Source organism: Equus przewalskii, chromosome 5 (assembly GCF_037783145.1).
Source record: "Equus przewalskii isolate Varuska chromosome 5, EquPr2, whole genome shotgun sequence".
Lineage (NCBI taxonomy): Eukaryota > Metazoa > Chordata > Mammalia > Perissodactyla > Equidae > Equus > Equus przewalskii.
The window spans coordinates 67,098,128-67,159,318 of NC_091835.1; the positions used below are offsets into that span (position 1 = coordinate 67,098,128).

General features: G+C 36.2%; 2 protein-coding genes across 2 annotated transcripts; both read right to left on the minus strand.

Moving 5' to 3' along the window:
• Nucleotides 1-2,132: 2,132 nt before the first annotated feature.
• LOC103546817 (olfactory receptor 8S1-like) lies at nucleotides 2,133-3,068 on the minus strand. Its single transcript, XM_008513652.2, has one exon. It carries the CDS (start codon nucleotides 3,066-3,068, stop codon nucleotides 2,133-2,135), a length of 936 nt encoding a protein of 311 aa, XP_008511874.2.
• Nucleotides 3,069-48,556: 45,488 nt separating this feature from the next.
• Nucleotides 48,557-49,474, minus strand: LOC103546816 (olfactory receptor 8S1-like). The gene has a single exon (XM_008513651.1). It carries the CDS (start codon nucleotides 49,472-49,474, stop codon nucleotides 48,557-48,559), a length of 918 nt encoding a protein of 305 aa, XP_008511873.1.
• Between the last annotated feature and the right edge of the window lie 11,717 nt (nucleotides 49,475-61,191).

The following is a 61,191-nucleotide window of genomic DNA, read 5'->3' on the forward strand; positions in this document are numbered from 1 at the left end:
CTACATACCATGAGCAGTAAAAATGGACAGATGACTCACTTCATTGTGCACATCTTAGCACGATAACTAATTGCACACATTCTCACTTCCCTGAGAGTTGTTGCCTACAAATCAATCTCTAGTTCCAGTTCAAAACTAATTAGCTTTCTTTGAAAGAAGCAGAAACCGACTGTGGATAATCTGATTAAAGGGGGGAAAGGAATTTTTGGGGAAAAAAAGGATATTTCACAAAATCGAAGAGTAATAGTAATAGCATAATAATGACTGTCTTTTCCCAAATCTTAACCAAATATCTAATTCTAAGCACTTTTCATTTCACTGAAATTCTGTTGCTTGAACCTCACCTTTGATATCTGTACCAATTACCATTCTTTGAGTGTAAGCAACTAAATCTGATAGCAAATAATTACGGAAAGGATTTGGGAGCCTCATAGACATAATGGAGGTGACAGTTCAGTGACTGAGAGCATGGACTTGGTTCAGACTGCACGTGTTAAATTCCAGCTCCACTATTCCCTTGCTATGGGTCACTGGACAGGCAAACATCCTGAGTTTCATTTCCTTACCAGTAAAGGAAAACTAACAATAAAATCTATTTCATATATCTGTTGAGATGATTAAGTATGATATTAAAGCTAAAGTACTGTATTAGTTTTCTACTGCTGCCATAACAAATTACCACAAACTTGGTAGCTTAAAATGATACTATCTCACAGTTCTTTAGGTCAGAAATCTGGGTGGAATCAACTGATTTCACTGCTCTGGGTTGCACAAGGCCAAAACCAAGTCAGCAGTCCTTACATGGAGGATCTTGGGTAGACATCATTCAGGTTGCTGGCAGAATTCAATTCCATGAACTGAGATTCCTGTTTCTTTGCTGGCTCTTGGCTAGGAGTTGTTCTCAGCTTGTAGAGGCCACCTACAATCTCTGGCTTGTGGCTCCATCCATGATTAAAACCAGCAACAGTGGGTTGAATCTTTCTCATGCTTATACTATTTCTCAGCTTCCCTTCTGCCTCATCTTTCCTGCCTACAGCTGGAGGAGTTTCCCTTATTTTAAGGATTAGATTAGATGTGATTAGATTAAGCCCACCTGTAGAATCCAGGATTATCTCCCTATTTTAAAGTCTATAACCTTATGTCTGCCTAGCCTCTTGCCACAAAACACAACATATTCACAAGTTCCAGGAATTAGAATGAGGACCTCTTAAATTCTGCCTATCACAGGAATTTAGCACACTTCTTGGCATGAGTTAAGAAATGTAACGTATTAGCTATTATAACAGTCATGCATCACTTAATGATGGAGTACATTCTGAGAAATACGTCGCTAGGCAATTTTGCCATTGTATGAACATCATAGATTGTACTTACACAAACCTAGATGGTATAGCCTACTACACACCTAGGCTATATAGTACTAATCTTATGGGACTACCATCCTCTATGCAGTCTGTTGTTGACTGAAACATTACTATGTGGCACATGACTGTACTATAATTGTTAAAATTATGATCTCAGGAAGGACAGATACCAGGGGAGCAGGGTTTCATAGTCTCTTTAGGCACTACAGTTAGATTGACTGTTTGGAATGTTACCTTTTTGGTTGTTTGTTCCTGCTTAATGTTGAAATTTCCTAGAGAAAGATTCTGAATAACCTCACTTGGGTCTTGGTTTCACTCCTTGCCTCATTTCATTGTTAGAATAAAGGCGTAGAATGGTTAGCCTATCCTGGGCTACCGAATCACTCCACTTGATGGATATAAAAATTTGACGGAATCAGTTTTCCTAAGGATTTTAGGTGCAATTATTTGAAGAAGTGTGAAGGAATAATGAACAACCAATAGCAATAGAAGTCCACATAGATATGAATAATGAATCAACATATTTATAAAATGATCCCCTGAAAAAGAGCATTATCTGATTCTTTTCTCCTTTTTTGAATAAGACTGAGCCTGACTCATCCTCAGACAAGAGTTTTCTGTTCTCTTTACAAGCATTTCCAAGGAAATAAATGCCACTGTTCTCTGTCGCATCTGGCATCATAGATAATCAAGAAAATCTCCTTAAAGTTTGTTATTGGACCATGTAGCATAATGGTTCAGTTTCCCTTTCATCATGATTTTGTGTCACTACATGAAATGATGAAAATATTTTCTGGACATTCTTCCCATAGCTGCCTTCACCTCCTTGTTCTGCAGGCAGTAGATGAGGGGATTCAGCATGGGTGTGATCACACTGTATTGTAAGGAGAAGATCATCTCCAGAGGGGAACCTGAAGTTGGTAAGAGATAGCTGATGAAACCTGAGCCATAAAACAAGATCACAGTAGTGAGGTGAGAAGAGCAAGTGGAAAAGGCCTTACTCCTGCCTGAGGTGGAGCTGATGCTCAGGATGGTGGAGACAATACAGGCATAGGAAGAAACAATCATAACGAAGGTTCCAAAGAAATGCAAGACAGAGGAGCAGAGCAGGAGTGTGAAGTTGGTGGAGGTATCAGAGCATGACAGAGGGAAGAGAGAAGACAGCTCACAGCTGAAGTGGGGAATAGTTTGGTCCTCACAGTAGTCTAAATTGATAGCCAGGAGGATGTTGATGAGAGCATCAGCAAAGGCCAGGCCCCAGGAGCCCCACACCAGCTCAATGCAGAGCTGGTTGCTCATTACCTGGCCATAGAGCAGAGGGGAGCTGATAGCAACATAGCGGTCATAGGCCATCACAGCCAGCAGACATGCCTCGGTGCCCCCAGTGGCAAACACAAAGAAAGCCTGAGCTAGACAGCTCTCTACAAAGGTGGTTTTACTTTCAGAAAGTAGATTCTCCAGCATCTTAGGGACTGTGACAGATGAGTGGCAGAGGTCCAGGAAGGATAACTGTTTCAAAAAGAAGTACATGGGTGTGTGGAGGTGAGAATCAGTTCTAATTACCAGCAGCATCAAGAAATTTCCCATCAAAGTGAGGAGGTAACTCAAAAGGAACAGCACAAAGAGTACAGCCTGAATATGGGGGTCAGTAGATAGTCCAAGGATAATGAACTCAGTGATAGTACTGTAGTTTTTCATTGCCATATAGGGAAGTATTCTCCCTGGAAAACAAAAAGAATATTCACCAAAAGTCCTTGAATATCTCTCAGTTACTCACCATCTACATCTTATTCTGCACAAATGTCTTTTCATTACTGTCCCAAAATCCACTTTCATATTTAAAAGCTAACTTCTTAGTCGTACCATTCCTATCATACCATTGATACATCAAACCATTGATATTTTAAATAAATCATGTTACTATATTTGATTATAATCTTTTTTTTGAGCCAGGGTGTTTTTATGTGGTTTAGAGTGATAGATTTGAAAAGGAAAGATTGCTGATATGAGAGGAGGATGGAGAAGAAAATTTCAGGGGTGAATTACTTGAGAAATGGAGACAGGATTAAATCTAGATTAAAGAGAGTTAGGTAGAAGCGGGGACATTTTGTCTATTCTATGTGTAAAAGTGAAGGTCAAGAATGCAAGAAGTTAAGGGAGTTTCCATTTGATTGCTTCCATTTGTTTTCAGTGAAGTGTAAATGAGATCATTGGTTGTGCATGTGTATGTGTGAGCATGCCCATGCACACACAAGAAAATTATAAAGATACTGATAATGATAAAATTAAGTGTACAATCATTGGAATAAGGGCCAAGATGAAGTGTAAGAAACCATTAAAGGATAGGAGGACAATAAGACATCAAGAAATTTAGAGACTGGATGTGGAATTAGATTGTTTTGGATTTTCTTGTCTTAAATTTCTCTTATTTTATTTAATGGCATTGTATTATCATTTAATTTTAATATACGTTCACAAAATAATAAATTTTAAAAAACTGATAGCCCAGATCATGATGCCCAGTAATATTTTAAGTGAGTGTTTGTGGGCAATGCTATGACTACAATGGGTTACAAGAAGCTGCTCCCAATAATAGGACAATGCTCTGGTTAGACACACCATGCTCACCCTAGAACCCACATATTCAATAATATATGCAGTCACCATACCTGTCTAAATCATTATTTCAGGTTTTAAAGCCTCACATGGTTATCTAAACTCTCTCCTCACACTTTAAAGCTTGTGCATATATCCCCACACTGGCTTGATATTTTAGACTTTACTGAGTCTCAATAAAACTGTTCAATACTCTTGCCTCAATATGGATGCCCATCTTGGCCTTTGCTGTTCTAATTCGGCACTAGTTCATTTAGGTTCATCAGTGAAGTCTGAGGAATCTGTTCTATTGTTCATTCATTGACTGACCAGTTGAGCCTCTTAGCCCATGTGAAGAACAAAATCCAATTACCTGAATTCTCAGTTGGTAGTACACTGGTTTGTGGCAACAATACTTTCAGAGCCAGTAAGTAATAAACCTCTCTCAGCTTGTGATGTCAACATTGAGAATACTGCTTTAGGGCAGAAATAGAAAATCATATTGAAAGTTAACATTTATGATGGATTCAACACTAGCAATGTAAAATGATAAATTGTGGATGATATCTGGATATTTATTTACAGTTATTTTGGGTCAGGATAGAGGAGACAATTTCTTAAATTCTTCCCCTTTCACTCTTTAGATATAGCAAAATTGTGCATGGGGGCTCCCAGTCCTTATCCTGAGATCACCCCATCACCCCTAGAGCAAAGCAACTCAGAAGGGAACCCAAGTAAGGTTTCACAATAGCTGGAACTATGCATGATTTTAGAGACAGCACATACAAAGAAATTCTCTTTCTCTTGGGTACTAATGAATATAGTCTGACTAACTAGATCCAGAGATTCATGAACTGTAAAAAGAATCCCAACCTTGGGTCAAGGGAACATCTTACATAGGAACTGTCATTACAATAAAAGGAAATGCTAGGGGTTTGATTCCACAGTAAGTTTCTTCTTTAAGACAACCTTCTCACAATAATCTTTTAAAAGTAAAATTAAGAAGTGACATCAGCAAGATGGTAGAATAGAAGGTCCCAGCCCTCATACCCCCAAAGAAACACTGATTTAATAGCCATCTATGGATCTAGAATCTAGGTGAGAGATTACAGCACCCTGGTGGAACACAGAAACAAGAAAAGACACATTTGGTAGGGTAAGAAATAAAGTTTTATTTTACCTATGTCACCCCTCTCACAACTCACACAGAGAAGCCCAAAAAAAGATACCCTTAATCTGAAAGTTCTCCTATGGGGGAAAGAGAGAGCAAACATACCCGTGGATGCCAGAACCAGGTTTACCTGCCTACAGATCCCAGCACCAGGCCTGCCCACTGATGTTCCCTGGCACCAGGACCAACCACAATCCCCAGAGCAGACCTACCTATGGACCCTGGCACCAGGCCCACCCACCCACAGACTCCAGCACCAGGCAAGCCCACCTGAAGACCCTGGCATCAGGCCTGCCTGCCTGTGAACCCTAGCACAAGGCTGGCCCACATATCTCACTAGCCAGCCTGCACATGATCCAGCCCACCCAGAATGTCTGGTCAGGCTGACTGCTGAGGGACTTTCCTTACTAAAGCCAGTGTGTAAAGATTCAAAGAGGTGAATCCTTCTTTAAATGCACAGACACTAATGCAAGTCTACAAGGATCAGGAAGAATCAAGGAAACATGACACCAACAAAGGAACAAAATAAAGCTTCAGTAACCAACCCTAAGAAATGGAGATCTACAAACTGATTTACAAAGAATTCAAAATAATTTTCTTAAAGGAGTTTAGTGAGCTACAAGAGAACACAGATAGAACTAAATGAAATCAGGCAAACAATACATGTACAAAATTAGAAGTTCAACAAAGAGACAGAAATCATAAAAAAGAACCAAATAAATATTCTGGAGTGAATGATATAATGACTTAACTGAAAAATTTAATAGAGAAAATCAACAGCAGACTCAATCAAATAGAAGAAAGAATCTGTGAACCCAAAAACATATCAATTAGTTATCCAGTCAGAGGGATAAAAACAAAGAAGAATGAAAAAGAATAAAGAAAGTCTATGGGACATATAAGACTTCATCAAGTGAACCAATATACACATTAAGTGTGTCCCGCAAGGAAAAAAGAAAGAGAAAGAGGCAGAAAGCTTATTTAAATAAATAATGGTAGAAAACACCCAAATCTGGGGAAGGAAATGGCCATCCAGATTCATGATGCACAATGAATTTTAAATAGGTTGGATCCAAAGAGATCTACACTGAGACACATTATAACTAAACATCAAAAGTCAAAACAGAGAGAGAAGTCTGAAAGCAACAAGAGAAAAGCAACTCATCACATAAAAGGGAAGACACATTCCCCCGGCCCCCCAATTAAGACTATCAGTGGATTTCTCAGCAGAAACTTTGAAAGATAGGAAATAGTAGGATGATATTTCAAAGTGCTGAAAGAAAAAACCTGCCAACCAAGAATATTATACTTGGCAAAACTGTTCTTTAAAAGTGAGAAAGAGATAAAAACTTTCCCAAACAAAAATGAGAGAATTTGTCACCACTAGACCTGCCTTACAAGAAGTATTAAAGAGAATTCTTCAGGTTGAAACAGAAGAATGCTAAACAGTAACAGAAAGTATATGCAAGTATATATCTCACTGGTAAGGCAAAAATATAGACAAATACAGAATAAAGGAAAACTGTAATGGTGGTACATAAATCTCTTTTAACTCTAGTATAAAAGTTAAAAGGTAAAAGTATTGGGGCCAGCCCGGTGGTGCAGCAGTTAAGTTCGCACGCTCCGCTTCTTGGCGGCCTGGGATTCACCAGTTTGGATCCCGGGTGTGGATATGGCACTGCTTGGCACACCATGCTGTGGTAGGCGTCCCACATAGGAAGTAGAGGAAGATGGGCATGGATGTTAGCTCACGACCAGGCTTCCTCAGCAAAAAGAGGAGGACAGGCAGTAGTTAGCTCAGGGCTAATCTTCCTCAAAAAAAAAAAAAAAAGGTAAAAGTATTAATAATAATGAATAAGATATTGTATACTTGAAAGTTGCTAAGAATAAATTTTAAGCATTTACACCACACACACACACACACACAGACACACACACACAAAGAGTTAACTATGTGAGGTGATGGATGAGTTAATTATCTTCATCTTGGTAATCATTCTACAATGTATAAGTATACGAAATCATCATATACATATACTTTAAATATATACAATTATCTTTGTCAATTATTCCTTAATAAAGTTAAAAATAGAATAATGATAACCACAAAAAATTTGTTAACGTATACACAATGTAAAAGGAAGTAAATTCTGACACAATAATATAAAGTGTGGAGTGTAAGAAGCAAAAGTGTAGAGTTTTTTGTATGTGATTGAAGTTAAATTGTTTTAAGCTTTAAATAGATTGTTAAAACTAGAAGTTTTATGCAAGCCTCACAGTAACCACAAAGAAAAAACTTAGAGTAGATACAAAAATGATAAAGAGAAAAGAATCAAAGTATTTCACTACAAAAAATATCCATCAAATTACAAAGGAAGATAGCAAGGGAGGAACAAAAGAACTACAAACAGACAGAAAATAATTAACAAAATGGCAATAGTAAGTCCTTACCTATCATAGTTACGTTAAATGTAAATAGGTTACACTCTTCAATCAAAAGACTTAGAGTGGCTGAATGGATTAAAATAACAAGATGCAACTATGTGCTGTATACAAGAAACTCACGTTAGCTTTAAGGGCACACATAGGCTGAAAGTGAAGGGATAGAAAAAGGTATTCCATTCAGATGGTAATCCAAAGAGAGCAGAAGTGGCTATATCAGCCAAAATATGAGACAGAATAGTCTTTAAGTCAAAAACTATCAAAGGAGATAAAGTATGTCATTACATAATGAAAAAAGGGACAATGCACCAGGGAGATATAACAATTATAAATACATATGCACCCAACATCATAGCACCTAAACATATAGAGCAAATATTGACAGATCTGAAGGGAGTAATAGAAATACAATAATAGTAGTAGGCTTCAATGCTCCACTTTCAATAATGGATAGATTATCCAGACATAACATCAATAAAGAAATAGCAGACTTAAACAATGCTATAGCCCAAATGATCCTAACAGACATATAGACATATACAGAACATCCCATGCCAAAGCAGCAGAATACGTATTCTTCTCAAGCACACATAGAACATTATCCAGGATAGATCATATGTTAGGCAACAAAACATGTCTATCAAATTTAAGATGATTGAAATCATATCAAGTATCTTTTCAAACCACAGTGGTATGAAACTAGAAATCAATAACGAAAGCAAAATAGGAAAACTAAAAAAAAAATGGAAGTTAAAAGATCTTGAACAATCAATATGTCAAAGAAGAAACCAAAAGAGAAATGGAAAACATCAATAAAAATGAAAACAGAAACATAACATACCAAAACTTATGGGATACAGCAAAAGCAGTATTCAGAGTGAAGGTTATATTGATAAATGCCTACATTATAAAAAGAAGAGAGATCTCTAATAAACAACCTAATTTTACACTTCAAGGAGTTAAAAAATAAGAACAAACTAAGCCCAAAGTTAGAGGAAGGAAATAATAAAGATTAGAGCAGAAATAAATGAGATAGAGAATAGGAAACAAGGAAAACTTGACAAAACTGAGTTGGTTTCTTGAAAAGATAAACCAAATCAACAGCCCTTAGCTCGACTAACCAAGAAAAAAAAAGTTAAATAAATAAAATCATAAATGAAAGAAGAGACATTACACTGATATCAAAGAAATACAAAGGACCATAAGAAACTACTATCAAGAATTATGTGCCAACAAAGCAAATAACAGAAGAAATGCATAAATTCAAAGAAACATTCAACCTACCAAGACTGAATCAAGAATAAATAGAAACTTTGAATATATCAATAACAAATAAAGAGACTGAATTAGCAATCAAAAACCTCCCAAAAAAGAAAAGTTCAGGACCAGATGGCTTCACTAGTGAATTCTACCAAACATTTAAAGAAGAATTAATACCAATTCTTTGTAAACTCTTCCAAATAATAGAAGATACTTTCAAATTCATCTTATGAGACCAGCATTCCCGATATCAAAGTCAGATAAAGATACCACAAGAAAAGAAAACTATAGGCCAATATCCCTGATGAACATGGATGCAAATATCCTTTAGAAAATATTAGTAAACAAAATACAATAGTACACTAAAAGGATCACACACTATCATCAAGTGGGATTTATCCCTGGGATACATGGATAGATCAACATATACAAATCAATCAATGTGATACACTACATGAACAGAATGAAGAATGAAACCCACATAATAATCTCAATAGATGCATAAAAAACCATTTGACAAAATTCAGCATCCATTTATGACAAAAACTCTCAACAATGTGGGTATAGAGGGAATGTATTTCAACATAGTAAAGGACGTATATGACCAGCCCACAGCTAACATCATACTCACTGGCAAAAACTGAAACTTTTTCATCTAAGATCTGGAACAAGGTAAGAATGCCCACAATCACCACTTCCGTTCAACAGAGTAGTAAAAGTCTTAGCCAGAGAAACTAGGCAAGAAAGAGAAATCAAAGGCATCCAAGTTGGACAGAAAGAAGTTAAATTACCCTTGTTTACAGATAACATAATCTTATATATACAAAACTCTAAATACACTAAAAAACCATTAGAACTAATAATGAATTCAGTAAAGTTGCAGAATAAGAAATCAATATAGAAAAATGGTTTCATTTCTATACACTAATAACATACTACTTGAAAAAGAAATTAAGAAAACAATCCCATTTACAATAGCATCAAAAAGAAAATACTTAGGAATAAATTAAATCAAGCAGATGAAAGATCTGTATGCTGAAAACTATAAGACTTTGATGAAAGAAATTAAAGAAGATAAAAATAAATAGAAAGATATCATGGACCAGAATAATTAATATTGTTAAAATATCCATTCTATCCAAAGTGATCTACAGATTCAATGCAATCCCTTTCAAAATACCAGTGGCATTTTTCACAGAAATAGAACAAACAATCCTAAAATCCATATGGAATCACAAAAGACTCTGAAAAGACAAGGCAATTTTGAGAAGAACAAAGCTGGATACACCATATTTCTTGATTTCAAAATCTATTTCAAAGCTACACTAATTAAAACAGTAAGATACTGGCAGAACAGTAGACATATAGACCAACGACACAGAATAGGGAGCCCCAAAATAAACTCATGCATGCACAGTCAACTGATCTTTGACAGGAGTGCCAAGAATATACAATGCGGAAAGAATAATCTCTTCAATAAATGGTATTGAGAAATCTAGATATCCACATGAAAAACAATAAAATTGGACCCTTATCTTACACCATACACAAAAATTAACTCAAAATAGATTAAATGTAAGACCTGAAACTGTAAAACTACTAGAAGAAAACACTGGGGAAAGCTTCTTGATATTTGTCTTGGCAATGTTTGCTTGAATATGACATCGAAAGCACAAGAAACAATAACAAAAATAGACTAATAAGACTACATCAAACTAAAAAGCTTCTGCACAGCAAAGAAAGTAATCGACAAAATGAAAAAGCAGCCTAAGGTATGGGAGAAAATACTTGCAAACCATAGATCTGTCAAATGGTTAATATCCAACATATACAAGGAACACTTACAATTCAATAGCAAATAATAATAATAGTTTGATTGAAAAATGGGCAAAGGACCTGAATAGACATTTTTCCAAAGAAGATATTCAGATGGCCAACAGGTGCATGAAAAGGTGATCAACATCAATACTCATCAGTGAAATGCAAATCAAAACCACAAACAGATATCATCTCACACCAGTTAGGGTGGCTGTTATAAAAAAAAAGAAAACAATAGATTGTTGGCAAGTATGTGGAGCAAAGGGGGAACCCTTGTATGTTCTTGGTAGGAATATAAATTGCTGCAGTCACTTAGGAAAACACTATGGAAGTTCCTCAAAACATTAAAAATAGAACTACTATATAATCCAGCAATCCAACATCTGAATATATTTCCAAAGGAATGAAGTCAAGATCTTGAAGAGATATCTTCACTTCCATATTCATCGCAACATTACTCACAGTAGCCAAAACATGGAAGCAACCTAAGTGTCCATCAGCAGATTAATGGATACAGCAAATGTCATATATACATATAATAGAATATTATTCAGCCTTAAAAAAAAGGAAATCATGCCATTTGCAAGAACATGGATGAACCTAGAGGACTACATGCTAAGTGAAATAAGCCAGATACAGAAAGGAAAACACTACATGGTACCACTTATATGAGGAATAAAAAATAGTCATACTCTTAGAAACAGAGAGTAGAATAGTGGTTCCCAGGGGCTGGGAGGAGGGGCAGACAGGGAGGTATTAGTCAAAGGGTACAAAATTTCAGTTATACAAGATGAATAATTCCTAGAGATCTACTGTACAGCATAGTAATTATAGTTAGTAATACTGTATTGTATACTTAAAAATTGGCTGAGGGTAGATCTTATCTCAAGAGTTCTTATCACACACAAAAAATCACAATAATAATAAATAAAGAGGTTGAGAGGAAACTTATGGTGGTGATGGATATGTTTATGACATAGGTTGTTATGATAGTTTCACAGATGTATACTTATCTCCAAACTCATCAAGTTGTATACATTTAATATGTACAGCTTTTTCTTTTTCAATGACACCTCAATAAAGTGCTTTAAAAATTTATTGAAACTTTCATTTTTACTGTGGCTGATTCCTGAAATGATACCCTTATTGATTTATTTCTTCAATCTCTCTTTCAGAATTTAAAATAAACAGCTCTGGGAATGCAATAGGTTTGTTTCTAGATATTAACACCATTATCTGGAGGAAATTAGTTGGCTGCTGCCCAAAGGAAAAGTTCCCTGAGAAGCTTTTATTTCAGAATCAGACAAACAAAAGGCAACAGGCATAATAAAGAGCCCATAAGAGTTGCTCAGAATGTGATGGTGAAAAATGTGAATAAACGAGAGACACTGCTTTTGGAAGACAAGTCAGTCTATGTGACCAAGACACAGGATTCTAAATAGTCTGTATTAGCTTGATGTCCCCTACTTTACGAGGGACACTTGGCATTAGGAAGAAAGTATGAAGTGAGAGGTGCCAAAGACAACCATCATTTATTTTCTTTCTTTCTTTTCTTGTTTTTGTGAGGAAGATTGGCCCTGAGCTAACATTTGTTGCCAATCTTCCTGTTTTTGCTTGAGGAAGATTGTCACTGAGCTAACATTTGTGCCAATCTTCACCTATTTTATGTGAGATACCACCACAGCATGGCTTTACCAGTGGTGCTAGGTCAGCACCCCAGATCCAAACCTGTGAACCTGGGCTACCAAAGCGGAGTGCATGAACTTAACCACTACACCACCAGGCTAGCCCCAACCATCACCTATTTTCTAAATGTGTCCTGATTTTGCTTTATGTCCTGCTCCTTGCCCAATCAGATACCTTACACGATCTCTGGTGGGTTAAGGGAGGTATTTGGTTTGGTTTGTTAAGTTTTACCAACCTTACTAAGAAAACCTGAAAATCAATAATATTTCTGCATAAATTAGACTGCAGTAAAATTTCCCTAGGATTTATATACAAATCACAATGATATCCACTGTGCAACCAAGTGACAAGATTTGGAACAGTAATTCGCCACATGAGTGAGGACTAGCTGTACATATCACACAGTAACTGAGATCATCTTATGGAATTTCCAGTTCCAGCTCGCCAGGAAGAGCACCAAATGACAAAGCTTACTATCTCACATCCGTGGTGCCCTATAGCAGTCATATTTGCCTGAGAAGCACGGACAACATGGTGAGACTGCCCCTAGGGCCCCACAAAAGGAATTACACTATAACAGTTCTTTAGAGCTGAAATACTATCTAAAAGGACAGGGAAGCATTACCTATGTTTCAAAAGGCTTCAAATCCCATCCATTAAAACACAAATTCAATGTTAGATATTATTGAATTATTGTTAATCATCTCAGGTGTGTTAGTGGGATTGTGATTATGTAGGAGAACATCTTTATTTGTAGGAGATAAATGAACAGTGAAGTGTTATGGTATCACAACTTACTTTCAAATGATTCAGCAGAACAAATTGGATACACACATACATACATATATACATAGTGATAAAATGATAAAGTCTACGTAATAAAATACTAACAATTCATGGATCTAGGTGAAAGTTATACTATCATATTACTCTTTCAACTTCTCTGTATGCTTAAAATTTTTCAAAATTAAAAATGTTTTTAAAACCCTTGAATAAAAATCCCCCACAAATATAATCACTAAGTTTTACTTAAACAGATTTTTCCACTATGGAAGATCAAATTAAAGCTAAATGATATTTCCTAAAATACAATAATTTATAGAAAACAGTTACAGTATATTTCTCTTCGCTGCAAGGCAATTGTTTGCAATGTAAATCTGACAGTAAAACATTATCCTTGGTTAAAAGACACTCCCTCTATACCCACCAAACACACTCCAAATAAACAAACTGTGTATTCAAATACATAATTAAGACTGTTGTTTATGTGCTTTTCCTTTGTTTTTGTTAAGTGAAAGTTATGAGTTCTCATGTCTCTAAGAAACAAGAATAAACAATATATAGAACTTGCCCAACATGTGTAAAATACATGCTAAGTAAAGTGACAACAGTAGAAAAGCAACTGAAGAATCAGACTTCAATTCCCTACAATTGAAGCAATAGAGATCCAACATTTTGTTAATGTGATGCAAAATCAGCTGGTTGGGGTAGGGGGAATCCAACCAGTTATTTTTCCTGAACTTGTAAACCAAGTAGCTGGACCAGTTACTTGGACGTTCAGGTGTGATGAGCACCCAGCCTGTGATGCTTGCTATGTCAGCCCTCACTGTCAACGTGGTCATGTGTTGGAATCTTTAGTTAGCAGCATTAAAGCCATATTTTCACAGTCAAATTGGTCCAAAAGCAGCAACTAGGGTCAATCACAGAAATGGAAAACACATCTGAATTACTGAACTGTTTAGCGCTCTTGATGATTTTTAAATAACTTAATTTCTAGGTATAGATTTGCAGAACAAAAGAAAATATTGAACTAGAAACTTAATAAATGATTGTGCAGTTGCTCCACAAATATAGATCAGAGTAAGTTTTACAGTGTTAGTATCAAGTATCCTATTGATTGAGTTTCTTTTGTCTATTGTTTTATGTTGACATCAGAAATCCTGAGCACTGCCAGCAATGGATATTTATGCTGATAATAATTCCAGCTTCTGTTGTAAGGGAATTAGGAGTCTGTCGATGCAAATGTATTATGTGCCGTATAGTTAGTTTTGACTTTATTTACTTCTTGGTTTTATAAATGCATATTAAGACAGAGTGGCAAGATTTCCATTTATGAAAACGAGACCACCAAATATACTTCTGATTGCAATGTATGCATTTCTTAAAGATATTATTTTATAGCATTGGTATTTAAGGAAATAGTGACAATTCATAAAATTACATAAAACAAAATAAATCTATAACTTATCTGATACAAACTCTGTGATTTATTTTTTAATTGCCCAAAAATGCAGGGTATACCCTTTGGAGTTCAGGGTACAGAGGAAATGTTAATCTATAAAGATTAGAAATCTGTGCTTGATGTCCTCACCTGCTCAGGTGGTAATCTCAGAGACCTCAACCTCTCCAGACCCTAATAAAATGCAGCTTTAGACCAAAAAGCAAGGACAAGCAGCAGAGGTGTGGCAGACCTCCTTGGAGGCACACATTTGTGGGGGCCCTATCCCAGATCTGCTATTTTCTAGATATGTGAGCTTTGAAAAGATATTTCATCTTTTTAATTTCAAGTTTCCCATCTGCATGTGGAAATAACAATACCCACTTTGCAGTGTTGTGAGAATTTAATTGGATAATTTACATAAAATAAGAGCTTTAACTAACTCATTTTTCAATTTATTTTAAATACTTAGTATTCCAAAGGAAAAGGAAGAGAGGCACATCTGAGAAGTTGACCAGAACATCTGAGGGAACAGATATAAACTTGTCATCCTGGAGGAGGCAGCACTGCAGGAGAACTCTAGGACAGGAAAGAGTTTAGATGAGAGGAATCGGAAATAAAATGTCTTAGAAAGCTATAAAGAGAGGGGAGGAGGAGGGAAAGGGAGAAGAAAGACTTTAAAGGAGCTGGTCAGAAGGAACAAAAATATCATAGAATTTAGGGAGGACATTATTATGGTCTTGGTTTGCATTCGGGAGCTGAGAGTTAATAGCTCAGATGATTCTTATCAAGAAAGGATGTCCCACAACTGCTCAACTCTGTGAATTGGTATGGTTTTCAATCTAGAAAGCTGGATGAGAAAAAAGAAGTATGTTTACCCAAGCTCCAAAAGACTCTGTAGACAAATCTTCAGAACCTTTTCCTAATTTCTGCTTGAGAATCATCTTGAAAGATTCAAAATTTTGAGCAATTTCTTTCATCTTTCTTAATCCTGATCACACAATCATCTGTCCACTTAATTTCCTCTATGACTAATATTTTGCTATTAGCCTTACCCAAATAAAGGATCATTCCAGTGTAACCAATCAGAAGATGGCAGCTGGGTTTAGGCAGCCAATGGGTTGCAGCATTGAATGGAGGGCCTAAGAGGCAGCTGGCTAATGTTAGGCAGTCCCCTGAATCACACAAGAAGTTTGACTTTGGACTCATTAACTAAAAAGAAGAACTTTCTTAAGATCCACGGGGGACTTTATTATGCATTATCTTTGGAAATTCTGGGTTGAAGCAATCACTTTGAACTATTGAATGACAAATCCTGCTATCTGATGAGAGTTCCACAGGAACACAGAGGGAGAAGAAAATTTGGTCCCTGTCTAGGAAGCCAGGATTTTCCCACAGGCCAAATACAAGGTGGATGAATCCTCTGGGATTTGCCATGCAAGCTGAGAAGTGACTGAGTTTACCTCCTGATCATCTTCCCATGTGTATATGAAATAGGTTTGTAAATACAAGTGAGTTGAGTAGCATGATAGACAAGTGAGTAAAAACAAGACAAACTGGCTTTTTGTTAGTATTTCATTATACAAGAAATTATGAAACAATCTCCTGCCATATTATTGGACACTACACATCCTCACTCAGATATAATAATTTAGCAGATATGCTCAGCTGTAGTTTCTATACATATTTGGGATTCATATATGTTCCAGCTTATTGTCATCATTTAACTGTATACTTTGGAGATCTTTTCATGTCTACATGCAATAGTATTCAGCTTATTATTTTTTATGCTTACATGATATTCATAATTCAGATATACCATAATTTATTTAACCATTCTCCTATTGATGATTATTCAAGCTGATTTCAAATCATATCTGTCATAGTTAGTACTCTACTGAGCATTTTTGACCTATTTCTTGAGTATTTTGTGCTAGTTATTTTGTATTCTAGAATACTATATTGCAATTGCTGCAGCAATATAAAAGATATGTGTATTTAAAGTCTGGTTTAATACTTTACATACTCCATCTCTCAGTTATATCAATTTACCAGTTATGTATTTGACTTATCTCAATGTGAGGTATCTATATGGACTCAACAAGACTCCAAATCAATGCTAATTTCATGTTGCATACAATGTAAAGGGGAATGTGAGAACAAACAAGGTCAGAGCCTTATATGTAAGTCATTCAGCCTCTCAAAGGAGACCTTCTCATCTCTGGAGGAGAACGGGAAAGCTGTGTATATCTATAGTTGCAGCACAAAATCATTTAAAGAAGACATATAATGTAAAGCCTGTATATTTAAATGAGCACACTGATGGGAAAAATAAGTCAGAATAATTTTTGTATTCTTGTCATAATAATTAATCTTCACAACTAGTGCTGGCACAGATCAACACCAATTGCAACAGGGGTTTCTAATCAAAACCAAGCGAGCATTTCTCATTTGACACATTTTTCTACTATAAACACATAGCAATGGCAGATAAAGCACAAAAAGAATTTGCCACTTATTTGAAATCTGATCTTTAGGTACTCTATTTTATGAATATTTCACAATTAATTTATCCATCATTCTGTTGATTGGTATTTGAATTGTTTTCAGTTTTTGGCTAGTTGTGGATAAAGCTGCGATGAGCATTCTTATAAAAATCTTTTATGTAGGCATATGTACTCATTTTCCTTGTACATTACTTGGAGTCGAATTACTGGATCATAGCATAACTGTATGTTTAATTTTAGTATGCTTGATGTTATCCCACAAGTCTCCGAAATTCTGTTCATTTCTCTTCATTCTTTTTCTTCATGTTGCTTGAATTGGATAATCTTAAGTGATCTATTTTTAAGTTTTCAGATTCTTTTTTCTGCCTGTTTAAATGTTCTGTTGAGCCCCTCTAATGAATTTTTCATTTGAATTATTGTACTTTTCGACTCTGGAATTTCCATTTATTCCTTTTAAAAAATAATTTCTAGGGGCTGGCCAGTGGTGTAGCAGTTAAGTTCACACACTCCACTTCAGCGGCCTGGGGTTCGCCAGTTCAGATTCCAGGCACAGACATAAGTACTGCTTATTAAGCCATGCTGTGGCAGGCATCCCACATATAAAGTAGAGGAAAATGAGCATGGATGTTAGCTCAGGGCCAATCTTCCCCCCCAAAAAATATATTTCTATTTCTTTATTGATATTCTCTATTCCTCTACTTTTTTTAGTTACAGCTTCATTTAGTTCTTTGAACTTTTTTTAACAGCTGATTTAAAGTTTTTGTCCAATAAGTCTAGTCTACTTCAGGGATAGTTTCTATTGACTGCTTTTTTTTCCCCTTGTATGAACCATACTTTCTTGTTTTTTTTGCAAGTCTTAAAAAGTTTTGTTGAAAATTGGACATTTAAAATAATGTAATGTGGCAACTCTGGAAATAAGACTCTCTCTCTTCTCCAAGATTTGTTGGTGGTGGTAATGTTTGTTTAGACTTTACTGAACTAATTCTTAAAGTCTCTATTCTCTGTTGTTTGTGGCAACTGAAGTCTGTCCTTGGTTATCTTAGTGGCCAGAAAATGGTTGGACAGAGATTTCTTTAGATGCATGGAACCAATAAGTCTCCCAGTCTTTGCTGAGGTGCTGTGTGTGCATGTTGAGGTTTACCTTCAATACTGAGGCAGGCAGTTTACAATTCCAACTTGTATTTCCCCTTCTGCTTGCACAGATCCTCACAATAGGACATACATGAGAGCTTAGGCCCTCTTGGGTTTTTTTCTGAGCATGTATACAGCATTGAGCACACATAAGCCCCATACACTAACATGCCTTTCAGATTCTCAGGAATATGTCAGAACTTTTCAAAACCACCTATAGACGTCTCATTCTCCAGCTTTTCCTTTAAACTTTTTGATTAGCTTATTGTTTGCCCCAAATCAGGCAGCCTTTGGCAGCCATGATGATTAACAATTTAATCTAATTCTTTTTGACAAACATGTTCAGGGAAAAGGCCGTTCACACAGGGCAAGCTCTGTCAGGTCCAGTAAAGATAGTCTTATAAGTAGCAACTTCAAGGAAATCACCAGACAACTCAAGTAATGAAAATTCTCTGGAAATGGGGCTTTGAAGAAGCTCCAATCCCATTCTGCCCTATGCCAAGCTGATAGTTTTACTGTGATTGTGGACTGTTGGTTTTCAAGGCTACTGCAGAGCTGGAGAGGGAGGATGGAAATAGGACAAGTTAAAATGCCAAAGCTTGCTGTTCTAATTGAGACTGACAATTTTTCTGAATAAACGCTCCTTGGATTGCTGCAAGCATTTGGTTAATTTGCAGAGTTCTGAAAAATTGATTCTGACAATTTTTACCAGTGTTTCCATTGCTTATTTGGAGGAGAAAATTTTTGGAGGTTTGTATTCCACCATTTTCTCTTATGTCCTTCCTCAAACACTTTTTTGTGGATTATCTTTGAAATCATTCCCCCTGCTAAATTCACTAGATAGTCTAATAGTTTTAGATTTATTTGGATTTTCTATATACTCAATAATGTCATCTGAAAATAAAGACATTTTTAATTCGTCTTATTGCATTTTTATGTCCTTAATTTTTCTTTCCCTATTGAACTGAATAGGATTTTTAGTACAATGTTAAATGGAAGTGGTGATAGTGATATTCCTAGCCGTGTTCTGACCTTAGGGATAAAGGTTTCAATGTTTCACAATAAAGAATGACAGTAAAGCTGTAGGTGTGTTATAGATACCTTTCATGAGCTAGCTGTACTTTCTACGGTTATTTTGCTGAGAGATTTATCATGATGGGTGTTGAATTTTATCAAGGTTTTTTTCAGGATCTATAAGATGATTTTATTTTTTAGTTTGTTAATATGGTAAATTACACATTCATTTTTAAATGTTTTATTTTGGTATAACTTTAACTTAACAAATAATTTCTAATTGTAGTACAGTTTCTATAGCTCTTCACCCAGCTTTCCCTAACATTAAAATCTTATATAGCCACAATACATTTCTTAAAACTGAGAAATCAATTTTAGAAAAATATTAACTATATTACAGACTTTATTCTGATTTCATCAGTTTTTTCCATAGATGTTCTTTTTCCTGTTCAAGAATCCTATCCTGGATATCACATTGCATTCTTTTTCTCAGTTTAATTATTATTTTTTCCCAGCTTTATTGAGGTATGATTGACAAACAAAAATTATATGTATTTAACCTGTACAATGTGATGTTTTGATATATGCATACATTGAGAAATGATTACCACACTTGAACTAATTAATATATCCATCACTCACATAATTACCATTTTCTCTGTGATGAGAACACAAGATCTACTCTCTTGGCAAATTTCAACTATTCAATTCAGTATTATTAACTATAGTCACCAGGTTGTCCATAAGGTTTTCAGAACTTATTCATCTTATAACTAATAGTTTGTACCCTTTCATGAATGTTTCCCCTTCTCCCTCAACCCCGTTTCTGGTAACCACCATTCTATTCTCTGTTACTGTGAGTGGTGGCCTGACAAAATATATAGGTAGTGTTTCTTTCTCTTCTGTTTTCTGGAAGAAAGTGTTTATAATTGATGGTATTTCTTTCTTAAATATAAACTAATAAAGTCATCTGTACCTTAAATATTTTGAATTTTGGTTTTTTGGGGGAAGGGTTTTTAAGTACAAATTTAATTTGTTTAATGGATATAGGGCTATTTAGGTTTTCTGTTGCTTCAGTGAGTTTTAGTAGTTTGGCTCTTTCAAGGAATAGGTCCATTTTATCCAAGTTATCAAATTTGTGGGCATATAATTTCTTGTAGCATCTCATTTTTATTCTTTTAATGTCTGTGGTGAGTAGTATAATTTTTATTCTTTTACTTCTGTTAAGGTTTATTTTATATCCCAAAGTATAGTCTATATGGTTGAATGTTCTTGGAACACAGAAAAATATGTTTCTTGCTGTTGCTGAGTACAGTATTTTATAAATGTTAATGAGGTTCAAATTGATTAATGGTGTTGTTGATGTCATCTATCTCCCTGATGATTTTCTGTGTAGTCGTTTTATTGATTACTGATAGAGAGTGTTTAAATCTATACCTATAATTGTTATTTTATCTATTTCTCCTCTCATATCAGTTTTTGCCTCATGTATTTTTTAGCTTTATTGAGGAATAATTGACAAATATAATTGTACATATTTAAAGTGTACAAGATGATGACTATATATATATATATATATACACACACATATATATATATATATATATATATAGAGAGAGAGAGAGAGAGAGAGAGAGAGAGAGAGATAATATATACACATTGTGGAATGATTACCAAGATCAGGATAGTTAACACACTCATCACCTTACAGAGTGGACTCTCTCTTTTTGTGTGCGGTGGGAATGCTTAATATTTACCCTTAGCAACTTTCCAGTTTATGTGGCTGTATGATTAACTATAGTCACAATGCTGTACATTAGATCCTCAGAACGTATTCTTCTTATAACTGAAAATTTGTCCCTTTGACCAACATCACCCCGTTTCCCCCTCCTCCCAATCCTTGCAATCACCATTCTGTTCTCTATTTCTATGTAATTGGCTTTTTTCTTCTTTTAGATTCCATATATCAGTGATACCATACAGTACTTATTTTTCTCTTCTGGTTTATTTCACTTATCATAACATCTTCCAGATTTTTCCATGTTGCAAATGGCAGGATTTCCTTCCTTTTTATGGCTGAATAATTCTCCATTGTACATATACACCACATTTTCTTTATCCATTCATCCATCAAAGGACATTTAAGTTGTTTCCATATCTTGGCTATTGTGAATGTTGCTGTAAAGAACATGAATGTGCAGATATCTCTTTGAGATACTGAAATCAATTCTTTCAGATATATGCCAAGGAGTGGGGTTGCTGAATCATATGGTAGCTCAATTTTGAATTTTTTGTGGAAACTTCATACTGTTTTCCATAATGACTGTACCAGTTTGCATTCCCACCAACAGTGTATAAGGGTACCCTTTCCTCCATATTCTTGTCAATCTTCGTTTTATCTTGTCTTTTTGATAATAGCCATTTGGGATCCAAACTGGCGAACTCCAGGCTGCTGAAGTGGAACGTGTGCACTTAACCGCTGCACCATTGGGTCAGCCCCTCTGCCCATGTTTTGATTGGGTTGTTTTGTTGTTGTTGAGTTGTTTGTGTTCTTTATCTATTTTGGAGATTAACTGCTTGTCAGATATATGATTTGGAAATATCTTCTCCCAGTTGGCGGGTTGTCTTTTTGTTTTGCTCATCATTTCCTTTGCCTTGCAGAAGCTTTTTTGTCTAATGTAGTCCCATTTGTTTATTTTTGCTTTTGTTTCCTTGAATAGACATGATATTCAAAAAGATGCTGCTAAGACCGATGTCAGAGTGTTTATATTTTCTTTTAGGATTTTTACGGTTTCAGGTCTTACATTCACGTATTTAATCCAGTTTGAGTTAATTTTTTTGTGTGGTGCAAGATAATGGTGTACGTTCATTGTTTTTCATATAGCTGTCCAGATTTCCCAACACCACTCATTGAAGAGACTTTCCTTTTTCCATTGTATGTTCTTGGCTCCTTTGTTTAAGATTAACTATCCATAGATGTGTAGTTTTATTTCTGGGCTTTCACTTCTGTTCCATTGAGCTGTGAGTCTATTTTTCTGCCAGTACTATGATGTTTGATTACTATAGTTTTGCAGTATATTTTGAATTCAGGGCTTGTGATGCCTCCATCTTTGTTCTTTTTTATCAGGATTGCTTTGGCTATTTGGGGTCTTTCACTGTTCCATATACATTTTAGGATTCTTTGTTCTATTCTCATAATGTCATTGGGCTTCTGATTGGGATTGCATTGTATCTGTAGATTGGTTTAGGTTATATGGACATTTTAACTATGTTTATTCTTCCAATTCATGAGTATGGAATATCTTTCCATTTCTTTCTATCTTCTTCAATTTCTTTCAATAATGTCATAGTTTTCAGCATATAGGTCTTTCACTTCTTTGGTTAAATTTATTCCTAGATATTTTATTATTTTTGTTGCGACTGTAAATGGGATTGTATTCTTGACTTCTCTTTCTGCTAGTTGTTATTAGTGTATAGAAATGCAACTGATTTCTGTAAGTTGATTTTGTACCCTGCAACTTTGCTGTAGTTGTTGATTATTTCTAATAGTTTTCTAATGGACTTTTTAGGGTTTTCTATATATAGAATCATGTCATCTGCAAACAGCAAGAGTTTGATTTCTTCCTTTCCAATTTGGATTCCTTTTATTTCTTTTTCTTGCTTAGTTGCTCTGGCCAAAAATTCCAGTACTATGTTGAAAAGGAGTGACGAGAGTGGGCACCTTATCTTGTCCCAGTTCCCAGAAAATTGGCTTTCAATTTTTCACCATTAATATGATGTTGGCTGTGGGTCTGTCATGTAAGTCCTTTATTACATTGAGGTACTTTCTTTCTATCCCCATTTTATTGAGAGTTTTTTATCGTAAATGGATGTTGCATCTTGTCAAATGCTTTCTCTGCATCTTGAGATGATCATGTGATTTTTATTCCTCATTCTGTTATTGTGTGTGTCACCTTGATTGATTTGCAGATGTTGAACTATCCCTGCATCCCTGGCATAAATCCCATGTGATCAAGGTATATGATCCTTTTAAAGTATTGCTGTATTCGGTTTGCCAACATTCTGTTGAGGATTTTTGTATTTATGTTCATCAGGAATATTGGCCTGTAATTTTCTTGCTTTGTACTGTCCTTGTCTGGTTTTGGTATCAGGGTAATTTTGGCCTCATAGAATGAGTTAGGGAACATTCTGTCTTCAGTTTTTTGGGATAGTTTGAGAAGGATGAGTATTGACACTTCTTTGAGTGTTTGGTACTTTCCAGAGACTCCATCTAGTCCTACAAAAGTCCTGAAGGTTTTTGGGAGGTTTTTGGTTGCTGTTTTTATCTCTTTACTTGTTTTTTGGTCTACTCAGATTCTATATCTTCTTGATTCAGTTTTGGGAGGTTATATGAGTCTAAGAATTTATCCATTTCCTCTAGGTTATCCAACTTGTGGGCATATAGTTTTTCACAATATTCTCTTATAATTCTTTGTATTTCTTCAGTGTCTATTGTAATTTCTCTTCTTTCATTTCTAATTTTATTTATTGGACTCTTCTCTCTTTTTTTCATAGTGAGTCTGGTTAAGAGTTTGTCAATTTTGTTTATCTTCTCAAAGAATCAGCTGTTTGTTTTGTTGATCCTTTCTACTGTTTTTTTAGTCTCTATTTCTTTTAATTCTATGCTAATTTTTATTATTTCCCTCCTTCTTCTCACTTTAGGCTTTGTTCTTCTTTTCCTTCTTCTGTTATGTATAGTTTAAGATTGCTTATTTGAGATTTTTCTTCTTTGTTGAGGTGGGCCTGTATTGCTATGAATTTCCCTCTTATAAGTTCTTTTGTTACATCTCATAATAGTTGGTATGCTATATTTTCATTTTCATTTGTCTCCAGTTACTTTTTAATTTCCTTCATTTCATCATTGATCCAGTGCTTTTTTCATTAGCATCATGTTTAGTCTCCACATACTTGTGACTCTCTCAGCTTTTTTCTTATAGTTGATGTCTAGTTTTATAGCATTGTGGTTGGAAGACATGCTTGATTTGATTTCAATCTTCTTAAATTGATTTAGGCTTGCCTTGTTTCCCATACTATGGTCTATCTTTGAGAATGTTCCATGTGCACTTGAGAAGAATGTGTATTCTGCTGGTTTTGGATGGAATGCTCTCTGTATATCTATTAAGTCATTTTGATCAAAGGTTTCATTTAAATCCACTATTTCCTTGTTGACTTTCTGTCTGGACGATCTATCCATTGGTATAAGTGGTGTGTTGAGGTCCCCTACTATAATAGTGTTGCTGTTGATTTCTCCATTTAAGTCTGTTAATAGTTGCTTTATATATTTTGATACTCCTCTGCTAGGTGCATATATATTGATGTGTTATGTCCTATTGGTGCAAAGTCTCTTTTATCATTATATACTGCCCCTGTTTGTCTCTCATTGTCTTTTTTTATCTTGAAGTCTGCTTTGTCTAAGTATGGCAACACCTGCTTTCGTTTCTTTGCCATTTGGTTGGAGTATCATCTTGCATCCCTTCACTCTGAGCCTATGTTTGCCTTCAGAGCTGAGATGTGTTTCTTGGAGACAGCATATTGTTGCCTCTTGTTTTTTAATCCTTCCAGCTACTCTGTGTCTTTTGATTGGAGAATTCAATCCATTTATATTTAGAGTGATTATTGATATATGAGGTCTTAATACCAACATTTATCCCTTGTTTTCCAGTTGTTCTATATTTCCATTGTTTCTCTTCCTTTGTATTTCCGACTGCCATTTCAGTTCGGTGGTTTTCTCAATTTTATCTTTTGTTTATGAATTGTACCCTTGCTCTGGTTTTTTATTTAGTGCTCACCATGAGGTTTGTATAAAAGATCTTGTAGATGAGATAGTCCATTTTCTGATAGATTCTTATTTCCGTTAGCCTAAGCAGGTTCCATCCATTTCCTCATCCTCTTCTGAGTTATTGTTGTCACAAATTATTTTGTCTTGTGTTGTGAGTTTGTGACTGAGTTGAAGTGTTTATAGTTACTTTAATGCTTTCCTTCCCTTTGTCTTTTAAGTTATAATTAAGTATTCGTTACACTGTTCTGAAAGAGAGCTACAGTTCTCTGATTTTGTCTATTTATCTCCTTGCTCAAAACTTTGTAGACCGTTGCCTTTTTGTTTCAGGTATGAGGGATTCCTTTATCATTTCTTGTAGGGAAGGTCTAGTGGTGATGAACTCCCTCAGCTTTTATTTTTTATTTCTCCATCATATCCAAATGATAGTTTCACTGGATAGAGTATTCTTGGCTGAAAGTTTTTGTATTTTAGTATTTTGAATATATCATTTCATTCTCTCCTAGCCTGTAAGGTTTCTGCTGAGAAATCAGCTGAAAGCCTGATAGGGGTTCCTCTGTAGGTTATATTCTTCCACCTTGCTGCCCTTAAGGCTTTGCTTTGTCACTTACTTTTGCCAGTTTTACTATTATATGCCTTGGAGAAGGTCTTTTCACATTGATGTAATTAGGGGTTCTGTTGGCTTCATATATTTGTAGGTCTGCTTCCTTCCCCAGGTTTTGGAAGTTCTCAGCTATTATTTCTTTGGATAAGCTCTCTGCTTCTTTCTCCCTCTGGAATACCTATAATCTTTATGTTGCTTTCCCTAATTGAGTTGGATATTTCTTGTAGAATTTCCCATTAAAAAGAAATTTGTTCTCCCTCCTCCACTTGAAGCATTTCCATATTCCTATCCTCTAAATCACTAATTCTTTCCACCATAACATCAGATCTATTTTTTAAGGATTCTAGATTACATTTTATCTCATTAATTGTTTTCTTCATATCCAGAATTTGTGCTTGATTTTTTTTATAGTTTCAATCTCTTTGGTGAAGTATTCTTTCTTCTCATTAAGTTTATTCCTGAGCTCACTGAATTGTCTTTCTGAGTTTTCTTGTAACTTGTTGAGTTTCACCATGACAGCTATTTTGAATTTTCTGTCATTTAGGTTTAAGTTTCTGTGACTTCTGGGTTGGTTTCTGGAGACTTGTCATTTTCCTTCTGCTCTGAATTGTTGTTGTAGTTTCTCGTGGGTTTTGATGAACTATTCCTGTGCTGGCACATTTGTGGTATTATCAGGTCGCAGATTCCATTTGCCACCACTGAGGGGAAGCAGGAGCTGTGTTTCTGATCCCATCCTGTGTGCTGGAATTTGTGCAGGTCCAATGGATGCTCCCGCTGGCTGGGAAAGTATTCACACATGGTCTCAGGGCTGTGGCCACCTCTTCTTACAGTCATGTTGAGGTTCATTCCCTATTGTGGGTCCACAGAAGCCCTATGGTTCCTCTTGCTGGAGGGAAATCATTCGCATATGTGCACAGTTCTCCTGCAGCGTCTTCTTACAGTTGTGCCAGCCACTGTCCTTGGTGGGTGGGGCTTCTTCACTGGGTCTGAGCCAGGACCACTCCTTGGGACCTCAGAAGCATGGTGGGCATTCCTGCCAGTCAGGAAAGCATTTGTGAGTGGGCTCAGGGCTGCTGCCACCTCTTCTTACAGTCATGTCAAGGCACCTTCTCACTTGTGTGGCCACTGCAGCCCTATGAGTGCTCCTGCCAGCCAGGAAATCATTTGCATGTGCACGCAGGTCTGTTGCTGCCTCTTCTTATAGTTGTGCCAGCCACTGTGCTTGGTGGGTGGGGTTTCTTCATAGGGTCTGACCCAAGGCCACTTTTTGGGACCACAGAAGTACAGTGGGTGCTCCTGTCAGCTGGGAAAGTGTTTGTGCACAGGTTCAGGGCTGCCGCTGCCTCTTCTTACAGTCATGCCAAGGCACATGCCCTGTTGTGGGGTCACAGCAGCCCTATGGGCACTCCTGCTGGCTAGGAAAGCATTTGCGTGCTCGTACAGAGGTGCTGGGAAAGGGTAGGGGAATATTCACCTATCTCCACTACTTCCCGGGAGCCCAGTCCACCCATTTTCAGATGTATAGCTGCATGGGTCTCTCCGGGTTCCCATTGTGCTGTGTGGGTATCCTCCATTGGCCAATGAATGTCCATTTAGTTGTAGTTCAAAGAGGGAGAGATAAAGGGAACAGCTCACTCTGCCATGTTGCTGACTTCACTCACTCATTGTATTCTTCAGCTTCAGAATTTCTGTTTGGTTCTTTTCTATGATTTCTAGCTCTTTGTTGAAATTATCATTTTTCTCATTCATTGTTTTTTTGAGATCATTGAGTTTTTGATCTGTGTTCTCTTGAATCCTGGTTAATTTCCTTAAAATAATTATTTTGAAGTCTTTTTCAGATAACTCACAGACATCCATTTCTGTGGGGTCAGTTACTGGAAAATTTTTGTGTTCTTTTGGTAATGTTATGTTTCCTTGCTTTTTCATGTTTCTGATGGCTTTGCATTAACGTTTGCATATTTGAAGGAGCAGCCACATCTTCTAGGCTTTTTGGACTGGTTTCTTGGGAATGTCTTTCACCTGAAGTTGGCTGCAATGGCACTGGTTAGGTGGGGTGCAGCATCTTTGGTCCCTGGCAGGACACAGTTCCATAGTGTCTGTGCAACTCTGTTATTCAAAGTCAACATTAGCACACACCGCAGGGGTCTTCTGTGGCCATGACTGTGGAGGTCCTGAAGATGTCAGTGGTGGCTACAGCTATTGGTATTCTCAAAGAGTAAGTCTGCTGGGATCCTCTTGTTGTCCTTTTTCATCTGTGGGAAGAAGTTTTAGCCAAGGGGATCCCTCTTGGCACTCAGACTGATAGTGGAGTCAGGGTCCTGGGATCAGACACATGTGGAACTATCAGAGTGCCTGGGTCCTAGGGCATGGATGCACTTTCTGCAGCAGTGGTATTGGTGTCTAAGGTGTGGGAATGTACAAATCCTCCATGGAACTGGGGTGTGGGTCTCTGGAGCTTATTGCAGTGACTCAGGTGGGAAGAAGGGATGCAGTAGCAGCATGGGCCCTGGGATTACAGGGCCCAGGGGGCAGAGTGTAGTAGCAGCACAGCCTGGGGATGGTGGATCCAAGCCCAAAGTCTGGCCCCAGGGGGTTCAGAACAGCAGAAGCATGTCACCAGTGGTGGTCTATTAAGGCTGACTGTCAGGACCCAGGGGGCAGGTTCAAAAGTGGCAGTATCTACAGTGGCTAGGTCCTAGTAATGGTATGTCAGAGTGATGACTTAGGACCCAGAGGCAGGTCTCAGAACAGTAGCAGCATGGACCCAGTAATGGTGGTTAAAGAGTGACTTGGGACCCAAGGTGGGGTGGGAGGTGTCTTAGAGCAACAGTGGCTCCTCTGATAATGGTGGGACAAAGCTACAACCTGGGACCAAGGGCAGGTTGCAGAGGAGTGGCAGCTCTGGTCCTCAATTATGTCAAGGTGCTGTGGCATCCTGATCCCAGAGAGCAGGGCACAGCAGAGACTGGGGCCCCTGGGGCCAACTCTCACCAAAGCAACAGCTCCAGTCTCTCAGAGAAGATATAGCAGTGGGAACTGGGCAGCTTCATCAGCATTGGTGAAGACTGGGAGTCCTCAGTAACGAAGACTGCAAACCTCCACTGCACAGAGGCTTGTTGGAGTTCTCCTGTTTTCCTTTTCCCCATGGGATGAAATTCCTCTGAGAGTATTCCTCCTGGTGCTGGGCTGCTGTGGACTGGAGGATAGGGTGATGCAGGTAAAATGCTTCTTATGCTTTTCTGTGTGGCTGTTCTTGATTTTTGAGCTCTGCAGAGTTTTTGCTGCTTCTTCTTCATAGTCCAGAGCTTTCCCTGAGCTATTTTGTAGTTGTTTATTTATTGTTTTTGTAGGGAGAGAGTATTAGGACCTCCTAGCCCTCCATCTTGCTGATATCACCTCTCTTGCCTGGTATTTTTGAAGCTCTATTGTTAGGTCTATAAACATTTAGGAAGTTATGCCTTTTTGGAGATTTTACTCTTTTATCACTATGAAATGTCCCTATTTGTCCCTGATAATCTTCTTTATTCTGGAGTATACTTTGAAAAATCAGTATAGATAATTCACCTTTCTTTTGGTTAGTCTTTCATGGTATATGTTTCTCCATCAGTTTTCATTTGATGTATTATCTTCTTCTCAAATTGTATTTCTTGCACACAGCATATAGTTGGAGCTTACTTTATAATGCAATATGATAATATCTGTGTTTAAACCCATTTGTTTAGACCATTCACATTTAAAATTATTATTAGTGGTTGCCCTAGGTTTTATCATATACATTTTTAAATAATCCAAATCCACTTTCAAATAATAAGTATACCACTTCAAGTGTAGTGTAAAGACCTTGTAACAATTTATTCCCAATTCTTCCTTCCTCTCTTTTGTGCCATTGTTATCATACATTTTACCCATAAACACGTAACTCATTGTTAGTCTATAAACAGAATACGTTGTTACTATTATTGCTTTAAAAAGAATTTTTAGAGCAATCAAAGTTTTTTAAAAGATATTTTCCCTTCGTTCATTCTATTTTTTAATACTCTGCATTTCTTTATGTAAGTCCAAGGTCTTAACCTATATTGTATTCCATGTACTTGAGAAACCTCATTTCACTTTTTTGAAAGTAGGTCTTCTGGCAATAAGTTGTCTCATGTTTTGTTTGCCTTGAAAAATCTTTATTTATTCTTTAATTTTGAAGGTTATTTTTGCTGAGTAGACAATTCTCAATCGACCATTTCTTCTTTGCAGCACTTTAAAGATTTCACTCCATTGTCTTCTTGTTTACATGGTTTTAATGGGAATTCTGCTGTAATCCATATATTTGTTCCTCTGTAGGTAAAGAATATCTTTTCTCTGTCTAGCACAAATTTCTGCCCTTTCCTCATGGGTAGTACTTCCCTTTTTCCCCTTTCCTCCTCTCCCCAAGGTGCAAAGGAATTTTACCAGTGCCCTTAAGATAAAGGTTTTGATGATATCCTCCACGCAGATTAAGGCTTTTGTTCCATAAGGGAAATAGAGGAGATGCCTACAGGTGGAGTTTCTGCAATGGCTGCTCTGCCCCTACCCATCCAGCACCACAGGGAGGCTTTTTTAGGGTACTTCTTGTTTCTTGACATTTCTCAGAGGAAAAGTCTGCAAGAGAGTGTGAACCTCCTGTGTCTGCAGCCCCCAGGGGCTTCATTTACTCACAGCAGCCCATATTCAGCCTTTAGGAATTCATTAAAAATGTGTTTGTTCTTTGTACCAGCTTATATGGCTTATATTAGAATCTATCCTAGTTAAGCCTGGATCTTGTTAGCCAGGTAGGTGTTGTCTTTCTCCAGGTTTCAAGATAGCCATTTTCCCTGTAACCTGAATTGGCTTATAGGTTTAAAAGTTGCGGTTGTTAATCTGCAGTGTGTGCAGCTATTTTCTCGTTGAAGTGAGAGTAGTGGTGCTCTTTCCAGCTCTCTACATCTCTGGTGTACAAGGGCAAGTTCTCTCTTCATCATTCATCCTCCATTTCACTCTATCTAATGTGAATTTTTCTCTTTCCTGGAAGTACTTGACAAGTCACATCTTTCCTAAAATATGGAAAATTTGTTACAATTATTTCTTCAGATTTTGCTTCTTCAGATTTTATTTCCTTGATTCTCTTAAGTCCTTCTATTAAAAGAATAGTGTGGATCCTCTTAATAGCTTATCTCTATATTTAATATTCTTGTGTCTGTGTGCTTTATTATGTGTGAGATTCTCAGTATTATTGCCCCATCTTTGACAACATTGAGATATTCTAATAATAAAATACAGTCTAGGGTTTATTTCATATATTAATATTTTTATTTCAGTGGCCATGTCTTGTTTCCAAAACACTAATGAAATATTTGTTATATCTCTTTGATCTTGTTTTGTTTCTTCTTGCTTTTGTTCAATAACTATCTATTTTGTAAATGGAAATTATGCCTTCATTTAACTTTTTGAAAGTCTCTTAAATATATCTATTTAAAAGATTTCTTTAAAATAAGTTATAATGTGAATTTCCTATAGAGTTATTACTCTTCTGATTATTGATTCTTTTGGTCTGTCTTTCCTCATAGGTTTTGGAACTATGGCTCACAGACTAAGTTGAATTTGGGTTTTGCTTGCGCGCTTTCTTTTTCCTCTCTGCTTCTCTCTGCTTCTCTCTCACCCGGCAACTGCCTTCACATGGACCTTTGTGACTTCTTCCCCAACCAGCGTACACAGTAGGGTATTACCTCAACAGCAGAGAAACCTAAACTTTGAATAAACACTACTCTGATCTTGCCTCACAAAGCTTTAAAACAAGACCTGAAAGTAATCTAACTGCTCCCAGAAGGAAGCTCAAGAATATTTTTAGGAATTCAAAAAATGTCAAGCATTTAGCAGGGTAAAATTCATAGTATCTGGCTACAATAAAAAATTCTCAGACATTAAAGAAACAGGAAAGTACAACCCATAATGAGTAGAAAATAAATAAATTACGACTCACCTCAAAATAATAGAATTTGTAGACTATTGGGATATTGGCCAGGGGTGAGAGGGAGGGATCACAAAGAAGCATGAGGAAATATTTAGGGGTGATGGTTTGTTCATTATATTCATTGTGATGATGGTCCTAGGTATATACATATGTCATAGCTTATCAAACTATACACATTATGTGTATAGTTATTGTATATAAATTATACCTCAATAAAGCTGTTAAAAATTTAAATCGTGCAAGACTTTGACCCAGAAATTTTACTCCTATAAATCAGTCCTAAAGCAATACCTGCCTATATACACAGAGGTATATGGTCAAAGTACGTTAGTCTTAATAATAAGAATAATAAAAAACAACCTAAAAATACCAGAAGTAGAATAGATAAATTAATTACTGTATACCCATGTAAGTATATTATGCAGTTATTAGAAAGCTTGTGCCTGGCCTATATACAGAGGGAAACATTTTCATGAAAAATAGTAATGATAAGTAAAAGAATTTGGGGGGATCCCCTTTTCTTGCTGTATAGCAACCTAGGTACCTTCAATGACCATTGCAACTGGAAAAGTTACATCATTGAACACAGTATTTTTAAAAATCACCATTTTAAATACATTTCTGAATTTGCAAAAAGAGACGGATTCTGAAAAGTCCAAAGCAAAATGAAAGCCAGAACCCAATGATTAAGTGAGTATCAAATCTGACTTTTACCCCCAGGGTTTCTCTTGAACCCAAGATACTCCACTTCAATGACTACCCTTAGCCTAGGGCCTACTGTCAGTGGGGATTTTAGTTTAGACTCCTGTATAAACTTGGACTACAAAGGTGGTCAGTAAGGAACAGTATCACCTGTTCTGAGTGGAAAGGAAAATTTTATCTTTACAACATCAAAGCAGATTTTCAAATCCAATTTCTTATGTGATTCTAAGCATATGAAGTAGGAAATTTAATATAAAATAGTTCCAAGTTGGCTCCGCTCTGGGATAAGTGGCAGAGACAAATGCAAATTCACTAGAGGAATACAACTTCAATTCCAGTTTCAAAGCATTCCCACAGATAAAGTTCTAAGAAAAATGAGCCATGGATATTTTAAAAAATCAAATGCATAAAGAAAAATTCCACCATGAATGAGAATCAAGAATCAGAAATACCTATATATTTGATACTGGAATTATTAGTCACAGAATATAAAACAGCTGGGTTAAATACATTTATAGAAATCAGAGAAGTTGGGAATATAATCAAGGAATCAGATTTACAGAGCACAATAAAATCAATTTGAGAAAGCAAAAAACAGAAATTGTAGAAATGTCATATACACACATGAACACACACATATATAATTAAAACTCAAAATTTCAAGGATGGATTAAACAAGTGATTAAATACAGTTTTAGAGAGAATTGATAAATTTTATTACTAAATCAAAGAAATTTTCCAGGTTGTGCTTCTAAGAACAAATGGATTAAAAATATTAGGGAGCGGGGGCCAGCCCAGTAATGTAGTGGCGAAGTTCACGTGCTACACTTCGGCGGCCCAGGGTTTGCAGGTTCAGATAATGGATGCAGACCTACGCACCACTCATCAAGCCATGCTGTGGCATCCCATATAGAAGAAGTAGAAGGACTTATAACTAGGATATACAACTATGTACTGGGGCCTTGGGGAGAAAAAAAAAAGAGGAAGATTGGTAACAGATGTTAGCTCAGGGCCAATCATCCTCACCAAAAAAAAAGCATACCTTTAAAAAATACGTATATTAGGAAGAGAGTAAGAGACATGAATGATAGAGCAAGAAGATATAACATGCCTAATCAGGGCCGGCCCAGTGGCGCAGCGGTTAAGTTCGCACGTTCCACTTCTCAGCGGCCCAGGGTTCGCCCGTTTGGATCCTGGGTGTGGATATGGCACTGCTTGGCAAAAGCCATGCTGTGGTAGGTGTCCCATGTATAAAGTAGAGGAAAATGGGCATGGACGTTAGCTCAGGGCCAGTCTTCCTCAGCAAAAAGAAGAGGATTGGCAGTAGTTAGCTCAGGGCTAATCTTCCTCAAAATAAATAAATAAATAAAATAACATGCCTAATCAAAGTTGCAGAAATTCACAAGAAAATGAGGAAAAGTTAATATTTTAAAATACCATCCAGGAATTCCAATAATATCAAGCAGATTAATAAAAAAAATATAAATCTAGCCACATAATAGTGAAACTGCAGAACACCAAATGCATGGAGTATAGCAAAGCAACTAGAAAATAAATGATCAATTATCTACATAGGAATAGCAAAAATATTGGAGCTTGCCTTCTCTGTGAAAGCCAGAAGACAGTGAGCTGAGAGAAATTATATATCTAGAATTCTATGCTCAATGCAACATCTCAAGTGAGATTTAAATAAAAGTAATTTCTGATGAACAAAAAAACAGAACTTAAAAACAACAGTTCCTCACTAAATGTCTTATCTAAAGAGTGTGCCTGAAGCAGTTGGGTACTAATCCTAGGTGAAAGATCTGAGAGGCAGGAAGGAATGGTGAAGTGATTACCAATGATCACGATGAGGAAGGGTTGTTGCTACATAATAGGATTAATGGAGAAAATGTGTGGCACTCAAGTGATCCTCCGGGATGTCTCTTGGCACTTGAGTTACAGGAGCCACATCTTAATAAGGACATATAAATAGAGGTCTCGTATGCCTCAGGGATGAAGTTCTGGTTCACTTAGTCGAAATGTGAGGTGATGGTGAAGGAAACCTCTAATGAATATTAGACAAGGGAGATGATGAATATAAGTTATGGTCTAGGGACTAACTATAGCAGCAAGAGCTGTAATTCCCGCTAGCCTTGTAGGTTCTGGCAGATACAGAGAAACTGCTTGGATTCCACTTCAGGAAAATCTGCTGCCCACATGCAGGGAGTGTAGTTAGAAGACAGCTTCCGGCTGTAGCTCCTTCGGTGTCTGCCTCTGGTACAGGGAGCCACCCTGGCCAAGATCATGTCCTTCCAGGGACAGACTGTACTATTGATTGAGTGAGTTGGTAATATAAGGCCTGACTGTTTTGCCCTGATGTGGGACAACTCTGATGGTCAATACTCACTCCAGGGCTTCCCGTGTACTTTCTAAAGTTTTATCAGGCCTGCATCACAGTTTAACTCCTCCCTCTGCCCAATCATGCTTACTCTCTTACTTTGACAAGTGTTAATCTCTAATAAATTACCTTACACCCCAAACTCCAACTCAGCATCTGCTTCTGGAGAACCCAAATTGAATACTCAGAAATAAGTACCAAAATAATTTTGAAAGAGCTTTGACATGATGGATTGAAATTAGTGTGAGAAGTATGTAAATCTGAGTAGTGTAAGGGGTACCCCTTAGCAGACACTGTCATGTACCTCTTAACAACCCTTTGGATTCCTGTTATCTGTTCTCTGCATCTTTTTCTCAGCTTTATGTGCTTTCCTTCTAATGGCTTACCCCTCCAATCTGTAAGGCCCTCCTTCGGCCACAGGAGCCATTTCACTCAGATACATAGAAAGCTGAAGTTATCTGGAAATTTATATCCCTGTTCTTCTCACTTCTTAAACAATTTCTCTTGAGATCACTTCTTTAATAAACCACTTGTATATGACTCCTCATCTCTGAATCTTCTTCTAGAGAATGAACCTAAATTATGTAAGCCATAATTTTGGACTTAATGGACCCATCCTGCTTCCAACACAACGTCTGGCAGATAAAATGGCATAGTCTAAGGAAAATACATAATGAGCATATCTTAGAAACATAAATGGAACAGAAATGCAAAATGTTGAGCAACACTGAAACTTTAAGTCTTCCAGTCTTTAGGCGTAGCTCTGGTTAAATTCATACTGGATCCTGGGAACTAAATGTGCTCAGTATAAGATGGAGGACAAGAGATTTATTCCAAGCTTTAAGTGAGTGTGTGGGGTAGAGTTACTCTATTCTTAAGTGAAAACCAAGAACAAATGAAATTCTTGCCAACTTTCTGATCAATAACCTTATAAGTTTCTGGAACAAGCATGTCAGGAAATCAAAACCAAAACCTTGTCAGGAGGCACAGAGACAATCTGCCCACTGACTCAATTACAAGAATTTCAATTAGCCTAATATCATCATGAAGCAGGAGCCCTAAAAGGAGATGAAGACTGGTTGCAGACTGGAGGCTGAGGTGGTGGAAGGGGTACAAAAACTGACTGACAGGGAGGAGTTTGCACAGCCAGTAAAAGGAAAAAAAAAAAAAGGGAACAATTAAATACTGACTCATAAAATGAGTCTGCTGACCAAAATTCCAATACACATTTAAAAAGCTAGTGCTAAAACTCTAGCAAACAAAATAGTCAATTCACTAGTATTTTGTAATGCTATAACATTGACCTTAGCATACAAGTTTTTAGTATACCAAAAGGGATAAGTGAATAACAGTTTAAATATTAAAGAAGAATTTTCTGAAAATTAAGATAAAAATTAAGCAAGATCGAATAGCTAATAAAATAAATTATTAGATAACTTTAAAATTATTCTAACTAAAATTAAAACTAATGGATGGAATAATGTCTACACTACATTGGTTATAAATGAATGGATGATTTTGAAGATAATACACAACATAGAAAAATAAGACATAAAAAAAGAAAGATCATTTAAGAGACATAAAAAATAGGTTGAGAAATTGCATATATTATAGAATCTTAATGAGACTGTCCAAAAATTCCAAAAGGGAAATGAATGATAGAGAATATGTGAATAACCAGAGAATTTTCCATAAATAAAGATATATTTTATTCATTGGAAAGTCTATAATTAACACCAAGCAAGATACATAAATATAAATCAACAATAAAACATATTCTACTAAAACTGATGAACATCAAATACTTTTTTTTAACATTTTAACCATTTTTAAAAGTATGGTTCAGTGACCATAAGTATATTCACATAGTTGTGCAGCCATCAGTATTATTCATCTCCAGAACTTTCTCATACCCATTAAACTTTCTCAAACCTATACCCATGAATCTCTATACCTATTAAAAAATAACTCCCCATTTTCACCTCTCCAAGGCTCCTGGCAACTAACATACATTTTGTCTCTATGAATTTGAGTACTCTAGGTACTTCATATAAGCAGAATCATACAATATTTGTCCTTCTGTCACAGGCTTATTTAACTTAGCATAATGTTCTCAAGGTCCATCCCTGTTGTTGCATGTGTTGGAATTTCCTCCCTTTTTAAGACCGAATAATTTTCCATTGTATGTTTATCCACATTTTATTTATTCATTTGTGGACAGACAATTGGGTTGCTTCTAATTTTTGGCTATTGTGAATAAAGTTGTTGTAAACATAAGTATAAAAATATCTGTTCTAGTCTCTGCTTTCCCTTCTTTTGGGTATATAGCTAGAAGTGGACTTGCTGGATGATACAATATCTCTATGTTTAATTTCATTGTGGAATTGCCATCCATTTTCCACAGTGGCTGCACTATTTTACATTCCCACCAGCAGGGCATAAAGGTTCCAATTTCTCTACATCCTTGTGAACACTTGTTATTTTCTGGTTTTTGATGATAGCCATTCTATGGGTGTGAAGTGGCAGCATCAAACATTTCTTAAAATATTAAAAGTTATTAGAGAGAATAGAAAGATTACTGACAAAGAAATAACAAATTGATGTAAAACTTTTTATATCAAGTATGAAGTAAAGGAACCAATGGAGATAAATCCTCAAAATGGTTAAGGAAATGAAATTGCCACAAATCCAAACATGTAAGAAACAGCAAATGAAGTAATTAATGGAAAATGTATTGTTCCACATGTATTTACTAAAAGGCAACAAATAATGGGAAAAATAGTCAAACTATTTATTTGAAGAAACCAAACAAGAAAATACAGTAAGCATATAGAAAAGAAATAGAAAAATTTAGTAAATTTAACAGAAATTATTGCAATAAAAATTCCTAGGAACATCTAAATATATAAATCAAATATTAACATGCCTAAAGGGAGAAATAGACAGCAACACAGTAGGAGTAGGGGACTAATATCCCACTTACATCCAGAAAAAAAAATCAATAAGAAAACATCAGCTTTAAATGACACATTAGACCAGATGGACTTAACAGATACATACAGAACATTCCATTGAAAAGCAACAGAATACATATTCTTCTCAAGTACACATGGAACATTCTCCAGAATAGATCACATGTTAGGCCACAAAACAAGTTTTAATTAATTTAAGAAGACTGAAATCATATCAAGCATCTTTTCCAACCACCTTGATGTGAAACTAGAAATCAATTACAAGAAGAAAAGTGGAAAGTGCACAAATATATGGAAATTAAACAACATGCTACTGAACAACTAATGGATCAATGAGGAAATCAAAAGAGAAATTAAAAAATCCTTGAATCAAATGAAAACAGAAATACAACATACCAAAACTTATGAGATGCAGCAAAAGCAATTCTCATAAGGAAGATCATAGCCATAAATGCCTACCTCAAGGAACAAAAAAAAATCTCAAACAACCTAACTTTACATCTCGAGGAACTAGAAAAAGAACAAACAAAGCCCAAAGTGAGGAGAAGAAAGGAAATAACAAAGTTAAGAGCAGAAATAAATGAAATAGAGACTAAAAAGACAATAGAAAAGATCAACGAAACCAAGAAGTGGTTCTTTGAAAAGATAAACAAGATTGACAAAACTTTGGCTAGACTCATGAAGAAATAAAAAGGAAGGACTCAAATAAATAGAATCAGAAATGAAAGAGGAGACATTACAACTGATATCACAGAAATACAAAGGATCATAAGAGACTACTACAATTACAAGCCAACAAATTGGACAATCTATAAGATATGGATAAATTCCTAGAAACATACATCCTTCCAAAACCAAATCATAAAGAAAAAGAAAATCTGAACAGACCAATTACTAGTAAGGAGGTTGAATCAGTATTCCAAAAAGTTCCCAAGAAACAAAAGTCCAGGACCAGACAGCTTCACTGGTGAATTCTACCAAACATTCAAAGAAGAATTACTAGCAATCCTTCTCAAACTCATCCAAAAAATAGAAGAGGAAGGAATACTTCCAAACTCAATTTATGAGGCCAGCATTACCCTAATACCAAAACCAGACAAGGACACCACAAGAAAAGATTATTACAGGCCAATTTCCCTGATGAACATAGATGCAAAAATCCTTAAAACATTAGCAAACCAAATTCAACAATACATTAAAAGGATCATACACCATGATCAAGTGGGATTTATTCCAGGGAAGTGAGGATGGTTCAACATTTACAAATCATGTGGTACACCACATTAACAAAATGAAGGATAAGAATCATATGATCATCTCAATAGATGCAGAAAATGCATTTGAAAAAATTCAACATCCATTTATGATAAAAAACACTCTCAACAAGTGGGTATAGAGGGAATGTACCTCAACATAATAAAGGACATATATATAACAAGCCCACCCCTAACACCATACTGAATGATGAAGAACTGACAGCTTTTCCTCTAAGATCAGGAACAAGACAAGGATGCCCACTCTCACCACTTTTATTCAACAGAGTATTGGAAGCCCTAGACAGAGCAATTAGGCAAGAAAAAGAAATAAGATGTATCCAAATTGTAAAGGAAGAAGTAAAACTGTCACTATTTGGAGACGATGTGATATTATATATAGAAAACCCTAAAGACTCCATCAAAAAATTGTTAGAACTAATAAACAAATTCAGCAAGGTTGCAGTGTACAAAATCAATATACAAAAATCAGTTGCATTTTTATACACTAATAATGAGCTATCAGAAAGAGAAATTAAGAAAAAAATTCCATTTATAATTGCATCAAAAAATAATAAAATACCTAGGAATAAATTTAAACAAGGAGGTGAAAGACCCATACACTGAAAACTACAATGATGAAAGAAATTGAAGAAGACAAAGATAAATGGAAAGATATTCTGTGTTCATGGATTAGAAGAATTAATATTGCTAAAATGTCCATACTACCCAAAGAAATCTACAGATGCATTGCAATCCCTATCAAAATTCTAATGGTATTTTTTTTTCATAGAAATAGAACAAACAATCCTAAAATTTTTACAGAATCACAAAAAAAATCCAAATAGCCAAGCAAACTTGAGAAAGAAGAACTAAGCTGGAGGCATCACACTCCCTGATTTCAAACTATATTATAAAGCTACACCAATCAAAACAGTATAGTATTGGCATAAAAACAGACACATATATCAATGGAACAAAATAGAGAGCCCAGAAATAAACCAATGCATATATAGTCAATTAATTTATGACAAAGGAACCAAGAGTATACAATAGGGAAATAACAGTCTCTTCCATAAATGGTGTCAGGAAAACTACACAGCCACATGCAAAAGAATGAAACTGGACCACTGTGTACACCATATACAAAAATTACCTTAAAAAGGGTTAAAGATTTGAATATAAGACTTGAAACAATAAAACTCCTATAAGAAAACACAGGCAGTAGGCTCCTTGACAGTGGTCTTGGCGATGATGTTTTGAATCTGACACCAAAAGCAAAAGCAACAAAAGCAAAAATAAATAAGTGGGACTAGACCAGGCTAAAAAGTTTCTGCACAGCAAATAAAACCATCAACAAAATGAAAAAGTGACCTACTGAATGGGAGAAAATATTTGCAAATCATATATCTGATAAGGAGTTAATATCCAAAATATATAAAGAACTCATACAACTCAATAGCAAAAGAAAAAAAAAATCTGAATAATAAATTTGCAGAAGATCCGAATAGACATTTTTCCATAAAAGACATACTAAATAGCTAACAGGTACTTGAAAAGATGCTCAACATCCCTTAACATCAGGGAAATGAAAATCAAAACAACAATGAGATATCACCTCATACCTGTTAGAATGGCTATTATCAAAAAGACAAGAAATAACAAGTGTTGGCAAGGATGTGGAGAAAACTGAATCCTGCACACTGTTGGTGGAAGTGTAAATTGTTATAGCCACTATGGAAAACAATATGGAGTCTCCTAAAAAAATTAAAAATAAAAATACCATATGATCCAGCAATTTCACTTCTGGGTATTTATCCAAAGAACACAAAAACACTAACTCAAAAAGATATATGCACTTCCATGTTCTTTGCATCATTATTTACTATAGCCAAGACCTGGAAGCAACCTAAGCATCTATTGATGGATGAATGAATAAAGAAAATATATACACAGACACACACACACACTGGAACATTATTTAGCATAAAAAATGAAATCTTGCCATTTGGAACAACATGGATAGAATTTGAGGGGGTTATGCTAAGTGAAATAAATCAGACAGAGAAAGACAATTACTGTATGATCTCATTTATATGTGGAATCTACAAAAGAAAAGCAAAGAAACAAAACCAAGCTTATAGATACAGAGAACAAACTGGTGGTTGCTAGAGGTGGGGGATGGAAGAGTGGGCAAATAGGTGAAGGGGGTCTAAATGGGGATGTAATGCACAGCACGGTGACTATAATAATACTGTGTTGCATATTTGAAACTTGCTAAGAGTGTAGATCTTAAAAGTTACCATCACCACAGCCAACATCATACTCAATGGACAAAAACTGAAAGCCATCCCTCTGAGAACAGGAACAAGACAAGGGTGCCCACTTTCACCACTCCTATTCAACATAGTACTGGAGGTGTTGGCCAGAGCAATTCGGCAGGAAAAAGAAATAAAAGGAATCCAAATAGGCAATGAAGAAGTAAAACTCTCGCTGTTTGCAGATGACATGATCTTATATATAGAAAACCCCAAAGAATCCATAGGAAAACTATTAGGAACAATCAACAGCTACAGCAAAGTTGCAGGGTATAAAATCAACATACATAAATCAGTAGCATTTCTATACACTAACAATGAACTAACAGAAAAAGAACTCAAGAACTCAATCCCATTCAGAATCTCAACGAAAAGAATAAAATACCTTGGGATAAATTTAACCAAGGAAGTGAAAGATTTATACAATGAAAACTACAAGACTTTCTTGAAAGAAATTGATGATGACATAAAGAGATGGAAAGACATTCCATGCACATGGATTGGAAGAATAAATATAGTTAAAATGTCCATACTACCTAAAGCAATCTACAGATTCAACACTATCCCAATCAGAATCCCAATGACATTCTTTACAGAAATTGAACAAAGAATCCTAAAATTCATATGGGGCAACAAAAGACCCCATTGCTAAAGCAATCCTGAGTAAGAAGAACAAAGCTGGAGGCATCACAATCCCTGATTTCAAAACATACTACAAAGCTACAGTAATCAAAACAGCATGGTACTGGCACGAAAACAGGTGCACAGATCAATGGAACAGAATTGAAAGCCAAGAAATAAAACCATACATCTATGGACAGCTAATCTTCGTCAAAGGAGCTGAGGGCCTACAACGGAGAAAAGAAAGTCTCTTCAACAATGGTGCTGGGAAAACTGGACAGCCACATGTAAAAGAATGAAAATTGACCATTCTTTTTCACCATTCACAAAAATAAACTCAAAATGGACCAAAGACCTAAAGATTAGGCCTGAAACAATAAGTCTTCTAGGAGAGAATATAGGCAGTACACTCTTTGACATCAGTTTCAAAAGAATCTTTTCGGACACCATAACTCCTCAGATGAGGGAAACAATAGAAAGAATAAACAAATGGGACTTCATCAGACTAAAGAGCTTCTTCAAGGCAAGGGAAAACAGGATTGAAACAAAAAACAGCCGACTACTTGGGAAAAAATATTTACAAGCTACTTATCCGACAAAGGGTTAATCTCCATAATTTATAAAGAACTCACACAGCTCAACAACAAAAAATCAAACAACCTGATCAAAAAATGTGCAGAAGACATGAACAGACATTTCTCTAAAGAAGATATAAGGATGGCCAATAGACACATGAAAGATGCACATCATCACTAATCATCAAGGAAATGGAAATCAAAACTACACTAAGATATCACCTTACACCCATTAGATTGGCAAAAATATCCCAAACCAAGAGTGACAAATGTTGGAGAGGTTGTGGAGAAAAAGGAACCCTCATACACTGTTGGTGGGAATGCAAACTGGTGCAGCCACTATGGAAAACAGTATGGAGATTTCTCCAAAAGTTAAAAATAGAAATACCTTATGACCCAGTCATCCCACTACTGGGTATCTATCCTAAGAACCTGAAATCAGCAATTCCAAGAGTCCCATGCACCCCTATGTTCATCGCAGCATTATTTACAACAGCCAAGATGTGGAAACAACCTAAGTGCCCAGCAACTGATGATTGGATAAAGAAGATATGGTATATATACACAATGGAATACTACTGAGCCATAAAAAAGGACAAAATCGTCCCATTCGCAACAACATGGATGGACCTTGAGGGTATTATGTTAAGCAAAATAAGCCAGAGAGAAAGACGAACTCTATATGACTACACTCATAGGTGGAAGTTAACATATAGACAAGGAGAACTGATCAGTGGTTACCAGGGGAAAGGGGGGGATGGGGGGAGGGCACAAAGGGTGATGTACCCACAACATGACTAACAATAACGTACAACTGAAATTTCACAAGGTTGTAAACTATCATAATCTTAATTTAAAAAAAAAGTTACCATCACAAGAAAAAAAATGTTGTAACTGTGTATGGTGATGGATGTTAACTAGACTTATTGTGGTGATTATTTCACAATACATACAAAAATTGAGTCATTATGGGGGCTGGCCCCGTGGCCGAGTGGTTAAGTTCGCGCGCTCCGCTGCAGGCGGCCCAGTGTTTCGTTGGTTCGAATCCAGGGCGCGGACATGGCACTGCTCGTCAGACCACGCTGAGGCAGCGTCCCACATGCCACAACTAGAAGAACCCACAATGAAGAATACACAACTATGTACTGGGGGGCTTTGGGGAGAAAAAGGAAAAAATAAAAAATCTTTAAAAAAAAAAATTGAGTCATTATGTTATATACCTGTGACTAATATAATGTTATATGTTAATTATACTTTTTAAAAACTTCTAGAAGGAAATATAGAAGAAAATCTCTGTGACCTTGTGTTAGGCAAATATTTCTCAGGATAGGAAAAGCAGGAAATGTAAAAGAAAAAAATGAGTTGGACTTCATCAAAATTTAAAAATTTGCACTTTAAAAGACACTGTTAAGAATACAAAAAGAAGAACCACAACTAGGAGAAAATATTTACAAAACATAGATTTGACAAGGACTGGTGCCCAAGATATATAAAAACTCCTACTATTTAATAAAAAAATCCAATTTAAAAATGAGCAAAAGTCTTGAACACTTCATAAAAGACAAATGCCTACTAAACATATGAAATAGTGTTCAACATCACTAGTCATCAGGGAAATGCCAACTAAAAGCACATGGATATTTCCTTAGACATTCACAGAAATGGATAAAATTAAAAAGAGTGACCACACCAAACGCTGGTGAGATGGGACACAACCAGAACTCACCAACACTGTTTGTGGAACTACAGTTTGACATAACTCCCTTGGAAAAATGTCTGGCAATTTCTCATAAAACTTACACCTATTTATGACCCTATAATTCCAATACTAGCTATTTCCCAGGAGAAATGAAAATAATCACGCACAAAATGGCTTTTAAAAGAGTGTTCATACCAGTTTTATCCATAATAGCCCCAGGCTGGAAACAACCCAACAGAATCGATAAACAAATAATGATACATTCATACAGTGGTATATTACTCAACAATAAAAAGAAACAAATTACTGATAACATGGACCAATATGGATGAATCTCAAAAATGTTGAATGAAAGAAGCTTGACACAAAATCATGCATACTGTATGATTCTGTTTACAGGATGTTTTGCAATAGACAAGACTAATCCATAGTGGAAAAAGCAGAACAAGTGGGGAAGTGGGGACAAGAATTGACTGGAAAGGGACATGAGGTAGTTTGCTTGAGTGTTGGTTTGCTCTATATCTGAATAAGGATTTGAGTTACACAGCAGTTTGCATTTATCAAAATTCACTGAATGACATTCTTAATATTTCAGTATGTAGATTTTATCTCAAAAGAAAAAGAGAAGGTGTAGTCAAATTTTGAACTATAGTTAACGATATGCATACCGAAGTATTTAGGGTGAAGCATACAGATGTCTGAAACTTTTCCTGAAATGCATTTAAAAAAGGTGGATTGATGAAGGGATAGATGGATAGGTAGGTTATAAGGCACACATACTAAAACATTAATAGTAAAGTTTAAACGTGATTATATGGATGTTTATCATAGAATTCTTTCAACTTTGTGGTATATTTAAACGTTTTATTTTTGAATTAAATTGAAAAAATTATTAGAATATTGTAAGTAAAAAAAACCAATGAAATTTAAAACATTAAATAAATAATAGAAAGAAATTAGAAGTCACTAAAATTGATTCATGAACAAATATAAAAACCCAAATATACCACTAACCATTAAAGGAATTAAATTAGTAATCAAAATTTTCCTCTACAACAACAACAAAAAGATGAGAAGCCTTCGAATTTTACTTTTATTTATTTTTCTTCAAAATTTTAAAGATGAGTTTTATAAAACCTTCAAGGAAGTGATAATCCATTTTAATGCAAATATTTTAAGAAAATACAAAGATGAAAGAAAATGTACTATTGGTACCAAGATCAGCTGTCTAGAATAGGCAAATCTATAAGGGCAAAAAGTAGGTTAGTGATTGCCTAGGGCCAGGGTTGTGGGGAACGAATGGAGAGTGACTGCTCAGGGGTATGGGGTTTATTTGCGGTGATGAAATGTTTCGTGATTGAGTTGCAGTGATGGTTCATAATTATTGTGAACATGCTAGAGACCACTGAACTGTATGCTTTGAATAGGTGAACTTTGTGATGTGTGAAACATAATGTCAATAAAGCTGTGGAAAAGAAAACACTAGATGGAGAAAAAAATTATACTATCTCATTTATGAACATAAATAGGAAATTCTTAGTTAAATATTGGCAAAAGTTAACTCAGTTTTTACTACTCTACCTAAATAGGGTGATTTCAGGAATGCAGCAATTCTTCAACACTAGAACACTTACCGATACAATTTATTACTAAAAAATTAAATCACAAAAACCATATGACTATTCCAATAAATTTATTTTTTATTCCACATGTATTTAATGCATGCCTATGATGTGAAAGACACCATACACTAGAAAACAAATGAGAAAAATTCCTGGTCCGCAATAGAAACAGAAAAAGCATTTGATAAAATTTTACACCAATTCCTAGCAACATATGGTTAGAAGAGAACTCATAATGAGTTAAAGATATTGATCAAAAACAGAACACACATCATCGTTAACACTGGAACATGAGAAACTTTCTTACTGATCCCAATAAAAAGATGTTTGTACTAGAGTTCCTGGCCACTGAATTAACTTTAAAAATTAGATATATAAAAACTGCATAGAAAATGAAAACAAATTCTTCCCCTTTATTTAAGATGAAATAATTAAAATGTAATTTAAAAATCCATCAGTATCTATAAACAAGCCATTAGAACTAGGAAGATAGTTCAACAAAACTGCCAGACACAAGATCAGTGTACAAAATACCGCAGCATTCCCATATACTAGAAATAACCAAGTAGTAAATGTAATTGAATTTTTAATTCACAATGGAAACAAAAAAAAGGGTAACATATCTAACAAAATTTTGGTATGACCTTAATCAAAATAATTTTCACCAATGACAACAGTAGAACAGTCTTGGTTAATGAAAATGTTGTTGAACCTCTCATAATCACCACCTTGCCCAGCCATGACCACATTGTTTATGAGTCCATGTACTAGAACGAGGCTCACCTGAAGAGAAGAGATTGGCATTCACATGGCAGACTGTTCTACTCCTAATTATTTCAAACTGCTTTGGCAGTGGAGTCCCTCTGGTGAGAATTAATCCTAGATATATTCTCAGTTTCTTTGCCCACAATTTACACATTCAAAATACATTTATTGTGCAATGAGCTTGCTTGAAACTATTTTAATAATTTCGAAAAGTAGTGAAGATGCCTGAAAATGTCCTTCATCTTTTTGAGTATATATTATTGTTTGCTGCTGGGGAGTGTAGAGTGAAGGGGAAGAAAACAATTGACAGTTTGTAAATAAGTAAAAACTAGAAGATAATTTCAGAAAGAAATAATAATTCATTTCTGACCATGATAATTTTAATCCACACACCTCTCCCAAATCTCCTGATTCTCCAATCGTGTTTCATGTTTTAAGGGGCCTTTGCTGAAATTCTGTTGGCTTCTTTTTGGAGTTTGCCACAGGTGCTGTGCAGCACTTGCTCTGCCACTGACTCTCTCATGTTCTGCCATTTCTGCAGCATCGTTAGGGCTGAGTGGCAGAGCTACCTGTCTAGCAGTGTGTATGAGCTGGGGAATCTCCTCTCGTTGTCCTCATCAAAGCTGAAGATGGTTGGCCATTAGATAAATGGTTTGAAGCATTATAAACAAATGTGTAATTTATAGTCTCTACTGGACATGCGTAGGTCCAATAAATAATTTCAAATATCCCAGTTATCCTTGGCTGCTTATACTTGCAATTACATTGTGGTACCAACATATATTTTTTAGGTCTTTTCTTTGCAAATGACAGAATCAAAATCTGACTTACTTAAGCAAAATAAAATAAGACAACAACAATAATAAAGCATTAAAAAGGGAATTCGTGAGTCAGCTCTGATGGGCTGGTGGTTAAAGTTCAGCATGCTCTGCTTCAGTGGCCTGGGTTCAATTTCCATGTGTGGAACCACACCACTTGTCTGTCAGTGGCCATGCTGTGGTGGCAACCCACATAGAAGAACTAGAAGGACCTACAACTAGAATATACAATGATGTACTGGGGCTTTGGAGAGGGGGGAAAAAAAAGAGAGGGGAAGACTGGCAACAGATGTTAGCTCAGGGAAAATCTTTCCCAGCAAAAAAAAGAAAAGTCTGAAAAAAAAACCAAAACAGAATTCATGAACTGGGTCTGGGGTAGTTCACAGCATCAAGGGGAGAGTCAGTGTGTCAATGTGGTAGAGAAAATAGGCTTTGGGGTAAGTTCATTTGGTTTCAAATTCTATCCCCACACTTACCTCTGTAAGTCAGTTTCCTCTTTTCTAAAATAAGGATAACTAAAGTATTTACCTAAAGTATTTGTTGTGATATTTCAATGGGATAATGTACGTAAAGTTCTTAACACAGTGCCTGACATGATGTGCATATCTAATCACGTGCTTTTATTATAATTCATCTACGTATATATCTGCCTTGAAAGGACAGAATCTAGGATAACACTAGTGATCTTATCAGCAGGGCCACTGGGATAGGCTGTCAAGAGTGCCTCGTGACCTCTGCCTTTCTAAAATCTCTTCAAGATTAAAATTCCTAAGAGAGCGAATGGTCTGGCCTTGACCATGTGCTTGTTCCTGTACCAGCCACTGCCAGGAAGAATGAGTGAATAATGAGCAGCAATGGGGAAGGATTTGGGGACACCACGATTAACAGTCTCACTGGAAACATATTGAACAAGTGGAGCTTAGTTACTGGAAGAAAGGTAAAGAGACTGAGCAGGCAATAACAATGTCTACCACACTGTGTGTAATAAACTCAATATTTTTGTAAGAGAAATTGCTAGACAAAAGTTTCATCCATCCACCTTCCTCTGACTAGGACTGAACTGATAACATTCTAAGAAAATAACTATCTTTTCTTAAGTATTTTTAAGAAAAGATGTAAGGGATCTTGCAGGTCCTGACATCAGAGAGTTCTCCTTAATATCCAGGCACTATTTATTTTGCTTCTATCCAGTTTCCTCATTATTCTGGTTTTGAAGTCTATTTGAAATGTTAGAAACCTTTTCTCAACATTCTTCTCACAGCTGCCTTCACCTCCTTGTTCTTCAAGCTGTAGATGAGAGGATTCAGCATGGGAGTGACCACACTGTACTGCAAGGAGAAGATTAACTCTTGAGTGGGTCCTGAATTTGGCATGAGATAGCGGAGTAATCCTGAGCCATAAAAGAAGCTCACTGCAGTGAGGTGGGAGGAGCAGGTAGAGAAGGCCTTGCTTCTGCCTGAGGTGGAGCTGATGCTCAGGATGGTGAATAAAATTCGAACATAAGAGAAAAATATCAGGAGGAAATTTCCAAAGAAATGCAGGAGGCTTGAGCAGAGAAGGGCAGTAAAACTTGCAGACACATCAGAGCAAGACAAAGGGTAGAGAGAGGGCAGCTCACAGCTGAAATGGTGGATATTTTGAGCCTCACAGAAGTCTAAATTGAGAGCTACAAGGATATTAATGAGAGCATCCAGAAAAGCCAAGCCCCATGAGCCGCATACCAGCCCCATACACAGCTCTCTGTTCATCAGCTGGCCATAGAGCAGAGGCGAGCTGATGGCAACATAGCGGTCATAGGCCATGACAGTGAGTAGGCAGGATTCAGTGCCCCCAGTGGCAAACACAAAGAAGACCTGAGCCATGCAGCCCTCAACTGAGATAGTTTTCTTCTCAGACAGGAGGTTCTCCAACAACTTGGGCACAGTGACAGAGGAGTGGCAGAGATCCAGGAAGGACAATTGTCCCAGGAAAAAGTACATGGGGATATGAAGGTGAGAATCAACTCTGATCACCAGCAGCAGCATCAGGTTCCCCATCAGGGTCAGGAGGTAAATAATAAGGAACAGCACAAAGAGCAGAGCCTGGGTCTGGGAGTCAACAGACAGGCCGAGGAGGATGAACTCAGAGACAACACTGTGGTTTTTCATTGCCTTCAGTATTTTCCTTGGAATGTAAGAAATAAATCAGGTGAAGCCTCTTCTTATGTCTAACGGATATTCAAGTGTTTTAATGCTCATTCACAACATTTCATGCCCTCTCAAAAATTTATGTTCTGAAATAACAAACTTCCCTGAGTCTCTAGCTTTCCTAAAACCTGCAGGATCTCAACTCTAGATCAACTCCCAGTCCACTTTTATTGTTCTTTCTTTAATGTCTTAGAGTTTATTTTTTGTTGTTGTTTTATTATTAAAGCTACTGGAGGATGTTTGAAAACTATTAATAATAATCCAGTAGAAAGGGAAAAATTGCAGGAGGAATAAGAGAAAATTTCAGAAATGGTATCTCCGAGAGCAGTTGGCTTTCAGAGCAGAAGCAGAACATGGCCTTAAGTGGGAGTGGGTTTACTTGATCCATCAAACATACATGAAGTGAGTAGATTTGTGTTGGGAAGGAAGTAATTCACATATAATGGCTTTTATTTTTTTAATAAACATTTAAATGGGGTCATTAATGGAAAGTGAAGAAGGGTAGTGGCTGAAGATTTGCAGAGTGAGGAGAAAGGGAATTGATCAGAAAGAAAGCAGCACAGACATATCCCAGACGCTATACAAATGATCACAAGAAACTGCTGACCAATATGGGAACACACTCTGGTCATAATCTCCATGCCCAGTTTGTGTGATCTATTCAGATTCAGCTCTTGTCTGAGCCCTCATGCCATTTGTAAATATAGATTACCTACTAACTTTTTAAAGCTTGGCCTTCTTTTTTTCCTATTCTGAATTGACAACCCAGATTACAACCGCAGATTCAGGATAACCCTTCAACACTATTGACTATATCATCTTGACCCTTCATGTCCTGCTCCTCTCTTGTGCTCAGGCTGCAAGACCAGCACATTCAATTTCTCAAAGGACTTATGATTTCTTTCCCATTGTTTATCCAAACAACACCCAGAATTAAAGCTATTCTTAGGAATCAAGTCCATATTACCTGCATTTCTCACCTAGGTGAGCAATGAAGAAAAATGAAGAGCAATTGAAGAAAAACTTTTTCAAATCCAGTGATCTAGAAGACAAATAAGTTTGAATGTCAGTGTGAGAATTTGGTATTAAGGTGGAGTGTGAAAATTCCTGTTGGATACAGACCTCTTCCTTGATTTCTAAAAGAGGAAAATAAAAGGGTAAATTGTGTATATTATTTCTAAAAATCTAAATACTTCTGGTTTGCATTTTCTACTATTATTACTTTATTACTTTTTCTTTTACTCACCACCATATCTCTAGCTACAGTGACCTGGATTCATCCTGAGCGTATTACATCATTGGCAGAAGATACTGGAAAAGCAAGGAATCAAACCATGAAAGACAGAGAACCATCCATTATGATTTTGGAGGGCAGCAAAAAGAAAGGTCCCCTCTGTTCTACTCATCTCCAAATGGAGCACCACTTACTAGCACCAGAAATTCCTTAAACTTTGGGGAAATTTTCTCTTTTAGAAATAAAGGCCAAAGAGTGAAAATCTTGCATAAGACATTTTCATGAAGGACAAACCTGAAAACTGTACCCAATCAGGGACCATACTTCCTCACAGGTAGAGGTATACCATGTTAGAGTTATTAGAGAAAGTCATACAAATAAATAAAATTATTTATCTTTTTTAACCTGGTGCTACAATTTCACTTTTCTCGATGCTTCATTTATTCAGATTCTGAGTCCAAATTTAGAACGGAAACTGCTCTTAGAACTCTACCACTATAAGTTTTCAGTTACTACGACAATTAGGTGGAGTTAGCTGACTAGATTATTTCCAAAGAAAAGCTTCCTGAAAGGAGCTCATTTTAGAATGAGACATACAAAAGTACCTAGCTTTGTGATTGGCCCAAAGGAGTAGCTGAAAAAGTGTTATTTAAAAATAAAAATAAACGCATGAATGAGTGAATAAGTGAATGAATAAGGCTCTGGAGGAAAATAGTTTAGGGCTTTACTACCTAAAGGGAACAGATCGGATTAGGAACCAGTATGGGATTTGAACACTCTGGGCTGGCATGAAACCAGATGTAGAAAGGACACTGGAGAAAAATCTTACCAACTCGAGGAGTTTGCCCCAGTGCAGTGTCTCGTGTCCTGTTCTGTATTTCCACATACCTCAGGGTACAAACTTATAGGGAATACCTATAGTTAAAGATATAATTAGTTTCTGGACCTTATACATTTGGAATATTTGGAGAGGGTTATTTTTGGGTCACGAGGTGCCCAAAGTCTATCACTGATGTCCTGACCTCCCCTTACCTCTTATAGACAGCTCTCAGGTATTAGCCTCCGCAAACTTCCAGGTTTCTGGCATAATGTGGGCTTTCAGCAGCAGAAACAAGGAATATAGCAAGACATAGGAAAGATCTTGCATCAATTGTCCCATATGTAAAAATACAGCTAAAAATAATTACCTTGGAAAGTTGTGAAGACTTAACTTACTAACTCAAGTATTGTGCTGAAGACAATTGAGGTGCTGAAGAATCATTAGATTCTCTGTTCTTCACGCCTAATCCGAGGGTTTAATTTTCCCAAAAGTAGGAAGAGAAGTGATTTTGAGGAGCAGACCAAAACATTTTAGGTAACAGAAATGAATACCACGTCAGAGAGAAATGCGGAGGGCACTACCTCCAGCCCAGGGGAACAATGATAAGACCAGAGAGAACGAAGAGAAAGGAAGTGCCTGATGAGAGGATGACAAGAAGTGGTGGGAATTGAGGGGAAAATGGTCCTATACAGGGAGCACAGGAGAAGAGAAAACCATCAGAGAAGAGAAGAAAAGCATTACCATGTTTTGTCTTTTCCTGGTGCAGAACACATCCTATTTTTCTGAGTTGGTGGGTGTGCCTCTGAGTTCAGGAGAAATTCACAAGAGGGAAAATGTATCACAACTGTCCGATCATGTGAACTGACATTGCTTTTTCTATTTAAGAGTTTTGGTGCATAAAGAGAGAGATGTAAGCTCAGTCCTCAAAAGCCCCTGCAAAGAAAGACTTCAGAAAACTCTTCTGAACTTTGACAACACTTTTCATCTTATCCCTTTATGACTCCATAAAACAACAAAGAAAAGGAAAATCTGAAAACTTCAAATTCCCAACAAGCAACAAAGTAACTTCTTTCATACTTCCCCTAGCACAATTATCCAATCATTTCTTCACATCTCTCTCTCCATGACTGTTAATATATTGCTAAGAACACCATCCTAACTAAGGAGGCTCAGGTCCAGCCATTCAGAATGGCTTGTGGGTTAAGGTGGCCAATAGGATAGCAAGGTATCTAGGTCTAGCCTGATTGCTGGAAAGCTCAGCCTGAAGCATACTTTGGACTCATTAGCTAAAAATGGTTACTGAACGATCCCTCTGGGAATTCCCATTGAAGCTAAGTGACTCACAGCTTACCTTTAGATCACCTTGATAATGTTGTCATGTATTTAAATATTATATATAATAAAGACATAATTATTATATACGACATTATTATTATTATATGGTCAATGGCAATTTAAATTTACCTACATATTTGATTCTTTTTTCTCAATTTTTTCTAAATCTAGAATTAAAAAGTTTAATAGCCAAAACTCAGATTTCAACAAATGAGTTTAGCACAAATTAGACAAAACTGAAGAGGTCTTAATGAATCAAAAGATGAGCCAGAAGAAAATAACTTCCATTTGTGAACATTTTCTTTCTCCTTGAAGAACTCATGATTTTTCCTTTAGTTCATGTCTTCTAGTGATGTATTTATTTCACCTTTATTCTTAAAGAATGTTTTACTGGACACAGAATTCTAATGGGGAAGTTATGTTTTCATCCAGTATTTTGAAGATATTACTTCATTGTCTTCTGTCTTCTTCTTAGTCTAATGTTTCTCTTGAGAAGTCAGTTGTTAGTCTAATTGTACTTCTCTGGAGTTAATCTTTTTTTTTCTCTTGCTGCTTTTAATATTTTCTCTTAACTTTCAGTAATTTTATGATGATGTGACAAAGTGTGACTTTCTTTTTATTTATCATACTTGGGATTTATTTATAGGACTTCTAGCATTTGCAGTTGATGCATTTTTTCAGTTTGGAACATTTTCATCCATTATCTTACATATTGCCCTGTTTATTTTAATATATCACCTCATTCTCTCTCTTTTCTTTGGGACTCCATGTACATGTATGTTATCCTCCTCATTCTATGCATTATGTGTCTCATACTCTCTTGTTATTTTTTCTTTATTCTTTCTATGTGTTACTGTATGTTTTTTCTTCTTACCTATCTTACAAGTCATTAGCTCACTCCTCAACACTGTCTAATCTCCTTTAAACTTATCCTTCAAGATCTTAGTTTTAGCCATTGAGTTTTTCAATTCTAGAATTTTCATTTAGATTTTTTTATAGTTTCCAGAAATATTATGCCAAAATTCTCAATCTTATCTTTAATCTCCATAAATATTTTAATTGTATTTATTTTAAAGTTACATGTCTGGATCTGTTTCCACTGTCTCTAGTTTTTGCCTCCCCATATTCATTTAATTTTTTCTATTGAAAACAAGATATTATTATGAAAAATTATGGAAATCATTTAAGGCTGTAGACTGTATTCTCTTCCTCCAGAGGAAATTTTTACTTGCTCCTGTCAGACAGTCATGGGCATCAGCAAGCCTGGATTACTCTCATGTAATTCCAGGGGCTGAGATGAAGCTGGGCTTCAGTCCATATGAAACTAGCCTGCTTGCAATCCACCTTTACTTCAGGATGTTACCCTTTAAGGTTCTAACCCAAGCCTTTGGTGGTCCCTGAATTCCATTTTTCCCACTAACTTTAGGAAACTGTCAAAATAACTTCTCATATTCTCAACCACCTCTTCAAGATGTCGCTACAGGAAGAAGAGACCCCCAAATGCTGAGCTCGCTTCTCTGGACTTTCCTCTTCTTTGGGATGATGGCTCCATAATTCTTCACTGCTTTCTTAGCTTTCAAATATATTCAGAGAAGATCTTAAAAATATGCTGTTCAGCTTTTTTTATTTTTGAAATGCGTGTTGGTCCAAACTATCTAGTTAGTAATTACCAGAAGTGGGAGCCCCTGATAATGTTATTTTAGTCCATGCCTACTCTATTATTATTATTTGGTATTACTAATTTACATATTTCATAATACTGATTTTTTAAGCCCTTATTTGGTTACTTAATTCTCCTGTCTGCCTTTTTCTCTTATGCCAATTTTTATCATTTGCTTTTGACTCCCTATCTTTTTTAAAGAAATAGATGTTCTTACTACATCTATCTCCCAAAAAGAGCATACGCAAAGAATTTAAAATTTTTTAGTTTATTTTTCTTCTAGATTGGTTTCCTCCTCCATCTTTGCATTGCATATTAGTTAGGATGCATTTGGATGAAAATAAGAGAAAAACTTTATTACGTTATTAAGTTATGTGTCTGGATCTGTTTTCATGTCTCTAGTTTTTGCCTCCCCATATTCTTACTTATTTAAAAAAAAATTTTTTAAGTTATAAACCATAGTTTAACCTGTAAGAATGTTTATTTTTACTTAAGAAGAAGTTGGGGGAGGGAGTTATGAGATTTGGAGTTTGGTTCACTATTTCCATGATAAGTCAAGTTATTGGTTCAATGTGACTATATGCTTTTGCCCTTTCTCTCATAGTCTCATTACAGCTTCTGTAGCTCCTAGTATCACATTCTCACACATCATGTCTAAATTACAGAGGAGGGCAAAGTCTATTTCACCAGAGGGTTCCCCTTAGACTCGTTAGCTAATACTGTATCACATGGCTACCCTTAGCTGCAAGGAAGACTGGGAAACTGAGTATCTGGCAAAGGAGAGTGGGATTCCATGAATAGTTTAGACAATAATAAATCATCTGCTGGTATTGGGTATCTAAATAAAATTAGAGTTTTTAGTAAGTAAAAATGTAAAATAACAATAGGCAAGCAACAGTGTCCACCCATATGGCATGTTTCTTTCCTTCCTAAATTTGAATGTTTTTGCCAAAATTCTCATTGATACCCTTACCTTGCCTTTTCTTTTTGCTATTAAGTTTTGGTAGCCAATATATAAGAACATTTTCAGCTATCTTCCTACCTGTGGCTAGATACCTCCGTATAGAACTATTTTTACTCCCCACTTCAGTGTGGTAGATGCTATGGACTGCATTGTGTTCCCCCAAAATTCACATGCTGTAGTCCTAAACCTCAATGTGATGGTATTTGGAGATGGGACCTTTGGGAAATAATTAGGTTTAGATGAGGTCATGAGGGTGGGGCCCTCATCATGGGATTAGAGAAGAAACAATCCCTTCTAACAGTATATATATATAAAAGTTATTAGTATAACATTATATATATAATTATACATATTCATATTCCAAGGTTCAAATAAAGTAAATAATTTGCCCAAAACCATGCAAGTAGAAATTTAAAGGTAGTATAAAGCAAGGAGTTAGCCTCAAGTTTATTTAAATCTAAAATATTTTTCATGTTGCCTATTTTTAACACACACACCTACCATTAAATATGAAATATATAAGTGAAATGTCATATATGTCTAACTCTATCAATTTATCTATCTCCTATCTATCTCTCTATCATCTGTCTATCTACACACACACACACACACACACACAGACACTCACAAACATCATTTGCAGCTCATTTATTTTGGCCTTGGAAAAACAAAGAAGGTGATATTTTACTCCTGGACTGAACTGAAAAGAAAAATGCCTTATTTTGATTCAGATAAGTTGAAATTAGAGGCTCCTGTAACCCTGGAGCATCATGGCACTATAAGGTCAGGTAACTCCTGTTATTGTTGAGAAATAAAGCAAGGGCTCTAAGTCACAAGAAACAAAATTAAGAGAGGTTCCTTAATTAAGTTAATCGGATCCAGCAGGTTGCATAGCCATTTTCACCTGAGGTAGAAACAAGACAGAAATGATCACAAACTGCAGGCCAATAGGAAGCCCTGGAAGATGTGGAGTTTGGTTGAGCTGAGAATAAAGCCTGTAGATTATTGTTTCTTTTCCTACTCCTACTTCTTTTCCTCTTTTATTCTTCTTCTTTTAACACAACCGAAAATTAAAGGTAATTAGAATAAGTTAGGAGAAAAATACAAACTTACACCTTGACTGCCTTTTATTAACATTTAAATTATTCCTTTTTAACACTGATTCTAAACATCATATTTACAAAATGGTATTTGAATAACCATTATAAGAGAGATTTACATTTTCTTTTTTTTTGTAAATTAAATTTGCAAAGCTCAAGGTTATAAATCTGTCAAGGCAGTAGAGTACATATGCCAACTAGTTCAGACCTCATGGCTAGGACACCACTGCCTCCTTGTGGCACAATTCCAGAATGACAAGTTCTGATTATTGGAAGTTTATTTTCCACATCAGTTTTGACAGCCAATGCCACAGAAGTCATGGCTCGGGCTAGAGAGAGAGTTGTTACAGACTCCAGCCAGATGTGAGAAGAATAGCAACTTTGGACAGAGACACAACCAGAGAGACTTATGCAGGTCTTTCTTTCAGGTCTCCCACGTATGGGGGCAGAGAGGTTGAAGAAAAGACTTGAGTAATAAGAAAACCTGGACTTGAGCAGTACTAGAAGAACAGTGTGCAGCCAGAGCATGATTATACAGAAAAACTAACAGACACCTAAGTCAAGTCTATATTACAGCCATTGCTCTTTCATGTATTACATAAAATTATGAATATATATATATACACGCATATACATATATTTGAACCTGGGTCTTTCTTACTTCATAAGACTTCATAAATATTTGAATTAAGAAATATCTAGGTTCAAAATATGTCATTTATGGTTTATTTGACTTGACAGTTACTTAAGTTACTTAACCTTCTATTACTCAGTTTCCTTATCTATAGAATAGCGACAATCATAGTAACTACTTCAGTGAGTTTTTGCAACTCAGTTTAGTGAGTTTTGCAGTTAAATAACAACAATAATGAAAATAATAACCAACATGATTGAATCTTTACCATGTGCCACATGCTATTTTAAGTGTTTTGCTTTATCTTATTTATTCTCAAGACATTTATAAAACATATAAAGCTATGTCAGTAGTTTATACTCAATACATGATATTTTAAAAATCTGTAAAGTTTTCTTTATGTCTCAGTCAAGTAGGAGGAACACATTTGTTTAAGCAGTTCAGCCAAGAAGGATTGTTGTCCAGGCACTGTACTGGGCTCTGAGGATATAAAGATGAGTAAGAGAGAGTCTGCCATCCAGACACTCACATTGCAATGAGGAAGAAAGTTCTATTAACAGCTATAATGCAACATAGTAATTTATACTCTAACAGTGTGACGATTGCTATAGGAGTTCTGAGGAGGAAAAAATCATTCTGTATCAGATGGTTAGGGAAATCTTTATAGGAAAGATATTATTTGACTCTGCTTTGTCTAGATAAGCAAGTCTTAGGAAGAGAAGAGAAAAAATCCTCCATGCAGAAGAAACACTTTAGTAAAGGGAGAGAGATGTGAATGTGTAATGTTTGAGATTAAGATCATGGACTTTGGAGTTAAATACAGTTGAACTCGAATCCCAGCTCTGCCCTTCATTGTCTTGTGACCTTGGGCAGGCTACTTCTTTTCCTCCTGTTTCCTTGCCTGGAAAATGTATTTGATAAACTGTACCTTCTCATGGCTTGGTTGTGAGGATTAAATGAGATGTGCGCATAACATTTTAGCACATTGTCTAGCCCATTAGTGCTGGATTATTATTAACATATTTCCCTTTGTCTAAACTGTCATTTGCTGAAAAAAGGCAAACCACTTATTAGTTGCTAGATTTTTTCTTTTTTTTCAAGCAGAATAAACCCCATTAAACAAACATATCAATTGTAAGATGCATCTGAATTTCAGAAACACTAAAATAAGAAAAATGTACACCTTAGAATCAAAAAAGCATATTATTATCATTATGAGGACCAGTCTGCAAAGAGTCTTTAATCCCATGCTGAATATTTAGATTTGATGCTATTGTTAAAATCCTTCCCTTCTTGGTGGTTTATAGACACTTTGTTTGTAGTTCTTAAATCACACATTAAGGTTAATGTTTAGTTTTCTGTCTCATGGTCTGGAACATGTCCTCCCTCAGCATATAATGATATTCCAAAGATTATGGAATTAGATGGAATCTGACCAACCTGAGGGTGGTTTAAAGTGAGAGGTGATCATCAGGGTCTCATCCTAGAATTCAAAGGAATCAGCCATAAGCTCAGGGCCAAATAATTGTGGAAAAAAAAGCAGTTTTGCCTGAGCCTTATAGCTGATAGATAGCTCACATCCTCCCACTGTGTGTTTGGAATTCCTACAAAAGAAACAACTACAGCAGTGGTTACCAAACTTTAGTGTGCATCTGAATCACATGTTAAAACACTGATCTCTGGGCTCCACCCCCAGAGTTTCTGATTTCGTAGGTCCAGGTGTGGAGCCTGAGAACTTGACTTTCTAACAACTTTCCAGGCAGTACAGATACGTCTGGTCTAAAAACTACACTTTGAGAACCACTGAAATAGAAGAAGTTGAGCCTCCAGAACCTCAGCCAGGGACAACTATTCTGATGGGCCCCTGGCTTATCTGACGCTGTCTCTAGTGGGATGGGTAAGTCAGCCTCAATGCCCAGAAGGCTGTGAGCCTCTCCAGTGCGCTGCCTTCTCTGGCTCTGGCTCTTCTTTTTGTTTGGCATTCTCTACATCCACAAAGATAATGAAATACTGTCCTAGGGAGAAGCAACTGTGATCCCACTGAGCATTATTAGCCAGAAGGAGAGATGACTGGGGAGTGAGATTCTGCCAGGTGTCTTCGGCTCTTGGCTCCAGTAGCTCCTGCCTCCTCTGACAGATCACAGGAAGCTTAGTTGAGAGAAGCCTGTGGAAGCAGCTCCCCAGTATATGAGCCCAGGAACAACTGCCTGAGGGCAAGGACTTTAGCCTTCCTCATCTAGACACTTCTGAAGAATTGGCCAGACACCCACTTTGTCTTCAGCTTCCTCTCAGTAAAAGCATCAGAAATGCAAAAAAGAGAGGAGACGCCCTTGAGACTTTCCTAGTGAGCTCCAGCCTGACCTGCCATAGCCAAATACATGTACAAATTGCCCTAAGCCTCACTTACTGCAATTGTTCAGAAGCTAGCTGGCAGAATATTCTGGATTTAGAAAATATTTGTTGACTGATACAGGAGAGGCATTAGAACAGTCAAGACCCTGACATATAAACATTTAAAACACATAACTCAAATAATTAAACACACATGGCATTTTATTGTTGGGGTGTCTGGACAGAGGAGACTCCTTCTTTTCATAATTTTCACATATCCTTTCTATTGCTTTGTTGTTGTAACAACCACCACTCTGTTGACTTCCATCCCTGATTAATGTTGTCATTTACTGCATAGTTTACCCAAAATTACTGCTTAACTACAAAACAGATACTCCAGGACTGGGACCATTCTCCTCATTATTTTACTCCTAATTTCCATCCTAGTGCTCAAGACACAGCAGGTGCTTAATAAACATTTACAAAATAAACTAACATTCACATCAACTTCCAGATCTCTCATCATTATTGTTTTGTCCCTGATACCCTCTCCACTAGGATACCTCAGTTGCACTTTTTTTTTTTTTTTTTTTACAAAATCCCCACCTGGTGATAGCTCTCTTCTTATTCTAGAAAAAAGACTGAGGTGGTTCAGCACTGATGAGCAGACTCATACACCTATGGTCTTTACTGAAACATGTAAATCTTTTACTTAGGTTTTCAAACAGAGATTTTAAGCAGTTTAGTAGAACTTATCAAATCATTTCTCTTATTTCTGCTGCTGTGCTTTTCAGAAGCATGTCCAGGTATAATGACATTATTTCCTACCCATCAATTCTTTTCTTAAACCCCACTTTCCCTGTAAGCTGGCTTCCATCTATCCTCTTCAGGAACAGCACACTGTTTGTGCACCAAAATCTTATTCTTGACAAGCTTAAACTGCCTCTTCCTCCTTTGGTTCCTTTTTTTTTCCAGTAATTTTATTGAGGTCATATGGTGTATAACATTGTATAATTTTGGGTGTAGATTATTGTTTATCAATTCCTGAATACACCTCATCGTGCTCACACCTAGTAGTCTAATTTTTATCCATCACTGTACATATGTGCCTCTTTACTCCTTTTACCCACTCCCTAACCCACTTCCCCACTAGTAATCACTAGTCTGTTCTCCTTATCTACGTATGTATTATCTTCTACGTATGAGTGAAATCATGGAGTATTTGTCCTTCTGTCTAGCTTATTTCACTTAATATCACCCTCAAGGTCCATCCATGTTGTTGCAAATGGGACAATTTAGTCTTTTTTATGGCTGAGTAGTATTCCATTGTATATATATATACCACATCTTCTTTATCCGTTCATCTGTAGCAAGGCACTTGGGTTGCTTCCACATCTTGGCTATTGTGAATAATGCTGCAGTGAACATAGGGGTGCATAAATCTCTTTGGATCATTGATTTCAAGTTCTTTGGATAAATAACCAGTAGTGGGATAGCTGGATCATATGGTATTTCTATTTTTAATTTTTTGAGAAATCTCCATACTGTTTTCCATAGTGGCTGCACCAGTTTGCATTCCCACCAGCAGCAATATGAAGGT

What these genes read in the sequence shown, in the direction of transcription:
- LOC103546817 (XM_008513652.2), bottom strand. Translation starts at nt 3,068, where the DNA reads ATGGCAATGAAAAACTACAGTACTATCACTGAGTTCATTATCCTTGGA.
- LOC103546816 (XM_008513651.1), bottom strand. Translation starts at nt 49,474, where the DNA reads ATGAAAAACCACAGTGTTGTCTCTGAGTTCATCCTCCTCGGCCTGTCT.